The 72,089-nt window shown below is 39.6% G+C and overlaps 3 protein-coding genes across 5 annotated transcripts in view; 2 read left to right on the top strand and 1 right to left on the bottom strand.

The window, feature by feature from the left end:
* LOC126394514 (whirlin-like) overlaps window positions 1-3,059 on the top strand; it is a 139,729-nt gene extending 136,670 nt beyond the window's left edge. For both annotated transcript variants that reach the window (XM_050051357.1, XM_050051356.1), the window contains exon 12: window positions 1,397-3,059. In XM_050051357.1, coding sequence (XP_049907314.1) covers window positions 1,397-1,573 — 177 coding nt within the window. In that variant the 3' untranslated portion in view covers window positions 1,574-3,059. The remainder of the gene's footprint in view (window positions 1-1,396) is intronic.
* A 20,331-nt stretch (window positions 3,060-23,390) lies between these two features.
* stxbp1b (syntaxin binding protein 1b) lies at window positions 23,391-59,852 on the bottom strand. 2 transcript variants are annotated; one of them, XM_050051362.1, is made up of 20 exons: window positions 59,744-59,852; window positions 50,031-50,080; window positions 49,816-49,897; window positions 49,442-49,518; window positions 49,014-49,092; window positions 46,644-46,747; window positions 44,303-44,451; window positions 42,333-42,417; window positions 40,955-41,085; window positions 38,743-38,850; window positions 38,481-38,541; window positions 36,513-36,578; window positions 36,047-36,127; window positions 35,405-35,543; window positions 35,030-35,139; window positions 33,845-33,946; window positions 32,150-32,235; window positions 31,102-31,256; window positions 30,192-30,324; window positions 23,391-24,416 (listed from the first exon to the last, which is right to left on the bottom strand). In XM_050051362.1, the coding sequence occupies exons 1-19, from the start codon at window positions 59,778-59,780 to the stop codon at window positions 30,215-30,217; spliced, it is 1,812 nt and encodes a 603-aa protein (XP_049907319.1). In that variant the 5' UTR covers window positions 59,781-59,852; the 3' UTR covers window positions 23,391-24,416; window positions 30,192-30,214. The 2 variants fall into 2 exon arrangements, with proteins under 2 accessions (XP_049907319.1, XP_049907321.1); XM_050051364.1 differs by lacking the exon at window positions 30,192-30,324.
* A 3,295-nt stretch (window positions 59,853-63,147) lies between these two features.
* Window positions 63,148-72,089, top strand: part of niban2b (niban apoptosis regulator 2b) — a 48,115-nt gene continuing 39,173 nt past the window's right edge. The window contains exon 1 of the mRNA XM_050051358.1: window positions 63,148-63,423. Coding sequence (XP_049907315.1) covers window positions 63,369-63,423 — 55 coding nt within the window. The 5' untranslated portion in view covers window positions 63,148-63,368. The remainder of the gene's footprint in view (window positions 63,424-72,089) is intronic.

Genomic DNA, 72,089 nt, shown 5'->3' with positions numbered 1-72,089 from the left:
TATGCGAATGATTATGTGGCGCATGTGATGACTTATATTGTTTACACGACGTAATGTAATTTCTGTCTCTAAATGGTCGCGCGTTTACAATTCTCCTCTGCTCTCTGTGTCGCGCACGGCGGAGTTCGGCCCCGATGCGCGCGCACACACACACACATACAAACCAACCTCTCTCGCTTTCCCTCTGCCATTTTCCACAAACTGTTTTTGAAATCTTCTTATTCGTAGTTCACCTACTTGACTGGCTGGTGGAGTGAATAGAGGAGAGGAGGGGAGGGGGCGGTATTGCGCATGCGCGGCTTCCGTAGAAGACAAAATAACATCTCCAGGTGTCCACCAAGAATTGTTTACCCTCGATTTCATTAATTTTGAAATCGTTTGACCTCAACATCATACTCGCGATCACCAGACGATTAATTGCACAGCCTTACTTCACATATAGACAAAATTACCCACATACAGATACAAATATACACACACATACATACATACATACATACACAACAACATACATACCTACCTACATGCAGGGAAGAGTAAAATCTCACAGCCAACAAAATAAAGACAAATTGAGAGTGCCTATAAAAAATGAACTTACCAAAGATTCAGCCATTCTGATTGAAAAGGGAAGGCTTTTCCACAGATTTGGAGTTACAACCGCAAATGGGAAGGTCATCTCTGAATTTAAAAAAGAATGAGGAACAGCTAAAAGGCCTTGATCAGAAGATCGGACTTGTCGACAGCTAGTATAGGGGCTCAGCAACTCTGCTATATATGCAGGGGCCAGGCCATGCAAGGTCTTGTATGTAATTAGTAAAAGTATACAATAAATGCTGTGTTTTACTGGAAGCCAATGAAGGGAGGCAAGAACTGGGGTGATGTCGGACTGATGACTGGTTTTTGTTAAAAGCCTAACTGCTGCATTTTGTTAGAGATGCATGAAAAATGCAAGTTAAGAGGGAGTTACAGTAGTGTAAGTGAGAAAAGATTAAGGTATGCACTTGGAGTTCCAAGTTTGTCACTGATAATAGAGGTTTGATTTTGGCAATATTTATCATTTATTAGAGTCAAGACTTAATGAGTTTAGCTCTAAGTTCAAATGATGGTCAAAATTATACCAAGATTCTTAAAGGTGGTCTTTAAGTAATCAGTTAGGGGACCAATATAGTAAGTGACCTCCTTAGTAAAGTAATTGGGGCCAATCGCAGAGACCTCAGTGAAGTAAAGCTGTGTGTCATCAGCATAGCAATGATAAGAGATACCATGTGAGAAGTTTAGCAGATTGTGCATTAGTAGCATATATTATGAATATGTCATTTGTTGGAGCGGTCTTCTTAATTGTGTCAAAACATTGTTTGTCTTTTCTCCTCCCTTCTCCTGATGTTCCTGTTGACAGAAAGGAGGCTCAGCTCATAACAGCGGTCAGCTGAAGGTGGGTCACGTTATCCTGGAGGTCAATGGCATTCCCCTGAGAGGACGGGAGCACAAGGATGCTGCCCAGATTATAGCCGAGGCCTTCAAGACCAAGGAGAAGGACCACATTGACTTCCTGGTGGTTGAGCCAGGACTCTAGTATGAGGACTCTGCACTTTATGCGGGTTGGCTGAAGAGGACAATGTTTTCCTGCTTTTAGGAAACTGTATGAACTTCACATGATGTTGTCCTATAATCATGGCCCTCATTTTGTTTGCAGGGAGAGGATTGGTAAAAGATATTTGTTGACTGCACTCTACTGAGATTTGCACAATTTAAATTTAGAAAATAATAATATAATTAATATCTGCCATAGAAGTCATACATGCATCAAATGATATTTGCATCGGTTTCATTAGTCTTCAAACCCTGAAACCCTGAACCAGGAGGACTGGGTTAGTACTGATATTGTGGTTGTCACACCCAGTAATATCAAAAACAGCCAATTGTCTTACAGTCAGGAAGTCAGTGTTCAAGTGTCTTGTATTTTTTGTTCTTGCGACAATTTTTGGAGAGGCAGTGCTGCTCTGGAGGCAGATGTAGCTCTTAAAGGATAAATTGGTTAAATTCTAGCAAGGACCTTATCTTTTTCATTTTCATCTCTGTCACCAAGAATAACATTGTACTCTCCAATTAAACACTGTGATGTTTTAACATGCAGACAAACCGGGCAGCAAACTCAACCAGACATGTTGAAAACAAGTAAACAGTTTAGCCAGATAAGATACTGCTTCTTTTGGAGGTAAAACCAAAAGTGAACACACCTGAATCAAAGTGCATTCAGTAGAGTGGGGATCTCTGACAGGTGGCTGCGCTGTGGACGCCAGAGCTGATCGCAGCCACTCTAGACATGTGGCACAACTGTGCCCGGTGGAATTGTCTGCAGCTCCCTGAAGCTCCTTTGACCGAATAAGTAAGATGTCTAAAAAAGAGGTAACCACTGTAATATTTTCACTGGGCTCAATTGTGGTTTACTGTTTACTTACCTGTTTTCCAGCCCATCAGTGACCGTACCTGACACATCACCCAAAAAAAAAAAAAAAGGCATCCTCTCCAGTGGATGGTATGTATGCTATGTGATTTTGTTGAGGTCCTGCAGCCCCCACTGGCTGGTTAAGAGAATTGATGTGTCAGCAGTCAGTGACAATATAAAACAGTCAGTAAAACAGGTTTTTCAACAATTGTTAATCATTTCCACCACAAGAGGTCCTTGAGCATGCAGTCACAAAAGTGCATGCAAAATATTAGGCTGATTGGTCTGGTAGTTTGCGTGATTAGTTGCAGACAGACAAATACACACATGCATGAAAACACACACACAGACACGATCAGAGAGTGATAAAAATCTGTCCTTGCACTGGAACTAGTTGTGCACATTGCTACTGACATCTCAGATGTGTTCACTTTTGGTTTTGACTCAAAATAATGTGGTAGCTAATCTGCCTGAAGTAATGGGTTTGTTTACAACCCGTCTGCACACCCTACCACTTACGTTTCTTGTTTTTCTGTCGCACTTCCTTCAATGTCACCACATTTTGAGATGTCAGCAATCAATTGGGTGAGAATGTTCGAACTTTTAAAAACTGATGGATTTTTCAAAACAAATTTGACATGAACTCTAAACAAAAACCAATCAACGTCACACAGTAGTGGTTGAAGTGTAAATAAAAATACCAATTAGGTGACGGTGGAAGTTCAGCAGGTTTGCTAAGCTAGATGATAAAAGATAAAAGTGTGCTTACTGTATGCATTCATCAAAAGTATACGATTTCGTAATGTTAGCCCCCCTTTGTTACTGCCCTCCCCTCTGGCTCTGATGAGTTCACATGGAGGTAAAATTCTGGCTGCTGACTGACCACCAGTTACATTTTCCAGGCAAGTTAAAACAAACCTTCCTGCATGTATTGGCCCCATATCTCAACCAGCATATCATGGCAAAATAAACTGTCAAAATCACAGTATGTCCCAGTACTCAGCCTTAACAGAAGAGCTTATTAATAGGATCTACTGAAATGAAGCCTTGATTTGTTATTAACTACGTGCTAATCAACCAATCACTTTCAGAAACTAAACCTCATCAAAAAGATACATAAACAGCTTAATCAAGTTACCTAAATGGTACTTTTTTTTTCAAAGCATATATATATGTGTCATTTTCAAGATGTCCATTTTTTAACACCTCTTCAGTATTTTAGCAAGATTGCCATATGTACTTCAATAGCTATAAGACAAATGTAAATGGAATAATAGTTTGTATATAATGTAGATTTAAATTGCTCTTAAGAACTTTTTATAATATCAAATACTAGAAGAGAATTTATTATTTCCCAATAATATATTACTACTTTACATCACTCACATTTTATTTAATGTCTTCCCCAAATGGCTGTGGATGTGTCATGTTCTGTATAAAAACCACATCCACACACTAAGGTGATGGAGATTAATGAAGGTCCTATATGAATAATATGATGAGGACTGAGACTCAGAGATAAATTGGTAGACTGTTAATGCACTGTACAGCAAGCACTGATCAGGTTGGAGTATCCTGTTATAATTAAATATGTGTGCACAACTATGAGGAACAGAGGCAGAAAGTCAGGCCTTCATTCAGATTTGACTCAGAAAGCCATACTATTCACTGTCTTAACAGCTCTGATAAAAAGGAAAATACAGCTGCTATGTGCCCATCATGATCATATAAAAATTACACTGACTCAACAGTTTATCAGGTCTAATGCAGCCTCCTGTAATATAACAGCCCTGCAGTAAATCCTACCTTCATTTTTTGCCAGTATTAATTTTAACTATTGACCCTTAGCCAGACAGTAGTCACTATAACCGTACAACCTTTATGAAGGGAGGGTTTACGAGCTGTTGGAGCAGACTGCATTAGTTTCAATCGTTTTTGAGTCCATTTAGACCGAGATTGTGCCTCGTTCACTAACGCACTGCCAACTTGCCAAAACTGTATTATGAGATAATTACTGAAGTGATGTTAAAACTATTCATTAGACTATAAGACTATCTAGTATCTATCCATTCACAGTAGCTCGGCTCTGTAGAAATGCAACCCATTCTCACTCCCAGGTCGTCAAATACCAACGCTTTTTCACACCCCTTGGCATGTAATAGCAATGTACAGGGCACCCTTTAGTGCCTCTATGTGATGCTCAGCTGAAATACATTGTAACAGGTGGTTAATGATGTTCATGTTAGGCAACAAAACTACTTGGTTACGTTTTAACAAAGGTCATGTGAGGGGTTAAAGTAATTATGTTTGTTACATAACATGATGTGACATCAGTGCGCAGCAACTGTATGTAAATTACGTAATGTTACATTGAAACAAAAAGATTAGCATATCCTAATACAATGGTTTGTAAGACATCCTATGAATTAACACCTCAGGTAGGTTGTTGTATCCTTCACGAAAGGTACCTAATTGATGTAAATTTACAGAGGTTAGGTTTAGGCAAGTAGAGCTACTGTGTTAGGGTTAGGAGAAGGAACATGGTGATTAAGTCCCTTGAAATGACTCAAAGTTCACATGGTTCCTAAAATCAGTGTCCTGGAGAAAGTCCTGTGGGAAAGTCTTGTGTTTTGTGACACATCGGTTGCCCCAACCTGCCACCTATAAGGACCACTCGGGCCCGCTTCCTTCTTTACTGTCATCAGAGCATTGATCACAGTTTGCAGCCTTCCAAAATACATGGGTTTTGCATGAATCACAGGTTCATCATTACTTGGGATATGTACAAAATTTAGTGCATATTTTTTTGTACAAAACCTATGAATAGTGCATGCGAAAAACCTGAATTGATGTAGGTGTGTAAGTTATGTAACTTTCAGTCAAAACGACATTGACTTGGTTTTACACAAGCCATGAATTGTAGTCTTCTTGGTGAAAGTCATGTTTTGTTTGACCCATCCACCTCCCCTCCCTCCAGCCCTATGCTGCCGTCCCTGTCTTATACAATGTCAGTTGCTTTCAGCGTCAAGCATTGCTGTGGATTGATTTACATTAAAGTTAACTGAAAGCCCAGATCATCTCATAAACACACTAAAGGGTGCCTTTGGCAGCTATATCAGGCAAGTGGTGTGACAAAGTGTCTGTATGTGACAACCACAATTCTGTTAGAAGTAGAATTAAAAAATAGCACTTTTGATTCTAGTCCTTAAAAATATTTGCATTTTGAAATAAGAGGTCATTTCATTAGAATCAAGAAAAATGACACCTAATTGTTGAAAATTCCTGACGCATGTTGACTTGTTTTGGAACCAGGTAAAATAATCTCATGTGTTTCACCAAAAAAAAAAGAAAAAGAAACCACACACTGATGATTTTATACATAAAGGTTTTATTAAAAATTAGACCTTATCCTGAGGTATATACATATATTTATCATGCAGGGTAACTGACAACTTCTAGCAAAAAGATGCCATTGCATTCACCCATTCTAAATACTAAAACTCAGGATGTCTCGGGCTTTGCTGCTACAATTTGAAGGGAAAAGGCCAAACCAATTACTTCTACTTATTTTGACCTATAGCATGACTTTATTTCATAATCAATTTTCAATTTTCAAAACAGACACTCAAATCAATGCCATACAGCTGATTTACCAGAAGCATGTTGCTGCCGACAGCAGTGTTGTTAACTGCAGTGGTTGTAAACCTCTGCCATAGAAAAGGGCAGGACAGTCAGTCGAATATGTGGCTTTCGTTTGGTCTTTCCATCAAAATCATTTGCTTGTTCCATACAGCTGAGAAGTATTTTAGTAGACATTCTTTTCTTAACCATGGTCCAAAGTAATAGAGTAGAGCCAAGTAATCCAAATGGAGATACTAGTACAGAAGTACATGCTTTCAAAAATGTATTTTGGGCAGATTCTATTTATGATGGTTATATTATATTTTTGTAATCTTACGATATAATCCCACTACAGTGAGATAACATTGATTAGTAGGAAAATGTAGGCGTTTATTGATAAGATGTATGACTAATGCAACACTAAAGTGTCTGGATTCAAGGATGAAGTGTTGGTGAGAATATTGTGCTGTTTAAACGATGTGTAAATCAGACTATGTTTTTTGTTTTGTTTTTGTGAATGCCAACTGTTCAAAAATCATATATCTTGTACAGAAAAATCTGCACATAGATTTATAGAGATGTATATACAGTAAATGCGGTTAGAGAATTTTGTTCAACACAATTATGTAACCCCTTTGTGGCTGATGTAACTGCTAACATCTCTTGTGTGTTTCCCTTTTCATATCCTATCACAGCTGTCTCACCACAAAACTATCCCCCTGAACAAGTCACTTATTCTTGTATTGGTTCTTGCAACTTTCTTTTTTTTTTTCAAATTGCAAAAATGATAGGCTACTTCCAAATATTACACAAACAGAGTTCCTGAAGACACAATAAAAAAAAGTCTGAAAACTAAAGCATACATGTTATGTTGCATATTTGGTGTAGGAGGAGTTGTTTAGAGCTTTTTTTTCCTTGTTTTAAAACACTTTTTCAGATGTTTAGATTCACATGAATTTAATGCAGCAACAAGAGAAAAGTGTGGACACCAGGTTTGGCAAGGTACGAAAAGGCTAAAAAAAAAATGAAAAAAAAATAGCCTGAATTTCTTTGAAATGTCCGCTCACCAGAAAAAAATGTTGGCATTGTACATTTCTGCAAACTACAAATTTGTCACATTTGTAGATTTCATACATATTAAAAAGTGATGTAGTATAGCGTCCCATCTCTTGTTGTTTTTTGTTTTTTACCATCACTACATTCCCAGCAGAGATTGTGCCACCAAAACAGATACAGTGGCGAGCAAAAGTTAAGGCACCCATTGTCAAACTTTTGTCTATTGTGAGTAGTTAATTAAGTAGAAGATGAACTGATCTCCAAAAGGCATGACGTTAAAGATGAAACATGCTTTTCAACATTTTAAGCAAGATTAGAGTACTATTTTTAATCTCTACAATTTTAGAGTGAGTACAAGGAAAGGAGCACCATGCAAACATTTGGGCACCTCAAGACATTTGAGTTCTCAGACAACTTTTACCAATGTATCAGACCTTAATTATCTTGTTAGGGCTATGGCTTGTTCACATTCATCATTAACTTTAATTTAATTAATTAGTACAAACAGCACCTTCACATGCATTAAATGGAGAGATGTCAGGGCGAGGGGGCTGCCCTGGACAGGTGCTCTGAGCAGTTGGGGATTCAGTGCCTTGCTCAGGTGCACCTCGGCAGTGCCCAGGAGATGAACTGGCACCTCTCCAGCCACCAGTCCACGCTCCATATTTGGTCCTGATGGGAACCCTCTGGTTCCCAAACCAATTCCCTATGGACTGAGCTGCTGTTAGGAAAGGCCAGGTGATGCAAATTTCAAAGCTTTATGAATACTCTGACCCCTGAAACCTTGTCCCACCAATCAGCAGCCTTGGGCCCCTCTAAACAGCAGGCTCTTTTCCTTTTTTGTTATTTTAAAACTGTAAAAGATTGAATTACAAAGTAATCTTGATTAAAATATTGAAGAAATGTGTGAAAATGTTGAAAAACATGTTTCATCTTTAATTTCATGCCTTTTGGAGATCAGTTCATCTTCTACTTACTCACAGTAAACTAAATTTTGACCACGGGCACCCAATTTTGCATGCCACTTTATTTCCTAATCATAACCAAGTAATCTTTGTGCCTAAACCTGTCCACACATTAACCACAGTGTTGGTGAAACGTTAAGTTTTAACACATTGCTACATAATGTGGTGCAAATGTAACATGGTTGGGTCTGCAGAATGCCAACATATTTTTTCAGACACTGGGTTTCCATGAGACATGGTGTGTTCAAATATTCTAACTACAGCTGTTGTTGGGCTGATGGGTTGATTATTTAACATGTAGCATTGAAAATAATTATATTTGACAACAAATCTTATGAGCAGACCCAACAATGAATGTATCCAACAAATAAGTGTGTGTATTCAAAGCCTGATAAATTCCTTTGTGCTGCTGAGCTCCACTGTTCTCCAAAAGCTATTAAAAACATATCAGTGAGCCACACCGTTGCACTGGGTGACAAGTTGCTTCATTAACATGAACACACACACTAGGATTTATTTTGAGTCAATCACATATACATGGTCCTGCTGCCACAAATACTCACTAGAGCACCAAATGTGGATTGATTCACTGCTGAAAGTAGTTCTTACCAATATGCCTTTGTCCTGTTTGTAAATTTGGCTAAAAACTAAAATGAAACTATTTTGAGCTGTTTTTCATGGGATTCTGTTGACAGTAAGAATTACACCTGCCTTCTCCTTTAACACAAGATTCTAGAAAAAATGTGCATGAAAAACTAATTAGCCAAATGATGCTATGTATGCAGTCTAGCATGGTTTGGTACAGGCGGTCATATTCAAGTTTGATGGAGATTGCTATCACTGTACAATTCCTGTAACCACAGACAAATTCACTGAACCAGGCTGTAAAACATGAGACACAATCAGACCTCCATCATGTCCATCTTTTTCTATTCACAGTAACCATAATGCAAATCACAGTTCAGAGAGGTATTCATATTTTAGAGTCAAAATAAAAAGCTGTGTGCAGTTTCACTATAGTGCAGTTTCTCGGTGAAGCTGTAAAGGGCAAGCAAATGCCTCTGAAAACCCTCCATCCTCCAGTTTTCCAAGAACAGAGGAGCCACACAAACCCCTGCTGATTTGCATCAGTCACAGCTCACAAACAGAAGCTGCAACACAGTGGAAAATATCCAATTAGTGTTGAATTGCAAAGCCCTTGGCTTTGCCATGACTCTAATTAATTGACACACGAAACAAAACACTGTCTTCTAGATCCCTCTGCCCGAGATATTAACAGGGCGCCAGTAGCTCTGTCTGTGGGGTCTTGGAAACCCGAGGGTCAAGTCCCCATATGTAGGATAAGTATGGAGTATGGACTGGCAGACCCCCAAACTGCTCCCACTATAGCAGATGCCATGCTACCCTCCTCGTTTAATGCATGTGCATGTTGTGTGTAATAATGAGGGATGTGTATGGTGTGTGTAATAAAGAGATACACAAGGAGGTACATTTCAACTGATAACTGTCTGGAAAAATAAAGTGAATTAAATTAAAATTATTTGAATACCCATCTTAGGCCCTGTTTAGACGACAATGGTTTCTCTAAAAACGGAAATGTTTGACCTTTGCGTTTTAGAAAACCTCCACGTTTATATGACAATGTTATTGAAACGATCTCCATTCACACAGAGCCGCAAAATCGATTAAGGTAAAGCTGCAGTACCAGAGGCTGCAGTTTCAGGACCGCAGTTTTAGGACCGTTTAATTATCCAAGCGGAGGCTGCAACCTGAAGTTTATTTATATTTTTTTGCTATACCCAAATACTATTTCTTATTAAATAATTATAATCAGTGTCGGCCCGCCTGGCCAGACCTCTGTGGTCCTCTCCACTCCTTTCACCCACACTTGAGCATCCGTCCAGGGAGGGCCACAGAGGTCATGCCGGGCAGGCTGACACTGTGTATCCCAGAACGGGTGCTCAAGTGTTGGTGAGAAGAGCGGAGAGGACCGCGACGAGGTGGAGTTGCCACAGTAGATCTACACTTTGCTGGAGAAGCGTTGATAAAATCAACAGGGTGAGCAGCACAAATAGAGCTCGGCATTGTTGTTGTGATGGTTGACTTTCTCGCGCATGCCTAATGACTGGAACCGTAATGCGCATGTGCGAAAAGTCTCAGTTTTCAGAGGAACTGCAAGTTTACATGACAACGGAGATGGTGCTGTTTCCAAAAAATTGCACTCTGGAACCCGTTTTCAAAACGTTGCATTTTCAGGCACCCAAAACGCTGCTGTCGTGTAAACGATCAGCCAAAACGCAACTAAAGTTTAACGTTTTCAGTTGAAATCGTCATAACGGGACCTTAGATCTCTACAACAGTTTAGGGAGTGTATTATCATTTACTCTGAAGCTTTGGAACAGATGACCAGTAAGGGGCCCAGGGCCAAAAACATATATGGTTAGGGTCAAGAAGATATTTATGGCTCAGGGTTAAAGTGGGTGAAATCCAACTAGGGTCACCCTTGGTTGTTTGTCTGACTTTGTCTCACATTTCACAGAAACAGCGTGTCTATATAATGGGAGTAATTTGGGGCTGCTTTTCAGAGCAGTTCACATCGGCTGAAGAACCCTCTCCAAGCATTCTAGATGCTTGATAGATGCTGTACTTCTTGTAATAAACCTTTTCTTTAAGCAAGCAAGACGGTGTCATCGGAGATTTCTTCATCACCTTCACATCATCGCTATTTAATAAACAACAGGAGATAATTCCAATCTGCATATTTATACAGCAAACAGTTCACAGAAAACTGATCAATTTTGGTGAGGTTTCTCCTAAAAATTAGAACCAGGGACTCTCAGTATTTACTCCCTCATTCATTTACTTTGCCTGGTTTCCTTTCATGTTCAGTATATTTCTTGTTATTTCAGATACAGCCACTTCCTCCTGCCCTCAAGCTATCTGTTTCCTGACAGTTTCACCACCTGATCCACTGATTCAGTCACCCACTTCCCATTTCCTCTGATTACCACAGCAGTATCCAGGCCCACTTCCACCTGCTCTTTGCCAAATTGTCTCTTGCATCAGCTAGGCCTTCCAGTGTTCTATTGCTGTTTCCCTGATCTTGCCCATCTGTAACCCAGCAACATATTTTCATACAATGGTTTGTATGATATCTAATAATCAGTGCCCCACGATTGACATTACGTGCTTAATGTAAAGTCACATGGGTTAGGTTTAGGCAAATAAAGTTATTTTGGTTAGGTTTAGGAAACAAAACATGGTGACGATGTACCTTTGAAATAACTCAAAGTTCACTTGTCTTCACACAGTCCCAAACACTTTTCTCCTGGGGGAGAGTCCTTTGTTTGTTTGACCCATCCACCACTCCAACCTGCCTGCTTACACAGACTTTTGGTCTTTATAATACTTACTTATTTACTTCCATAAGCACATTTGTCACGTGAAAGCAGCCTTCCTGACTACCTTAGTTATACATGAATTACTGCCTCATGATTTTGTGGGTTATATCTGAATTGTGATGCATTACTTTTGGTAGGTATATGTATAGTGCATGAGAACAGCCTGAACCCAGCTGGTTTTCCCGAATTTAGGATTCATTGCCTACTCGGGCATTCGCCACCTTATTAACTTACACCTTAACCTTAAACAATAATGGCGGCCAGCCATGTATCATGCCAAGGTGAGAGGACTGCTTTTTTTCGTTGGTGTCTGATGCTGGAAATCACTGACCAAGCATCGAAATTCGACAACTTCAGACACCGGTTTGGGCTTACAGAATTGTGAGGCAGGTAAAGGACAACACCAGGAAGTAAGTCCAAACAGGCAAACAAATTCAACAAGGGGCAGGCAGGCATGCAGGTGATAGCAGGTCAAAATAACTCCAATAAAGGTAATAGGAAAAAAATAGGAGCATATCAGAAATAAAAGGCTGGAACTCAAAGGCGTGAAGAGCATAGCAACTTCAACCAAATGGCCAGGATTGTGTGGAAAAGGGCCAACTAAAAACAGCAGGGCTGATGAGGAAAATTGCAGCAGGTGTGTGTGTAGGGGGTCAGGTAAGTTCATTAACAGCTGATTATTTTTTGGTCATGGGAAGAATTTGAACCTGTATTGTTTAGATCCATGTTTCCTCTCTAGCGGTCTTCTTACTCCTTGACTTTATTGGCACACTGATACCAGAAACAGCTGGCCACCATGACTGATCACTATTTGAATATGCCAATTATGACTTGGATTTCTGTAATGATGGCGGTGTAAGTCTTATTACTCCAATAAGTATCGAAACAATTTCACTTGATTTAATGAAACCAGTTAATTTACCCAGTGACAGCCATGGGAAAAGAGTGATTAATAAGATAACACATTTGCATTTCTCTCTTCAGCAGTACAGAGCACCTTCTGCTCGATCACTGCTTTAAAATGCACCACATGTGCTGGACTACTGATCTGTTTTAAAGCAGGAAGTCAATCTCATTTGTATCGACCTGGTTTATATTCGTTTTTTCATTAGCAGCATGCTGACTTCATCAAATCCTGCAGTCTCTTCTTCTTTTTTATCCCTGTGCTGAAAATGTGTTAGGAGATGAGGGATATACATTGCACTCCGACTTGCATATTACAAGGATTGAAAAACAAACGTGTGAAATTTGCAGTTTATAAGCAACTGACTATGGGCTCAACAAGATCTGCGGTTTGTGAAATAAAGTTCGGAAATTATTTCAATACCTGTGGTACAGTTTTTCACTTTGGGTGCCTTTTTCAAGTAGTACCACCCTGAGTGGTATCCATTTAGTAAACAAAGTAACACACCAAGTCACCGCCTGCCAAGCCCGGCTAACCTCCACGTCTGGGGCAAGAGTGAATCACCATCTTGTGGGCTGTGCTCAGGGAGAGGTTACCTTGAGCACATCTTAAGCAGCTGCCCAAAGGCCCTTGCAGAAGGCTGCTACCGCTGGTGGCACAATCAAGTGCTTAGAGCAGTAGCACAGACAGTGGCCTCAGTCATTACCACTGTTCAGCAAACACCATCGCCCAAAGACAACTATCACCTTTGTTAAGGCTGGAGAGAAAATATCATACAACCTAGATCAGTAACTGGACTCCTTGCCTCAGCAGCCGATTGGCAACTGAGAGTTGATCTTGGCAAGTAGCTGTGGTTTCCAGAACACATTGCTCCAAAAACGCTCCATCCAGACATGGTCATTTTCTCCAATTCCACCAAACAAGTGATCGTGGTAGAATTCCCTGTGCCCTGGGAAGAATGCATGGATGAAGCCCAAGAGCGAAAACATGCCAAGTACCAGTAGCTGATGGAGCAGTGCAAGAGGCAGGGTGGAATACCCGCTGTGAGCGTGTTGAGGTGGGGTGTTGGGGCTTTGCAGGTAGGTCACTCTGCAGAGTCTTCACCAAGCTGGGGATCGTGGGGCTGAAAAAAGACCCGAAACACCTGATGACCCCAGGATACATCACTGACAATGCATCCCAGTGCATCCACAGGATGTATTCTAAAAGTGGAGTCATTGTGTTCCCATGGTTATGAGCTAATTGGTTCCTAACTGCCCTTGTTTTGTGGGGTCAGGTATGAGTGATACAAAATAGAGAATGAGTGCCTCGTGCTTAGCAGTGAAGAGAAGTTGCTGTACCCCCAAGTTGAAATGTATTAGTACTGTCTTGCCGTGTTGGTAAAAATTAAATGAAGAGGAAGCAACAAATGTTGTAGTCCGCTTATTACCCACAGCCCGGAAGAACTGGGGAACACCAACAAACAAGAAAAAAGGTTACACTCTTATGTCTATTTTGCAAGTCTTAGTGATGCTTTTTGTGGTTGGCTTTGGACAGTGGTGGTGTGTGGCTGAGAGTCACTCATCAGGATCAGGAAATCAATTCACCAGTCTGCAAACTCTCCTTCTGCCGACCTCCAGCTAGCTGTTAGCCAGCCACGTCGAGGTTTTTGAATGTAAACATCACCATCTTGTTGGAGTCAGGATGTGTGGACAGTTCAATTATTCAGTTATAAACAATTATAAAGCAGCAGCTAACAATGTAAGACGATGAAAAAAAGGATGAATTTACAGTGCATCAGAGGAGCTTATGGGATCACATTTTACTGGGGTTGTACATTGATTGATTGATTGATTGATTGATTCATGATTTCTGATTATGTTTACTACAGCCATATTAGAAGTTGTGTGAAGTTGCTGCTCAAAAACTCAGCATTTCCTTATTTTGCTGCTTCACAATTAAAGTTTGTTATAACAAAACAACAGGGAACTTCTATTGTGAAAAATCTATAGGAAACTTTGTTAGCGGCTTTTCATCAATAAAGGCAAGTCTACTAATAAGGCAGGGAGGAAGAGTAAAATCAGAAACAGCCACAGTGAGATGTTGATGAAGAGCTGCAGACAACAGGCTCTTACTGCACCTCTGCAAACAACTCACCTTTAGCAGGTAAACTTCTTTTGCCTGCCCTGCTGTGGAAAAACACATGCAGCAAAAACTACAGGGGACTATAGCCACGGATCAGCCTGCTGCTTTTAAACATCATAACCCAAGACATGCCATCATCAGTTAAAGACACACCTCCAAGCAGGTAGCCCTATTGTAATGGAAATGCAAATCCCTGCTGGGCTGATGGCCCAAACCAAACCAAACCAAGCCAAGCCAAGCCAAGCCAGCCGGTGACTGTCAAAGAGGGGTATATGTGGTTCATGTTATGACCCCATAAGTAGTTTAAAGAGCAACAAAGCCCACACAGCAAGTGAGCTGTGGTGGATGGATCACCACACAACAGACTTTCACCTTGGACACAGCTTTTTTTTTTTTTTTTTTTTTTTTTTTTTTTTATTCGTTTATTTTTTTATCAGGGACCATGTACAGAGAACATTGGACTCAACAGAGTAAAGATGCACTGCACCAGATTATAGCTTTTTAGCTAGTTTCCATCTGCAGTCCCTGAGGCAGGCAAAAGAAGAAATAACAAGAGAGAAATTAAAATATTACAAGCTGTTAATGTCCTGTGTGAAACAAAAGATCAACCTGGACTTGTTTAAACTTAACATACTCACATCCTTTTTGTAGTTATGTCAAATTATGGGACATACTTACATCCTTTTATGATGTATTTACTTCCCGTATGTAACAAGCACAGTTATATTAACCAAAAACATGATCTTTTTCTAAACCTAACCAAATAGTTTGGGTGCCTAAACCCAACCATATCATTTCAACACAACATGTGCCACTACATAATGTGGTGCTAAGAGGTCATGGTCTTTCATGTATTTCTGTGAGATCATGTGTTTTACTGGTAAGATATTTAGACTTTTTTCAATCAAAGGCAAGTCCAAATTTTATTGAACCTCATTTAAGCCAAATCACACCTACACTAGGTGACCTAATTTTGGTGTTAAAGATGATGCGCCTTATTTCAGATTGTACTGACACTTCTGGAGATGTAAAATGATATCCGTCCTTAGGTACATTCCTTGACTTTTTCTGACAAACACAAGATTAGAAATGTAATAAATAAGACCAAAGAATTTGTTAGGAAGGACATTTTATGCCATGGCCTTGTGTGATAAATGCAAAGTCCAATGAGATATTAGTCTAGTACAACAGCAACTCTGCAGTGTAACCTCTGTTTCTTAACTGTACTCCCACTTACATAAAGCTCATTTGTTAGGGACATACAGTATACAGCAATACATTCGAGAAAACATCCCTCCGTGGTAGGCGGGGGCTGCATTTAGAGAAAAGCACTAAAACTCAAGCATTGTGGAATTCCCTCTGTACACACTTGACAAGATATTCTGGTTATATAAGCTTGTGTTGAATTCCACAATGTGCTACCTCAGCAGAGGTGGACATGTGTTCAGCTGTTCAGCTTTGTCTCTAGAAAATACTGGTTTCCATAGAGTTAAAATGACTCACAACATCTTATACTGCCTCTCTGCTTGTGGCCTTGAGCGGACTACAGCGTTGCATAAATGGAGCGTGTATCAGATAGATAGCACAGCATTATTCCCACAAGATTTCTGAAAAGAAATGCAATGTCTCCCCTGTTGCTACATAATCCTCAGGCAGTACAGTGTTCACTAGGCAGGTAGAATACAGGTTGGTGAGGATTTCTGTTGTTGAGTACTGACTTCTCCCACTGCCCTAGTTCACAGCTTAAACATCCAGACAGCTCGATGCTTTTTTTGTTCTCACTTTTTCATTCACCAAAAAAAAAAAAAAAAAAAATCATGTTGTTCAAAACATCAGTGCAGCTTGAGTGGGAAATGATTCTAAAAATGGCGTTTCCATCACAGCTGAGTTCACACGCTTCAAAGCTCTCACAACTAAAAGAGCCTCATCTGTCCCACGCTTTTAACAGCTTTCATCAGTGTTTGGCAGAGGTTCCCTCCAGTGGCTTTATCAGGAATTACAGCTGTACATTTGACATTATTTTACCAGGTTATTCCCATTAAAACTCAAGGGAGGTCTGGCCATAGTATATCATGGCAAATAAAATTAACAAAATCAAAACTGCTGAGGCAAAAGACTTTAACTTCATTTCCATTGTTGGAACAATAAATACCTAAATAGTGAATTGTGTTTGCCTGAACTAAAAAAGTTCTGGAGAAACCAAGGTAAAATTCTACAACTTCACCGAAGGTTCTCTGGCTTTGTTTCATTGTGCCTGGCATGACTGTTTACCCATACAGAAGTTACAGTTACTGTCTTATTCATATTTTTTAAGTGGATAGTTTCATGATATGTCACTTGATTCTATCTAGATAATCATTATTATTACACAGTATATTGCTTGCTGTTATCAACAATAAAGTGATAGATCAACTGGACGTTAATGCCTTTTGCTTTGACATGACCCCATTTTATTTAGCAGACAATACAAAGTCGGGGTACCTTACTTCTGATGAGGGTCACAGGTCAAGTTTGAGCTTCATCATAAAAACATCATAAAAAAAGAAAAGACTTGTCTCATTCATTCATTCATCTTCTAACCGCTTCATCCTCTTGAGGGTCGCGGGGGGGCTGGAGCCTATCCCAGCTGACATCGGGCGAGAGGCAGGGTACACCCTGGACAGGTCGCCAGACTATCGCAGGGCTGACACATAGAGGCAGACAACCATTCACGCTCACATTCACACCTATGGACAATTTAGAGTTAACAATTAACCTAGTCCCCAATCTGCATGTCTTTGGACAGTGGGAGGAATCCGGAGTGCCCGGAGAAAACCCACGCTGACACGGGGAGAACATGCAAACTCCGCACAGAAGGGCTCCCACACCTGGGATCGAACCGGCAACCCTCTTGCTGTGAGGCGACAGTGCTAACCACCACACCACCGTGCCGCCCAAAAGACTTGTCTCATTTCCAATATTATGCCCACAGTTCATTTAGCAAGATACAACCTTAGAGTCATTTTTCTCAGTTCTACACTGAGCTGAATTAAGGTCTTTTGCCTCTGTAGGGTTGAATATTCATGAGCAGATATATAATCAAATGAAGTTAAGCACAGTTTTAACGTACTAGTATTTCACTTGAACATTTCCATTTTAAACTACAGTACTTAATACTTGTACTTCACCAGAGCAATACTGTACTGCACTTAATGACAGCTGTACTGAATTGATTAATACCCAGCCTGCATGAACCCTGATGGCCTTAAGGGGGCTGGGGGCAAATGAAGAGGGGTATGAAACTAGATTTTCACACAGGCCTCCTCCACAAGACAGGGCTACAAGATATATATATATATTTTTTTTTTTTTAAATCCAGAACCTAGTTAGTTTTTCCTTTGTATTAGTTCTAGTTGGACATCCATTTTGTTTTCCCCTTTTGTGTTAGATGGTTTGGCCAAACCACTATATGTCCCCTCATGGTTCATTTGGTTAGGTAAGTCTGTTCAGTTAAGCTACTGTTATTTTGGGTATAGTTCTGTTTGTTTGACCTTTTTTATAGGCTTAGTTACTAAGTTCTGGGTTCGTATTGTTTTTGGCAGTTTTTGGGTAAATATTTCCAACCAAATCCTGTTTTTCTCATTGCCTCACTGCTTGGTCCCTGACAAGACCCTTGGGGGTGACCCTCTTGTTGTTTCTCAACCACCAGCAGACACGTTACCTTCTGAAACTCTCTCCCCTTGAACTGTTTGACAGTTGGAAAGACTTGGATATGACCTACTTGTGCTGGGTTCTTAGGGTTCTTCATTTTGGCAGTGTACAAGTCAGAAGGTGAAGCAACAGCGAGCTGGTAGGGTATTGTTTCTCTCTGAAGACATTCTATGTTTTTGCCATTGTCGCATACGTCTTCACAAACTGGCATTAACTAACATTACAGGATGTATGGGACGAATGGGTCCAGTGATTACGCTGCCCTTATACCCTAACCCTTGCAGTCTAGGCCTGTGGATGAATGTCTGGCTGATTTTGCATGATCCACAGTCCAGCTCTGCCTGGAATATGCAGGTGTACAGTAGGAAATCCCCTGGGAAACACACAAAAAAAATCAGGGCATGAGGGTGGTATTGACATGGCTGAAAGACTGACTGCTCATAAAATTCCATGTGATCATTTTTTTCACATCGTACGCCCTGGATGAGGAACTGGTGAAAAGAAAGGTTACCATGTTGGAAACAGTAGGAAAAAGCAGGCCAGAGTGTCTGTATAAAGCCAATAACACACCAAATGGATCTTTATTCACAGATTTTTTTTTACATTTATTTTTTTATTTTTTTTTGTCTTGGTATTCAGTTAGTCAACAAAGAGACATAAAGTACCTGACACATAAAGTTTGGTTATGATTTGTATTCCAATCTTTTTCTGGAGGTTGAAGTTGCTCGAGTCAAATTGACCCCAAGGATAAACGATGTTAGTAAATTTGAGAGTAGCACAGGGATGAATCAAATTACTCCAAACTAATTGCTACACAGTGTATTCTGCCACTTGGATCTGTAATCTCATTCTTTGCAATGCCCAAAGTTTGTGACCATATGTGAGAGTTGGAACGTAGCTCAGCTTCCCTTCCCCACAGCCGAGACATCTGGAAAGAGTTTGATGTAGAACTGCTGCCCATTTGCACTGAAATAAGCCAGACCATCTCCATAAGGAGATGGTCTGGGCATCTGATTAGGATGCCATCCTCTGGAGGCTACCCGGGCAAGTCCAACCACAGGGTAGTCCTAGAATACACTGGAGAGATTCCATTTTATGCGAATAAATGAACACCATAGCATAGCATTGCATGATAAGCTGGAGGATGCAGCCAATAAATGGGATGTCTGACCTTCATCACTTTGACTGTTCCACTGGGACTTGGACCTGGATAAGCAGCTGGAAATGGATGGATGGACAGATTATTGCTGTGCAGTGAAATCAGGGCCTCTGGGGCTCTGGCAGAATATACACACTGTGCCTGGTTGGTTATCCAGGCTTGATTAGTATGCAGACAAACACATTGACCTGAATTCTGTATAATGAATAATTTTTCTTTTGGTATATTCTAAATAGTTTTATTAAATTGATTGTATGGTGTAAGCACAGAGGGTGTCTTATTGTGATAGATTGTAAAGCCTGTTCTGGCAAATTTGTGATTTTTGACTGTATAGTAAAACTGACTATACTTTTATGAGTCGAAGAGATTAATATTTTTTTTACACTACTAGAAGTAACCAACTGCAGTATGCTGTATACTCAAACCTTGTATTAATTTTGACCTCAAAGAAGAGAGCAGAGTTTAAAGGTACAGTGTGTAAGACCTAGAGGGAATTAGTGGCAGCTAGCAGTGAGGGTTGCAGATTGCAACCAGGCCAAACTTCTAGCAATTAGAATTCCTGCAGTGTTCATTGTTCAGGAGGTTTTTCCTCCTAAACAGTTATCTACAGAGGTCTCTTCATCTTCAAAACAAACAGGCGATTTAAATTGGTAAAAACGAATAGAGCTGGAACAAATGCACTTGAAGGTCCTTTGCACCCTGACAAAGACCCCACAGTCTGGTTCACACTACACAACATTTTTGTCCATTTTGACAGTCACTATGTCACATAAGATTGTGCCGTGACTTGGCTGACAGACATGACAGACAACACGATTGTCCACACCAATCATCCCATGTCGTCTTTCACGGCGTGTGTGATGTTGTTGGGTTATTCTTGTCCTATTTTCATCATTGTCACTATTGCTTCAGTCACTGTGTCTGTTCATGTGCCAGCCAAAATGTTATCATAGTAACGTAAAAAGTGCCACCAGATGGCAGGAGCTACATTTGAAGTGCAAACATAGCCTACAAGCCACTGAATCCTCCACAACAAGTTCCTGCAAATGTTTCACAATAAAAGCCTTTTTAGAAAATGAAGGGATTCTCTCAACCAAAGTTATAATGGGCTTTTAATTTGAAACAGATAGAGGAAGTGTTGAATTTGAAATGATGGTGCAATGCATTAACTTTATCAAGGCAAATGGGAGCGGATAAAAAGTAAAAATATGAAAATACAGAGGGATTAATAAATAACGGACCGTCTATAATGTAGTCTGTTGCAAATGAAGCTGGTAGCCTCTGCAGTTGTGGTGAGTAAAAGCCCCACCACTATTTTTTTTTAATTTTTTATTACTTTATATCCTCCATTATGAAGAAGTAACATTCTTTGCTAGCTTCATGCTAATGGCAGTACTCACCGGGTTGAAAAAGTGCTTCTGCTGTTTCACACCATCATTTTCCCTTTTTACTCTGTGTGGTAACATCCCTAAAGGAAATATCATAAACCCTGGGGTGTTGTTGTCACACAGTTGTCTACAGCAGCAGATCGTTCTGAGTGTCTATTAGTCAAAGTGACAGCTGTGACGGGAGCAGTCGTGAATGACAAAAAAAAAAAATCAAACATGCTATAGACTTTCTGTTGGAACGTTGTGAGGTGTCCCAGACGTGGCGTCGGTTGTCGTCTGCTATGACAGCGATGGATTATCGCGTACAACACTTGCTGTCATTCACGATCGGAGCCGACACCGTATGGTGCTGCGTCAGGCTATAGGCTATATAATCAGGCTGATGTCATGTGGTGTGTACCTGGCATATGGTTTTCATCAGGGTACAAAGGATGGACAAGAGTCAAGTGGCTTACAGTGTCATGCAAATGTTTAGGCACCCCTGGTCAAAATTTGGTTTACTGTGAATAACTAAGCAAGCAAACGATAACCTGATTTCCAAAAGGCATAAAGTTGAAGATGACACATTTCTTCAATATTTAAAGATTAAGATTACTTTTTAATTTCAATCTTTTACAGTTTCAAAATAACAAGCAACACTTTAGGCACCCTGCATGGTAAGTACTTGGCCAGTATCACAGCTTCTGAATGAATGAATACATTAATTAATTTATTTCGAACCAAAAATTAAAAAAAAAAAACAGAATAAAAAACAAACAAGACAAAGATAACAGTATCTGAAAAGGAGTGGGTAGGAGTAAAACTTAGATGTCCCTACCCCTTTCTTACATTTCTTCTTTTAACTCATATATTATTTAAACAAATTTCCAAGTGTATTTACAACTAATTTACAACCCAGTCTATTTACCACCCAATCAAATAAGTAATTAACACAGTTTATTTACAGTCCAAGTACCAGTGTTACAAAATAAATATGCACTCCCCTAACACAACCTTTCCTTATCTATATATCTGCCAAAAATATCTTCTTGTATATTTTTTGAATTGATTTATATTTGAGCTTTGTTTCAGCAGCCCATTCCATAAGTCCATCCCACACACTGAAATACACAAACTCTTCTTAGTTGTACGAAAAATTTTTTTAATTCAATTCTCTTCTTAGATTATAACCCCCCTGCCTTTCACAAAACATTTTTTGAATGTTACCCGGAAGTAGATTATTTCTTGCTTTTAACATGATTATTGCAGTTTTGAATTTGACCAGATCTAAAAACTTAAATGCGTGTGATTTTAAAAACAGTGTGTTCATGTGTTCCCTGTACCCCACATTGTGTACTGTACTGATTGCTCTCTTTTGAACGATGTGTAATGGTTGGAAGTTGCTTATGTAAGTGTTGCCCCAAACTTCTACACAGAAAGTCCAGTATTTGTTTTGTTTTTTCTCCCAGAACTGCAATGCTCTTTGCCAGCTGTGTTCTAACATAATTGATTTGAAGTTTCCAGCAAATTTTGTCATCTAAAATCACACTCAGAAGTTTCATAGACTCTTTCGACATTAACATAATCAATTGTCATCTGTTCTTCTGTCTGTATCCAGCTAAGAGTCTTTCAATTCTTGTTTGTGGGATTTTCACCCATTCTTCCTGCAAAAAGCTTCTAGCTCTGGAAGATTCTTGGGGTGTCTTGCATGCACTGCTCTTTTGAGGTCTATCTAAAACACTTAACAATCTTCTTATAGCCTTCTCCTGCTTTGTGGGCATCAGTTATTCTAGTTTTCATAGTGCTCGTCAGCTCTTTAGAGGAGCCCAAGGCTGCTGATTGTTGGGACAAGGTTTCAGGAGTCAGAATATTTATAAAGCTTGGAAATTTGCATCACCTGGCCTTTCCTAATGATAACTGTGAACAAGCCATAGCCCTAACAAGCTAGTGATGGTCTGAGTCCCTGGTAAAAGTTGTCTGAGAGCTCAAATGTCTTGGGGTGCCCAAACTTTTTCATGGTGCTCCTTTCCTTTTTTTCCACTCTAAAATTGTACAAAACAAAATAATACACTAATCTTGCTTGAAATGTTGACAAGAATGTTTGATCTTTAACTTCCAGTCATTTAACTATTCACAGTAAAATACATTTTGGCCAGGGGTGGCCAGATGTTTGCATGCCACTGTAGTTTGACTGTTGTCCAATAAAGCAGTTTCACGTTACAAATATGTGTTTTTCTGATGCTGTTTGGCATGTCAGAGATGGGCAGCTAACCTTAAGCCTGCTAATCTGTGCTCATATTCTCTCTCTAATAATTTAAGATCCAGCATTCAGGAGTTTTTCCCCGGAGCTAAATAATCTGCAGAGGTCTCCTCCTCTCCAAAACAAACATACGCAGTGATTTAAACCAGTAAAAACACCAAATAAGGCCATTACATATTTTTAAAAATGGTGTTTTTTGACACTCTCATCACAGAGGGGCTGCTAACTATGGGGGCTAAAGCAAAAAATGCAAATAGCCGTATCTAAAGCCAGTGTTTGGTTGTCTGTTCAGGGCTACTGTAGAAAGATGGCAGTGCAACATGCAATCTCTCTCGATGAGGACCTGCTCCCTATGTAGATGTAAACAGCTCATTCTAAGGTAACAAAAACATGACGATTCTTAATCTGAGTTTAATGGAAGCCACTTTATTAGCTTAACACACATCCTGCAGCAAGTGTCATTCATGGATGTGGACATACAAGCACATACTTGTCATAATACTGATATCTCTCTTTATACACAGTGGAGTAGTTACAGACAATCACTGCACAACAATAACCAATGACAACATTATGGTCAACCACAGAGAACCAAAAGGGAAGTCTCTACAGGAGAGAAAAGCATTGCCATAAACACTGCTGTGTACTGAGACAATGCACGAGAGACAATTCAACTATGCTGTATATTTTACTTTTCAAATGCTTGATCTACAGCTAAATATGCCATCAGAGTGGCTTTACGTTGGCATTTCCAAGGCCAGACACATCACTGATGATTTGTACAGTATGGCATGGTTGCTACTGTTAGGAAAGCACTAATTAAAAACTGACCGAAAAATAAAAGAAAAAGAGGGTTATGTATTGGTAGGGATACAAAGCAGGAAGTATATAAGTCTGTATGTATGTATTGACAGGATAAAAAAATGAGTACACCGATAGCCCACGGGTCTTCAATGAGAAGGACCATTTTGCTCTGTTGTAAGTGCAAATCAAGTGGAGTAGTTGTTCCAGTATACTCTCTATAACCAGTTTTCAATAATAGCCTATGATCCCTGAATTTCATCCAATCATCTAAACTAATTTACAAACATTACCTTTCCAAAGGAATAAATGGCCCACAGTATACAGTAAACATTCAACACAAATCCAATCTCGTCCAATAAACTTTGATCAACATCAATACACACACAAAAAAAATGTAAAACACAGTTTGGTTTATGAGTTAACAGCAACTGAGTCGTACAACATCAAGCATATATTTGATGTTTCATGCCAGGGGGAGGAGAGGAGAAGTCAGAGTTTGTTGTTACTGCTGAGGGCTGAAGAGGGAGCACTCCAGGAACTTCTTAACTACGCTGATCTTCTTTCTCCAAGTCTTTGAGGGTTTTTAGAAGGCGAGAAGGAGTGAAGATTTCAGTTGATCCTGAAAGACACAAGTCGATGCATGATCACTTTTCAGTATAATGACATAAGGGAAGTACAATAAGTCTATGAAAATAACCTGTGATATTTAAATGTTTTACTGACAATGGTTAGTTGATCAGCTTAGATCAACTGAATAGCCACGATCTTGTGTTGTTTCTCCATTCTGAAAATTAAAAAGTAATTCCAATTTATTTCAGTTTGGGTCTGAATTTTTATGGGTTTGGTCATCATCCTGCAGGCTGTTCTCACAAACTGGTCTTTTGTTTTCCTAAGAAAAGTAATGCAACTAAGTTCGTACATATCGTACGTATTTTGACAGGCTGTGATCACATGAACAATGGACTGACCGAGTAAACAAGAAACCAGTCCTGAGAGATCTTGTAAGGAGGCAGGTAGGGGAGGTGTATGGGACTTTCCCCTAGAGTCACATGTTCGAAACCATGTGAACTTTGGCTGAATTTAGAGTCATTTTAAGCCACGACCTCACCATGTTTCTTTTCCTAAACCTACCTACAGTTACTTGCCTAAACCTAACCTCAGTAACATTATATTAATTATGTAGTTGTACATTAAGGATGTAATGCTGTGGGGCACTAATTCATGGGATATCCACGCACTGTTGTGCATGCATAGGATATCATACAAAGTGTTCTATGAGAATACAATGCAATCTGTCAGTAATAATAGATTGTAGCAACCAAGTTAATTGCTGAGAACAATTCTGGGAACTCTGAGTTCTCGCAGAAGTCAGACTGGGAAAGACACATGAGCAGTCAGACGGTCAGACAGGTTTTAACCAGCCCAGTATCTCTAGGAATTACATCCATACTGGACAGTTCCATACCTCATGATTTAAATCCAGTGACAACGCCATTGCAGGAAGTAGAGAGCCCTACTGTATGTAGCGAGAGTAAAATTAAGGGTGTGGAGGTGAGGGACTAGAGTTTGTGTCCAATCACAGACTTGAAATTCAATACCCAACACACCTAAAGTCCACTCCCTCAGGTGTTTTCATTTACGCTGCCTGATAAGACCTTTTCTTAGAACTGTGTGGACATGCACAAACTGGGCTCGATTGACATGTCCTTGACTTAGTTTTGTTGGACTCGTTAGGGTGGGACACTTTAACCAGTTGTCATTGTTACTGCTCCATAAATTTTGTGGCATCACATAACTAATGGCACGGTCACACATGAGCGAATGTAGGCAAGTGACCATCACCTGTCGAGGCAATATTTGTGCTGAATGTGGGCCGTGCAGTTGACATTAATAGTGGTTGTAATTGTTACCTAGCATGTTATCTAGCTTGCTAACTAACATATGAATGTTAGCTAGCTTGCTAATCAATACCATGAAAAATATGATGGTATTGGTACACTAGAACTTTAAAAACATTGGCAAAAAATGCTCTGGGGTTTTTCGGAGGGGTGCAGTATCAAAGTTCTTGACATTATCCCAGATTAAATGGCAAAAGAATCCAAATGGTCAGTTTTAATCATCCATTTAATTGTACCATGGATGTTTTAAGAGAGCGAGATATCATATTGCAAAATGCCACCCCTTTCATTCTAACGAAAGATGCTCAACAGGCAAATAAACTGAAAAGCTTGTGAGCATTACATGTGTAGGGCGCCCATGTAGCATAAGCATGAAAGAATTGTTTCTGGGGGCTCGCAGTTTATAAATTGACTTCCTGCTTCAACTCTGACATTATGTTTACCATACTTGTGCACACAGATTTCCTGTGCAGTGAAGGATTATTGGTGACATTTCAGGTGCACTCACTTTTAGTTGAATCATCGGGATGATCATCCGGATAAACAGTTGGCTTGTTAACAACCTGTCACGTTTCTTGCTTAAATGGATTTTGCTGCATTGATATCACTGTATCCCTTGATCTCAGCAATTAATTTGGTGTGTACAATGTTACCACAACTAATCGGAATGATTATCGAACAATGAAATAGAACTGATAAACTGGAATGATCCTTTCAGTACAGCAGGTTGTTCGTCTAAAATGGTTCCAAACATAAATATGCTACTGTGGAAATGGCTCATCTTATATGTCAGTTTTGAAATTTAGAAATCTAAAGACCATATAAATTTTTTTCATTACAACTAATGAGCCTGAAACTACTTTAGCAGAGCAACTACAGCAGATCCATTACTTGCAAAATTTAGCCTTTGGCTCTCAGAGTTCTTTTGTGTTGTTGTGGTGGTTCTTTTTTGGTCTTTGAAACTGATTGAAAGATAACTATACTATCACTCAGGACAGTGCAGTTTAAATGAAGGCTGGAGTAGCTGGTGGAGTCCACCGGCCACATTATTAGCTGTGCTTAGTTCAAAGCAAGCTGATGAAAGGTCTAACAACTGACTGCTTGCCACATATTTACTCTCACACTCAGGCTTTGCATCTGCACTTACAATCAAATCCCCACTACCTCTCCAGCCACCAACACATTTATTATCTTCTATAAAAGTGGTTACCATTGATTTATGTAATTATTACCCTGCCAAGGAGGTTATATGATCCACTTTCTTTGCCTGTTTATCAGATTTGACCAAATATATAAAACTAAGAAACAAAATTAAATGAATTTGGTGGAGGCCTTCATGAAAGAAACAAGTAGTTTTTGTTGCTACTTGATGGATATGTGCCGTATTGAGTGTGTAATTCTTAAAATGGAAGGCGCAGAAGCAAAACTTTCTGGATTCCTTCAGTGTGGCATGAAAATGCGACAATCGCAGGTTTTACCTCTTTTATTGAGCAAAAGTGGAAGGGTCTTACGCATGTTCTCATCTAGTTTGACAATTTCTATGGTATTGCTCTGTGATGCTGACCAATAGGAACACAGAGTGCTCTTCAACTGTCAACATGGAGAGGAGAAAGAGCAACTATGTTTTATTTAATTTCAGTGAACCTGTAACCATTTCACACACACAAGATTTTCCTAAACTGGCATGGCATTCAGACACAAAGTTATAGTCACATTTCTTCCTATAAGGACATTGCTGTACAAAGAAGACAAACACTGGGTTGGAAATGTGAATTGCACTACTAGATATAAAACAAGAAGACAAAGAACAGTGGCAGTGCAGGGAAACAAATCACAATGATGGCCCCACAGGGAATAAAAAGGGAGGTGAGGTAAAGACAACAGCACAGGATAGACAGAAAGATACATGAAGAGAAACGTAATTGGCTGTGTTTTATCTATTTGCAACATGTCTGTCTAAATGCTGTACATGTATTGTCAGCTTGGGTGAAGATATTTTCTTAATTTGCTTGTGTTTTGTCAATTAGTTTAACTTAATTTGCAACACGTTGAGCTCTCTGGGCCAACACACATTTACCCTCAAGCGTCTCATTCCATAACTGTTTTTGTGTTAAACTCTCTGATGCATTCAATTTACTTGTGAATGTTTAGAAATACCTATTGACGTGAAATTAATACTTAATGCAATTCAATTGTTAAGGTAGATACAGCAAAACTACTTTTTCTCGTTTTGCTATAAGACGTTTCTGTTGCATATGGAACATTCTTCCCACTAATACCCACTGTACATTAATTAAGTACAGACAGAAAATATCTGCCACCACACTGAGTACAAATGAGATGCAAATGTGTTTGAAGTATGAAATGTTTACTATGACTAAAAGTAATGGTGTTAGGTATTTAAAATACAAAATATGAGTACCTGTATTGCATTACAGTTACAGTAAATTGATGGTATTCTGAATACAGTTACTGGGTCTCATTCATGAAATGGAGCAGAACAAATTTGTGTGTAAACTGTTCACAGAAGGAAATTTACGTGTATTTCGACATTCATCAATATGTTTTTGACTGCTTGTAGTGATTGTGTAAATAAGGAATGCACATAAATATTGCTTTACATTATTAGATATTTCAATTTAAATCGTATTGTGCCCGGTGTGTCCACAACACACAGATGCCTTTGAAACACATAAGTTAAACATTACCAAAAAAAAGAAATGTAACAAATTTAGATGAATTAGTTGGCAATTAGCAGATTTAAGCTTCAGATTAAGTTTCTTAAAAATGTCAATGGGTTATTTAAATCGACTTAATACATGTGTTTTCTACATTTCTGGCATCTTGTTCTCACTTGAATCAGGAGAGAAAACTCAAAACAAATTTATCTTCTGTTTGAGTGGCAAGACTGTGAGACCCACGTTACTGACCTAACACTAAGCTATCAGTGATGGCTGTCAGAATGTATGGAGATTTTACACCTAATATAACACGTACATCATCGAACCCTCTGAGTTTACTGTTGACTGCTCCAGTGGAGGCATGTCGCTGTCTCCCCTGAGGGGTCTCTCCGATGATGCAAGCAATGCGTTCACCTGCAGCTGTGACTGGGAAGAACCTCCTGTAGCTGTTTGTTTGTTTTTTGGGCGTGTGCTTGTGCGTTTTTTATCAGTATTATATCTAACCATTTTCGTTTAACTTCTTGGATGGTTCTTTCAACAGAGGACACAGTGTTAACGGCACCTGACACCTCCTTCCAGGCCTTTGATTAACCTGTCCCTGTCACACCACTACTTACAGAAGAAAATAAAATGTTTTTCTCAACCCTACTTCATCTAAAATAACTTCAGTCTCAGCATCTGAGAAGCTTTTCCTGCTTTCACCTCATGTTTGCAGGTCGACAGGATGCACCTATCCATAGTAATCATCACCTCCTTATATGGTGGTCACTGGCTATTCATGGGCAGAGATGTATGCTACTTGCTAACTAATGGGAGCGTGCCGTCAGTTTACAATTTACAGTTGATTGGCATTCATGAATATACACACGTGTCTATGATCAAATTTGAGTTTTCCACAAAACTGCACTCTCTACTGACTCCGCTCTGTGCTGGAGGTCTCAGGTTTCTTTGCCAGTGTTGTGTTGAAATCTTTTTCGGCCAATTGATGTCTAATATCCCATATTAAACGGCAATTTGTATTGGCAATGCACCTAATCTAGTTTGGCTGTACATTTGAAACTCAGATATCAGGGGAGTGCACAGACATTGCTCCCTTCAGAAGAGGAATGTGAAAACTCCTCTCTAGTATAGAGCGAATAACCATGACGTTTCACTTACAACAACAATCACTTCCAGGTAGACAACTGGCAATTGATAACAGTGGTGAAGATATTTAAAACAGCCAAACATGTTTTTTACTGTTATCATTTTCAGCCACAACTGTAATGTTTAAAGATATATACTGTGGTCTGACATATCTGATGTTTGTGTATTTTATGTACTTTGTTGCTTTACTATTATCTTTGGTTAACCAAATCTACTGGCATGGAAGATAAGCAATGCACTGCTGCGCACGGGACCACAGCAAATGTATTTAGCCACCTAAAAAGTCAACATCAGTGTAAGTGTATACAATATTTTTCATATTTTTGCAGCTGTACCCGTCACATTAACCAATCAAGGCAGCGCTAGACCAGCAACTCAGTGTTCTGCCAAGTGAAATTACTTTTTTTGTCAATGGAGTCTGATGGCTTTGAGATAGCGGCTTCACTTCCTCATCATAGCGTACACATAAACTGATACTGATGCTGACATTTTCCTTTATGATATAGATATGAAACACAAGGACCAACACCAGTTACTTCACGAACAACAAGGCAGCATTTGAATGTCAGTGAAAGTCCTTCACAACACATGCTGCACACACACTGGGTGGGTAGACTGACGTGGGGGAACACAGGGATTCACAAATCACATCATGACTTGTGTATTTACTTCAAAATCTGTGGAATGTATGTTCATTCTGCAGGCGTCTCCTCTGTGCCCTCTGGAGGGACGTTGGGGTCCAGGAAGTCTGGGTGCTGTAGTTCCTTTAAGTACTTAGGGGGTGTGAGAACGTGGGTGGAACCTATGAGGGACAAAAGCCTGAAATCTCAGCTAGGAACGAATCCTGAATCCTTGTTTATTATGTAAGATACACATTAGACTGGTCATGACACAAACAAAGAGAATTCAAAGAGGTCTTTAAAGTTATAAGTTGCTAAATACTGCTACATAAGACTGTACTGAGGGCTCAATGTGACTAAAGGCCAAATGAAATCTGAACTGGTGATGATTTTGCAGATTCACATGTTCTTTCCTCTTTCCTGTACCTGACACTGCATCCATTCCCTGAGAGTCATTACAACATATCCGCTTTCACAGAGAATGTGACTAATGCCATTACGCAGAAGTCAAGCTCTGCTGAATCAGCTACACAGGGAACACAAATATAACATTTCAGAACAGAAACATCAGCAAGATCCAAAGACTCAGAGGGATTTATCCAGGAGGATTACCAAGTCAAGCCAATCAACCTACCATAAGAAGAATGTAATGAATTCTTCATAACAGAGAAATATTGATGTAAAAAAACAAAAAGGATTAGCCTTTAAATAAAAACTAGATGTTGATACTTCACTAGCTGAAACCCTTCTTCAGGATTCATACTAATGATGCATTTGAACTGTATTCCATCTAATTATGTAATGGCTGAATGTTAATATTAAGTTAAGACACCTCAAAGGGAATAACATTCTGGATCAAACACCATGTACTGTATGTGTTGTTTTACTGAAAATGATGAAATATTAATTTAGTTCTGCTCTCCTGTAAAGCTGGGGGTCTTTGTGTCCAGTGAACTCACCAATCAGGGCCTCCCACTTGCCATTGGCCTGGGTGACTTCATACACGCAGCGCATCTCGCTGTACGTCAACCCTCCAATTATAAAGACAATGATCCTGGGCCCCGTCTTCATCTCAGTTGGGCCCCTGTTCTTGTGCCAGTTACCATAGCGAGCACTGGGACAGGTGAAACAAGGACATAAATAAACATTTACTGCAAAACATTGAAAGGTCAACACATTTTTACTCTGACCTTGTCACATATTCACGTTTGGTCATGGACTTTCCATGTTTAGGTACAATGTGCAAGGTACCCTGGGTGCTTTGGCTGCTGACGTTCTGGGACGCGGTGTCAAGTTCTGCCTGTTACATGCATTGTCTTTTTTCAAAATACACTTACATTTTCACAGGAAATGTACAGTTTGCATACAATATCTTTCAAAATAAACACACTATGACAATACAACACTGCTGATTGACATTTTTTTTCCTTCAACAACAAACGCACATGGTTATGTTCTGCCCACACACGCACATTGTTGGGTTTAGGCAACAAAAAAACGTGGTTGTGTTTAGGAAAAAAGAACAGGGTTTGGCTTTACAATCGTACGGGAAGCAAACACCAGCCTCCCGGGTGAAAGTCAGTGGTTGTTGGACCCATCTACAACCCCTCCCGCTGGCCCTACTCTGACTTTTGCCACCGTAACTTTTGTTCTTGTCCTGCCACATTTCCCCCTGACACAGCTGGGTGCTGTTAATCTATTCCGGAAAACAGCCGCATATCAAGCTGACGTTAAAGGACTGCTTTCTTCGTCTGTGTCTGATGCAGGATTTCGATGACTTCAGAGTGAGATGGGTTGGAAAGGTCATTAATTTTTTCCAGAAAAGTTTTTTCTCCTCAATCAAAGTCAATGTTGCAAGACTCTTGTGTAGAAAAAAAAAAAAAAAAAAAAAAAATAGATATTACAATTCAAAATAGTAACAATACTTACGGTAAATCTTAATGTAGTCATGTATTGGAGTGTGGTGTAACCTGACGTGTAGGCATAATGAATTAAAAGATAACACACCTCGACGGAGCGCTGGCTTTGGCAGATGCTTGTCTCTGGGAAATGTATGGATACTGCTTAGGGTCAAGTTTGTCCTCAATGGCGTCCTGTGGAAACACATTTAAGTTACTACAGTTTGCACCAAAAACAGCCATGATCAAGTTCTCACCCAAAATACTATCTAAAGCCTCTTCCAGATAGGATTAACATTACAGGGGGAGATGGGGAATAAAATATTCACTATGCTCCTCAGTAATTCAACCATCAGAAAATTTCAACACGTGGTCTGTATCAGACATTTCACAAGACCACCAGTAGCTGTAGCTGACATCAGAACAACCCATGAGTCCCTGCTCTCCCTATGACTTTCATTTTTTTTCACTGTTGTTTTTCCTAAGCGATCTACTCTAAAATACAAGGATGTTGTCAATTTAAATTTCAAGAGGACCAGCAAGTTTGCCAAAAAACAGTAGGTAATAGCATCTATAATTACTATTGAGGTTGAGCTGGAAAATTATCCACATACACACTATGGATGGGATTAACATCACTGACCAGCACAGGTAATTTTGAAAAAAACAACAACCCACCTCTCCTGAGGACATAAATGCAGTCCAGCTGGGGCAAGCCTCATGTTAGGGAAGTTTGTGAAGTCAAACTGCCACCAATATCCGACTTGACAAAAATTTTGTGATTTTTTTTTTCTTTAAATAAATAAGCAAAGCATAATAAGGTATATCAAGGAGATTATGCTTCCTTCAAGAAAACAGGTTGTCTTATTTGACACATTACCTTATCCCTAATTGAAGATTTTATTACTTGGTTTGAAGGAAAAGTTCCGATCTTCTGAAGTGGGGTTGTATGAGGTACTTATCCACAGTCGGTTTAATACGTACAGTACACCACAGAAGCTCAGCAATGTACTGCTATGGATGCAGGTCAACAGCCAAAAGTATTTAAGCCACTTACAAAAAGAACCACCAAAAGAATTCTATATCAGTTTAAGTGTATGCTATATTGACAGTATTTTCACCACTCTACCTTTCTGTCAGGCAGCAGATTCTGCCAGGGAAGCCATTAATGGCTGCAGTTCCCCATCTATGCTCTCATCAAGGCCGCCAGACTCCATTACCAAAACCAGTAATTTCAGCTTTCGAAACACAGGGAGCTGCTGGTCTACCGCTGCCTTGATCAGTTAGTTTGTGTTATTGTGTGACTGGTGAATCCGAACAAATCCTTTTAAAAATCAAAGTCACATAATAACACAAACAAACTAACTGATCGAGGCAGTGGTAGACCAGCAGTTCCCATGTCCAGCAATGTAATAGTACTGTTTTTCTCAGTGGAGTCTGGCTTTGAAGAGAGTGATTTAACAGCTTTCGGTTCCTGTCAGAAATAGCTGTTTGACAGCGAGGTAAAGCTGTGATAATATTTTCAATGTTGTGTAAACATAAACTGATATTAGTTTTTCAGGCAGAATTTTTTTAGGTGGCTAAAATATGTTTTGCTGCTGCCCCCGTGCACAGCAGTACATTGCTTAGTTTCGGTGGTGATACTCCTGCCTGCCCCTCCAAATTGGGAGTGTACCAACTGATATCTACTGTATGTAATACACGGATCAAGGATAAATAAAAAGAGAAAATGTCCAGTATCACTAATCCCAGATATAAGGTGTGTAATTGCATAATGTATGTGTGGTAGTAACATGAGAAGTACCTCTATAAGATCCTTTATGAGCGGAGTCCACCTGGAGAGCTGGTAGGTCTGCTCACTGATTCTTTCCTTACGATCGGGCTTCTTGGTTTTCTTTGCAGTGCCCTGTGAAGACACAATGCTGATCACTCATGGGCTGTCACAATTCACCCATCAACAACTCGAGTCAATGAGACAGTTTAAGTGTCTTTCTCAAAACCAAATGCCAAATGTCAGTCTTGAGTTATTTAGGCTCATTTTCAAGATAAGGTTATCTTCTGCCTTCTGTTTAAAGGTGGTGAATTTAAAACTTACAGCAACTTAATGCGATACAGTCTCTGGCTTTTGTTTGATATCAAGTGTAGGCAAAAAACATTGTTGCACATTTCAAATCTGCAGTTAGCGTAGTTAGCTCGGAGTGCTGACTTGTCTTGTTTACTATATTACATGTCACCCAGTTTGAACTTTCAAACTATATATGAAAAAAAAGGAACAAATAGTCGCATAATCATATTGAACAGCCAAATCTGATTCCACTGACTTTGGTTACAGCCCTACACTGGTGCACTGGGTGACGGGTTTCTTATTAACATAAACACACAAACTCTAGTTTATTTTGACTCAATTACACATAGACCGTTCTGCTGCCCCAAATACTGTAATTTCTAGAGCATCAACTTTAGATTAATCTGCTGCTGAAAATAGTCCCAAACAAATGCGTTATTTCCACCTGTTTGAGCAACATTTCCTTAAAAAGTACAGAATCCAGCTGTTTTAGGAAACTACTGTGGCCTTGTCAGCTGTTCTAAAAAGATTTATGTCTTCAGTAGAAACCAATGGGCTTGAGCCTGAATTGCACAGAGTAGGGAAGTCAGAAAGTTTGAAGAGACGGATTAACACATTGTTGGTTTGGGTTTTTTTCATGGGATTTTTTTGTCAGTGAGAAAAATACCGAATAACACCTTCGCTATTTTTTACAGTATGGACAAATGATTCTGAAAATCTGCATCCTCTGTAATATAGAGATAATGAATGAACAGTAATTATCATGCTTGCATGCAGGGTCTCATATTGTTAGAGGTAACCCAAACCCTCACACAATACTGCGTGGCTACGCGTTACAGTCAGTGTTTCATGACACCTTCGGGTTCACCTTCAACCCTCATGATTCATGATAAGACACTGAGGTCCTGGGGCAGGACAGCTCACCTCTGAGACAATGGGGATGCCCATGTGGGCCATGTTGGAAATGATGTCACTGTCTTCTGGTGGGATGTTGGCATGCTGAAGGAGCTTACACAGGTTCTCCTCAGTCACACCTGACACACACATACAGACACATGCAAAATAGATTTTCAGTCCATACACACATGCACATTTACAAACGTGGTAAAATGCATGCAAACACAAGGAAAACTGAGAATGGATTAGCACCAAAGAAACAAAAGAACAAAATATGAATGCATGATTCCAACAAAAGGCTCTGGGTGTGCCTTTCTGCTTTAAACATCATCACACAGTCATTCCCCTCCCTCTAAATGAGTTGAAATGAAAACATCAGGAACAGGACAGTGGATATCTGACCATTCTTCAGGAAGATGTAGAGCAGGATAATGCGGATCTTGTCGGACACACTGACGTTGGCATCCAGTAGAATGGGTACAATGAGCCTCATGGGATCCTTGATCTTCTCTCCCTCTGCATCTACACCCATCGCTAGATCCTGTAAAACAACAGAAGAGGGCAGAGTTTAACATGAGTTCCACATAAATTCCAATTTAACATGTAAGTGGCTGCAAATGCATTTCCACTAAAACACTAAAATTTAAATCATATCAGCACAAACAGCCTATGCCTAGGCACACGCGTGCCTTTTATTTTTACTACAGTCATTAACATTTCTTTTAATTATTATTATTCATAAAAATAATTGAATCTATTCATCCATTTGTTTTTACTTTATTGCATCTGCAGTGGACGGGGCTTGAGTGGGAGGCAACAGGGGGAAATACCAAAATATGGAGGAATGATCACTTCTATCTGCATTGTATTTGTATGTTTCTCTATACCTAATGTTCACTCCAAAAGATAATAATGGAAGACAGCTAATAAGCACAATCAGTTGTACATAAATGTTGCTTTAAGTTGCTTATGTTTAATGTCACATTAAGGTAAGTTTCCCTCACTTTCCACGTTTTTACACAGTCTAACAACAGAGTGATTTACCTGTTCTACACGACAGAGTTTGTCCACAGTGCCCTGGTAGCGGTTCATACAGTCTTCAGCCAGGTGGAGATGGGTTGAATACTGAATAAGTCAGAGATGCTGTTTGTGAGTGTGACACACAGAGTGCAATCTGCTGCAAACAATGCTAAAAGTTCTTCCAGGGTTCTTATAAAAGCAGGAAATCTGCTAAATAAAGTTAAGAGCCTCCAGGTCCTGTATATAAAAATGTTTATCTAAACCTCGGCTCAAATAATTATCATCTGCTAATCATCACTTAATAGACAGCATCATATTCTTTTGTTGCTCAGTGATCAGTTTTACAGGTACATTATCTAGGTGTCTCTATGTACACGAGTGCACAAATGTACCTATAGGAATGCTCACAGTGCTTTGGATTAAAAACACTCTACTACACACAGTAACAGGCTGTAACTGTATAGATGTAGAGTAACAGTTAAGCTCCTACCTTGCTGAGCTCCTTCTGATACTGAGGCATCTTCTTCAGCATCTGAGATAGTTCCTTCATGGTGGTCTGAAACACGCAGATGAGTGATGTACTTCAGTGGTGTTTTGAGTGATGAATCACACAGTTATTATGCCTCTTTACCTTAATATAATAAATTCAGTGGAGGTGGTGTACATAATGCATTTACTCTTTAAATAATAAAATAATAAAATAAATAATTAATGAATTATAATGTTTTACAATAAATGTTTTACTTTTTCTTGACTAGGTATCTTCACCCACAATTTTACTTGGTATTTTTCCAAACCTGATGCCATTTCCCCATTTTTTGTGTCTAAGTGACCACTGGTTACAACAGCTTTTGAGACTGGTCCAGTGTTGCAGCAGGAAGCAGTGGAACAGGCTGCAACAGCGCACCATCCATTCACAGTATGTCCATTAGATGTGCTTTGCCACTAACAAGCTCAGATAGTTATTTTAAGTGTCCGACAACATTACAGGAAGGATCCCTACAGAGACAGATGTATTTGTTGAAGAATAAGATGCATTCCCTGTAACCAAAAACAGCCAAAATTGCTATTGGCCCACCCACCAGAATCGATTTAAATAAACAGTAATTTAAGTGTGTATAGAGCACGCATTTTTTCACATCTAACTGGGTGAATTAAAGGTTTATTTGAACCAAACCAGAGATGGTGATTGTTGGTATAGTGGAAAGACAAACTGAGACAGCTTTTGTGAGTTTTATTTTGTGTCCGTTGACAAGTGTGTTTTACCATGATAAAATTACAGTTTCTTTAAATGGAGTCTGGTGAGTTTAGTGATAGAAATTTCTCAGCTGTTTCTGGTTAAAAAAAAGGATCTTACCCTTCAACAAACAGGTCTGTCTTTATAGGGATCCTTTCTTTAATGTTTTCAGACACTTCCAAAAATAATCTGAGCCTGTCAGTGGCAAAACAAGTACTTTCAGTGGATGTAAATTGTCACAAATGCCTATAAATGTCAAATTGCAGACTGTTTCACAGCTGCCGGCTGAAGCACTCTCAATATCAAACCAATTAAAAAAAACGTTGACTCTAGTTTTGCAGACCGGGCGAGGCGGGGGCGCAGCGCACCTGCGCTTCGCAAACTGGGTGTGGCCAGGCGGATTTTGGAAGTTTGGCACACCGTGCGCACTGGCGCAGCTACTCCTCTTTCCCACCTCCGTCCCTCCTACTTGCGCAAGTCGGAAAGAGGGAGGGGAGAAGGCGTGGAATGGGTTTTACACACATCACACCAATGAAATGAGCCCTTCTCCTTGCCCTTAAATGCGCCGTGCTAAGGCGTAATGAGAGTTTACTCAATTCGCCATGGCAGAAGAGAGCAGCAGCGTCAGACGGCCAAACTTCTCCCAGGAGGAAACTGATGTTTTGGTCCGGGAGGTCCAAGCTCGCAGTGTCCGAATGTACGGAACTGCGAGCAGACCTCCACGGGCTGATGATGCAAAGGTCTGTCCGCCGGTCAGCCAAACTTCGGCTTACACCGGCTGCGCTCCCCCTGCGTTGACAGTAGACCTGGTTTCAGCTGGCGAGCTTTTAGCGCACCTTCAACGAAGCTTTTTGGCACGAAACTGTCACTGCGCCAAGCTGGATCTGTCGACACCTCCCCCTGCTGCGCTGCCACACCCATCTCAGTGCACCTCGGTCTGCCAAACTACCAAACTGAGCGCGCCTTGGGTTGCGCTGCTCGAAACTAGCTCTGCGCGGGGTTCGCCACCCTGCGCCACCCTGCGCTGCGCCAGGAAACTAGAGGCCTTAGACACAAGAACATGGTGAAATAGGGTGAAGGTTGAAGTCACCCTTTGAAATGCCAATAAAGTACTGCACGATGCTTTGGTACTTTTTCCACCTCTGTGTGAAGGACATTTAGGAGCAGGAACACAGTAAGAGATCCTGAAACAGGAGCAGAGTGATACAGTGTGTCCTCTACCTTCTCCCCAGTGTTCATCTTTTTGCTGGCAGAGAATTCTTTCAGAGAACGAGTCACAGCCCTGTGCAGAGAAATGAGGAAAAATGAACAGATGAATGAAAACTGAGAAGGTTCTCTGTGACTCTGCTGACTCCTGAGAGGAATAATGCACTGAGACAGATTTGTGACAGAGCTGCAGGTTTGTGGTAGAGGTACAGAAGTGTGGGTTTTTTCGTCCGTGCTGTGAATGTGTACATGTGGGTAGAAAGTCACAGCCACTCACGTTGACACTTCTGCAATGTGTTTGTGTCTCAGAGTCAGCCACAGGTCATCATCCTCATCCAGCAATACCTCCTTCATTCTCGTTTCTCCCATCCCACTGGTCTCAAAGCTGACAGAGAGGACGACAGAGGTTTACAGACTGTGGATGTGTATATATTTGTTAGAATAAACACAAAAATATGCAGATCGACACTGAAGAATTTGATCATCTTTATGTTGTTCAGTGCAGTTATTCTCTTTTTTCTGTTTCTTCTTTGTACTAAGATAGGGCATTGTTTTACCATATTGACCTTTTTTTAGCAAACACTGGTTTGAATTATTATTGAAGCATTTTTCAGAATGAATGAAATGTTGCAGAGCGAAGCTGAGACATTTGGGTTGTTTTTAAGCCACAGGGCCATCCTGCCAAAACAGAAATATACAACCCAAACTAACTGACAGTAACAATAATCAGCAAAATAAAACACAGATATTGAAATGACCAACACAGTCTAACAGGAACATGTGAAATGGACACAACCTCTTAACAACCCATTATGTGGTGCTGGCACAAAATATGTTAAAGTGTCTGCTGGCAACACCAAATATATTACATTTCTGTCAATACATCCTCCTACACTGGACCTTAGGACTTCATGCCCATTTCATGTATTTCTACATTCCTCATACAACGCTTTGTATATTGTACTAATATGCACACACCACAGTTCATATAGTCTGATTGGGCAGAAGTTCACTGCATAGATCAGCCTCTCATTGGGTGGAACGAGCCACCCGCTGAAGTCCCGCCCTACCACCTCTGGTTGTGTAGCAGTTTTCAACCGTTTTCAACACGTCCTTTACTAACTTTTGCGGTGTTTGATCTTGTGGGGATGTAGCCATTTTTCTGCCATGGTTCGCATCCTGTAGGCGATATTTTTGTGGGCGTGTTACACCAAAACCTGTTTCCCCCCGGGAATATTTTTGCAAGCGCACCGTTGCTGTGGCACCGCCCAGAACGATTGTGATTGGTTGAAAGAAATACAAGCAGCCGGGGCGTTTTTTCTCCAGTCTTAAAGTGAGAGTCGGCCCAGCCAGACCTTTCCTTTCTTGAGAAAGGTCTGGTGAGCGAGACTACAGTTCATATGATATCTAATTATTAGTGGCCCACAAATGACATTAGCTGTGTCTCACTTCAGGAGCTGCAGCCTTCTAAGGACGCAGCCTTGGGGGTCTACATCTGCCACGTCCTTTGAAGACCATAATGGCCCAGTTGAGCCGTCTCTGAAATGGGACGCTCTGGTCTATGGAGGATTTACTGATTGTATCATCAGTTGTTTCTGCCCCTATCCACTGATGCTCCTGTCACCTAGCAACCAGTGGTACTTAACAATGGAAGTTAGTAGACTACAAGTTTAGTTAAATAATGAAGCCAGAAATAAATGTATTTATTTTCAATACATAGTTGAGGAGATGCTTTACCACCAGTGACACCAGCATGTGATGTGTTATTATCATAATTATTATATTATTGAAGTAAGATTGTTTAAGATGTGTATTTTTAGATGTTAGAAAAATGTTAGTGTGTTTAGGGAAGCCATATATTTTGCAATAACCAATCATCACTGACGTGCAAGGAATTTTGGGATAGAGTGGGCCATGAAGGAATCATCCATATTATCCTCAGGAAAAGAAGGCCTTATTTCTTGGCCGCATTTGAAGGAGCCTTCCAAATGGGCCAGCCTTTGTTGTGCCGTTGGGACACAGTCTTCAAATGCAGCTTTTGAAGGCTGCAGCCTCTGAATTTAGATATAACTATTATGCACGTAACTTAAACTTAATGTGGTTACGTTTAGCAAGTAAAGTTCACAGAATTCTGAACGCTGTTCTCCTCTGGGACAGTCCTGGCAGAAAGTCCTGTGTTTTATGACCCATCCACCACCCCTACCTGCTTCCTCACTCAGACTACTTCTGTCTTTACTCACATCAGTATACTGGTAATGTGATCCCACCCCTCACAAATGCATGTGTTATATGCAGAATACTGGCTCATGATTCTGCGGGTTATATACAATTTTTGGTGCATTACTAATTCCAATAATACTTAATAATTCATAGGCATACTTGCGAAGGATGCATAAGGACAGCGTGTTCTGACTGGGCTGAAATGACAGGTGCACGCTGAGCTCAGTGACTCCCAGAAGCTGTCAAACCTCCCTTAGTAGAGTCTTTACCTGTAAACGTCGTTCTCGATGCCCAGCAGGTCATAAGCCATGGCCTGCAGTGTCAGCTCATGCAGGATGGGTGACACGGGATCAAACCCACGATCCAGAATGAGCAGCTGAGTGCGACTCTTGTCTGGACCCTGGAGGCATCAGAGCAGAGACAAAATACTACATACACGGCAGAGGACTGACAGATGTGTCATACTCTTCACTTGCAGCTCATCATCCAATATTACATAGCCTAATTATGCAGGATCTGCTCAACTCAAGCTCAAATTCCAAGTCTGGTCATTTTGCTCACCATAGACTTTGGTATCCACTTTAAAAAATATAACATTAAAGCTGCTTAGTTAAAACATCTCTAAAATCTCAGTAATTATGAACAATGAAAATTGTCTTAGTTTTAACTTGATGACTATTGGTCCATTTAAGAGGGTCTCTAAACCAATAAAGGAGCATTAAAGCCTTCAGTTGAAGTCAAAACATAAAAATCCACATAATTGAGCTGTAGCATATGATTTATATTCTCCATCAGGACTGGATTAATGTAACCTTGTGGTTATGCCAGATTGTGTTGACAGATGATGTCTGTCATATGCGACATTATGAAGGCTGATAAATGCACACATGGGGCTCTAGTTTCGAAGACCGGGCGAGGCGGGGGCGCAGCGCACCTGCGCTTCGCAAACTGGGTGTGGCCAGGCGGATTTTGTAAGTTTGGCACACTGTGCGCCCTGGCGCAGCTACTCCTCTTTCCCACCTCCGTCCCTCCTACCGGCGCAAGTCGGAAAGAGGGAGGAGAGAAGGCGTGGAGTGGGTTTTACACACATCACACCAATCAAATGAGCCCCTCTCCTCGCCCTTCTCGCCGNCCTTGGATCTGACATCAGATGTGACGGGACAGTCGATATAGAGATACATTTATGTGCTGATTGCAGATAGTTGCATTGAATAGTGTTTTTTTTTGGGTATTTATTGCATTGTTAATGTGCCTGATATTCTGGAAACCTGCTTGTGAGGTTTTGGTGACGTGTGCACACTGTCCGCCGGTCAGCCAAACTTTCACTTACACCGGCTGCGCTCCTCCTGCGCTGATAGTAGACCTGGTTTCAGCTGGCGAGCTTTTAGCGCACCTTCGGCGAAGCCTTTTGGCACGAAACTGTCATTGCGCCCAGCTGGATCTGTTGACACCTCCCCCTGCTGCGCCACCACACCCATCTCAGTGCACCTCAGTCTGCCAAACTACCAAACTGAGCGCGCCTCGGGTTGTGCTGCTCGAAACTAGCTCTGCGCGGGGTTCGCCACCCTGCGCCACCTGTGCTGCGCCGGGAAACTAGAGCCCATGGAGATGGTTCTCCCCATTTGTCATTCAGCTTTACTTCCTTACCTCTCCCATGGTGGGGTCATCAGCCTTGTAACCGTCCAACTTCTCCTGAAGCATCTGGGCCAGAACTGCACAATCTTTGTACTCCCTGAGCCAACACACACACACACACACACACACACACACACACACACACACACACACACACAGAGCATCAGACAAACACTCCTTTTAAACTTGAACATGCTGTTTGTGCTTCTCTAGATCATAACTTCTTCAATAACAGAAATACTGTTGAGAATGGCATGACTGTGGATTTATACTAATGGAATTGGTGTTATGGAAATGAAAATTTATATTTTTCTTAAATTTATGATAAAAATGGGTAAGCATGGAAGACATGAGCTTACATTAACTGAGTAACAGGGTAAATTAGAAACTAAGAACAGTCTAAGGCCTGCTTCACTCTGCATTTGAAGTCCCCGTGAAATGAAATATACATTTCCCCAGTTGTAATTCTGTTTCCCTGTTAATTAGCAATTGTTATATGCCAAATATATATCTAAAAAATCAGTATCAGAGTATTTTTACATCAAAATCCCTGTATTTTCTCTTTCTGTTAAACCAAGTAAAACAGTTTCAAATGTGCGATGACTCATCCTGCACTCAGTGGCATTCACAAAAGTTCATCCAATCACATGAAACTTTGGGCAACTACTAGCCAGACTGGTCATATGAAACCAAATTTCACTGCTTGTGGGTTGTAGTAGCTAAGAGAATAATATGGAGAGAGACAGGAAGATATGTGTGTTTGGATAACAGTGGGAAAAAAACCTTGTTTTCATTTCCAAAACAATGTGACTGAAATCTAATTCATTCATCTTTCCCTCATCCTCCTCAGGGGCGTAAACATAGACAGTGCAGGCAGTGTCTAACTTATCATATGTCACTGATCTAATGGTGAAGGAGATGTGTGTGGAGCCAACAATCTGCTCGGCAGCAGACTTCACTTTATTTCTGTATTGCCCTCTGTACTTTTTAGCAGTCCAAAAATGCAAAGGATTTGATTTAAATCCCTCTTGTAACAGCACGAGGCAAATATTCCATGTCACTGGGAAATACGTCACAGTACACAAGCTAAAGACACTTGCACTTCCATTTCATGGGGACTTTGAGGTTAATAAGACCATTCTTGAGAATGTATAGTACTATGCATGTGAACTACTAGCCTAGTCACCAGAGGAAAACATTGGCACTGTACATGTCTGCAAACCACAAATACACGTGAACATTTCACACGTATAATATCAATGTCTCTAAAGTGACGTAGTGTATATGCTGACTTTGTCATAGGGAGGTTAAAGGGATGGTGGATAGTTTAGACACATGCCTAACTGCAGACTACTATTTGAGACCAACAAACAACAAAACCAGCCTTAATTTCGGAAGTCATCACTGTGCTTCTAACGGCTTTTTAGGCACCAAACGTTGATGTTTTTTAGCCACCCATCTCTGTTTATCAAGCATGTATATAATGCCACGAAAAGGGGGTATTTTAAGTCAAAAAATGATCTTCTCCTCGCCATTAGTGGTTTTTGTGGCTAAACCGAAAAACACTTTGCTACAGCGCCGTTGAAACGTAAAGTGCAAATGTAACATACCCATGGTTTGCAGAAAGGTACAATGGCAACATTTTTTGACTGGGTTGGAGCTACTGTAAAAACAGCTGTAGTGCAAGCACCCTGTTAGATTTTTCCTTTTGGACAAAATCAGACAGAGAGAACAAAATGAAATAAATGTTGCCTGCTGTGTATGATGCAGCTACTGCAGCCGATCAAAATGTTCGCTTTGGAATTCACCACTGCAACAATGGGAGTGCAATATTCTCATGTCAATACGATTAGAGGTCTGGTCCTGTGAAACTTAGATGTGGCCTCTATCACTCAAATGCTATATCAATGATATTAAAAATTTGCCACAAAAACCCAAAACAAAAACAGAATGTTGAAATGTGTTGTCCTTGCTGGTCTCACGCTCTGTATCGGACACCAGGATACTCTTTGAGTGTGGCACAGAGGGTGGCAATCTGCTCAGCACAGCGCTCCAACATGTTGTTCTTCACATCAGCCTTGAAGGGGCTGTAGAAGTCCTGAAAGGCATCCACTTTGTCCAGGGAGAAGACCTGGACACAGAGGACATAACAGACAGACAACATGAGGTTGAATCTCAACTTAATTCTGGACCCCAACATTGAATATTGCTATACTGGTTGTCTGTGGGGACACCTTAACCTCAACTGATCTAAAGCAAGGATGGATTGTATTTGGCGCAGGTATACATTAATGTACTTTCTGATACTCAGCTCTGATAAAGAGTTTTAGTGATTGACGATTATTTCAATGGTGTTTTATTTCAGTTATTGAGTAAATAGTAATAATTTGGGTTTGAAAATGTTTAAAGGCAAAATAATAAGGGTCAAAATATTTGCCACCAGAGGCTTCTCTCTATAAATGTTGGCACTGGCACCTGAACGCTGATACTAATTAAACACTCACTTAAAAACACACGTGTACATGCACCCATCTGTTACTGACTATCACATGATAACAATCCCTGTGCTTTCTCTTGTCACACATCTTATGTGTGCTCCCATTGGCTGCAGAGTATGAGCATTGGTCCTGTCAGCCAATCAGCTAAAGGGATGAGAGGAGGACAAGGGGGCAGGGCTGGTATGGTGTGTCCCTCCCACTCGGGATTATAACTACAGGACAACAGCAGAGGATTGAGGGCTAAAGCTGATCCAGCACAAAACACTGTTGGTCTGATCCTCTTCAGCACTGTTCCTCCCTCTATTGATGAACAATATCATAGGGTGAAGGGCTTAATACAGGGTACAAGACCTGTTGTTTCCACATATTTATTTTAATTCAGCCTTTTCTTGCAAAGTTGTCCCCCCACTTGGTAAACAGATAATTAATTTGAGGCAGCTCTGCAGAGGAATACTTTCAAGGATGCCGACCTGTTTAAAGTTAAAAGGATAGATGTTGCTCTCACACTATACACAAATAATAACAGTATGGTTAAGATAGCTAAAGTCTTTTTAAACCTGCTATAATCAATATATTGTGAAAGGTGTGGTAGCCTATGAAGTGCTGAACCTGCACAGAATAATACCCAACGCAGGTCTTGGGAGCTGACTGCTCTTGTTTCTTACCCTTTCTGTAATCTTTTTATAAATGTCACCATGTGTCTGTATTTTATCTTCTTTGTATCCAAACAGTTGTATGAACAATCCAACACAATTTTCTCCATATTTCCAGGATTAATTGTTTAACCAGTGGCTATATGTTGGATTTTGAGATAAGGACGTGAATGTGGACTTTAAAAGTGAGTTTGCTCCAGGTTTAATCTTGAAATACACCACACCTACACAATATCTATTTGCACAATGACTTTATCTGTTCTAAAAAGTAATGCCATTTTTGGTGAATATGAGGTTAGACCTGTCACAATAACTACTTGTGTTGGATAATATATCATTCCAAGATAAACTATATTATTGCCATTTTGAGATCATTTTATGACACTGATGTAATGATGATATGATAGCATAAAAATGGAAGTACACCCTTTCAAAAAGCAATGAATTTTCAATTCTTAAGAATTTTCAGACATTGAAACTTTAATATGAAAAAAGTATTCCTGCGCCCAAGTCTAATAACAGTCAGGAAAACCCTGCTGATATTTTTGACGTCATGTTGACTAAAACTTTGGTGACATTCTTATGTAAACAAATACGCATTTGAATACACTGGACAATATCGAAGTTGAATGAATATCGAATGATCAAGGTCGTGCCTGTAAATAAGTCGATAAAGTAATTATTATGACAGGCCTGTATGAGGTACTAGGTTTGCTATATGAATTGCAACAAAAATGATGAGTAGATATCCATTTTGTCAGATAATTTCTTAGTGAGCCAGCCAGGACTTTAATTCAAGGCCTCATGAAAGGACTACATATGCTGCAGACAGCCTTGATTGATTGACTGATTAAAAAAACAAAACATAGACCATATCTATCCTCCAAAATGTTTATAGTTACAAAGTTATGATGTATAGTGCAGACACACTGACAAACACACACACACACACACGCACACACACACACACACACACACCATTCAAATAATGCAATAAGAATACCCTACACTACATTTCACCATGAAAACAAATGCAATGCAAAGTAACAAGAGAGAGGCAGGTTTCTTTATACACTGTAGACTGAAATACTTCCAAACCACAACCATCATATGAGAGTAAGACAATAATGAGCAGCTTCTGCGGTCTAATCCCAGTCTAGACGGTGTTTTACCTGAGATTCATAGGGCAGAAAGGCGATGTGGATCTCAGTCAAGGCCTTCATGGCTTTGGAGGCGCGGGATTTGGTCAACAGTCCAAACAGCAAGTCTGGGATCGCTGACGAGAATCACAGAAAAATATGGTGACTTACTGAGATAGTTAGTAGCTGGATAAAAGAATGCCAACGTCATGTTAATCTCGAATGTTCAAACTTTGTTAAATTGAAAAACATTAAATTGACCTAATTTAGGAAGAGAAAATAAGGTTCACACATAAAGGTCAGTTTGATGGTTACCAGCATTACACTACACCCACCTCATTGTTTTTAACAGGGACCTGACCCAGGACCCCACAGTGTCGGGTTTAAGGGGTGTGTTGGTGGGGCCGTGTGGCTTAATTCAGGTGTCATGTTTGCTGAAACTGTCTCTGTATCCTGACAGTAGTACGTGAGACAGATAATCTGTGAAAAACTCAGGTTCCTCTGGCTCTTTCTAATGCTTCTAAAGACACCTTCAAGAATTCACAGTGCCTAAATAGAAACTACCAATCAGAGCCAGAAAGAGCCCTCATTCAGTCGAGATCAATATCTTCAATATCTAGCTTTGCAAACGCAATTGCTGAGAAACAACCACCAGCAATGGAAAAGAAATGATCACCCCTTTACCAACAACAGCAAAGAAAAGTTGACAGAAGAAGACTAACGACAGCATTAGTTTTGAATCCTTTCAATCAAAATCCAAAATCAAAATCCTTTTTACCAAAGGCTCGGTTTAACTGTTTCTTTTAGGCATGCTTTTTGCTTTCAGCCTTCTGACTACTGTTAGCATAAAGTGACAGTTTCACCAAATATGCCAAATAGTTTTTTTTCAAAGTTATCTATTGAACCTTTAAGGTCGTGGTGAGACATGAAATAAGATCCAGAAGTCCTGTCTGACAGATTTGTGAATTTGAAGGTTTATCTGACATTAAAATGCTGCAGAGTGCATTGCAGTATTATGGGGAAGAATTTTAAAATGCTGCAGGGTTATAATGGCAATGTAATGCAGGAAATGCAAAGGCATAATGACAGAGAAAAAAGATGAGACAGTTGGGAGTATCAACATTTTCTTCTGACATATAATTAAATTATGAGGAAAGACTCCATATGACCAAAAATACAATAAAATAGCATACCATCCACCATCCATTCTCCCCGCCTTTTCTCAAAAACATCAGCAAACATGTCACAAATCCTGGGGCCAGTTGCGCAAAACATCTTAAGTCCGAGTTGAGGTTATATGGACACACTTAATGATGAGCAATTGATTTTCCACTAAACATTTGACTGGAAGTCAATTTATGGTTATGACTGTCAGGGGTTGGATCACTCAACTTTCCAAAGCTGCAATCTCTCAGCCCCTTTACAAATAATAATTGCTCTGCAGTTTTATCCAGAGGGATCTTCACAGTCAGTTATTGGTGAGGTATTTTATATAAGACGAAAGTGTCATACTTAACAAGCAAAGTTAAGGAGCTTTGTTCAACTGGCCCCTGAACTTGGAGATGAATTTCAACTTACAACGACTCTTATCGTGAATATGGTAAACATGACGCCATCTGAAGGCAACAAACAACATCTACCAGGAATGTGCACTTACTAGTATTAAAATGGCCAATGCAGCACCTTCCTGGATGATGTTGCATTGCATTGCCAAAAGTTGAGTCAGGTTCTGCCCTTTTTTCAGGAGACCCTGTTTATTTTTTTTATTTTTATTTTTTTTTTAATGGGAAATGAGGACATGACCCACTGGTGTCAGGACAACAACCTATTCCACGAATGTCAGCAAAACTACAGAGATGATAGTGGACTTTGAGAAGAAGCGGCCAAGGAACTACACTCTCCTGTATATCAACACGTCCTCAGTGGAGAGGGTGCATAGCTTCAAATACCTTGGTATCCACATCACTGAGGGCCTGACCTGGGTACTGCATACTGACTCAGTGGTGAGAAAGGCAAGGCAGGGATCGTTTTACCTCAGACACCTGAGCAAATTTCAGGTATTCCCTCAAATATTGAGGAATTTATATTCCTGTTCAATTGATAAGGAAGCAGCACAGAACAAAGACCCCAAGAGCAAAGCGCACTTGTTAAGCTGAGTATACAATAGACACTACTCTACCCTGGCTCAAGGATGTTTACACCAGGCGCTGCAAGAATAAGGTTTTTGAAATAATTTTTTAGTAATTTAACTATTAAACATTTTGTGTAACTCGCACTTCCTAACATAAAACTGGATTTGTGTATGTCAAACAGCATCAAGTGTGCAAAGGGTCTAGATTAACTTCGAGTTCCCAGATATTCCATCTATCTACAGTATTGTTGGTGTAGAATGGATTTACTCACTGTCAGTGAAGAAGACGTGAGCTCCTCGGTACCTTGGATTCTGTGGGTCTCTGAAGTCATCAATCAGACCCTCAACAGACTAAGACAGCAGAGAACAATGTTTTGGCTTATGAACTAAATTAAAAGGGAACAACAGTTTGGACAATTCTTCAATCTTTTACAAAGTAAGTCAAAATGAATATTTATTAAAAACCCAGCATGTTTCTTAATTTATCATGACATGACATTTAAAGGATCTTTATAAACCAAACTACCAATAAAACTGCAGGAACTGCATTTTAAAGTATTCAAATGACAAAAAGTCGCATTCCTCATTTGTTGGACAACATGGCAAAATACTGCAGGATGACGGAAGCCAGTGAGACTACAGTAAGAGATTATACTAAATAGTGCGCCATAGAAGTCATTATAGGAGCTGTATCATTTACCTCATCTGAGGGTGTGATCAGGTAGATGGCCTCCATGCTGGGCAGAGGCTCACGCTTCTTGGTAATGTCTTCTACAACTGGAGAGCACAGGAAAACAAAAATCAATACTCATTCATCAGCTAGATTAGACTGCAACTAGGCTCACCAACTTATAATAACTTCTCTTTCCTTCAAAACCCAGCACAAAGAAACGGACCTAATTAATGGTTATCCATAAATGTTTCACTTGAACATTCTAGAAATTAATCATCAGCATGGTGGTGGGTGTTAATAGATCCTTCTAGCTGAACCTAATTAAATTTACCTGCACTAAAGTTGATTAAAGTGGTTTCAAAGCTGCAAAAGTGAACTGAGGTGACCTAGGTGGTACTTACTGGTGATTCCCTCTGACATGATGTCTGTCATCTTACAGCAGGAGGAAATCATTCTCATACTCAGCTTGTCCACCACCAGCACCTATAACAAAGTTACACACAGCGAGGGCTTCAAAGGGATTTTTTTGTTGATATCTCACATGGTTTTAGTCATATTCAGCGTCAAGGTCAATGAGGAATGATGCCAAACTTGATCAGAATAACAGGATTGTTACCTTCCATTTTCCTTTTTCTCTTGCTTTCTTGATGACATTGTTCATTATCTCTGTAAAGAAGGAAGACATCCACATAAAACCTGGATTTCACATAATAAAATCATTCACAACAGTTCAACTAGTGAGAGAAAGAAATAAAGAGCAGAGAAAACAACAGCATGATAATACATGCAAATTGCTGAGGCAAAAAGTATCCTCCGTGTTGTCAATAGATTATGTTTACAAGTGTTTCCATCTGGCTGAGGCGCTCATTCAGACCTCTCTAAATTCATTATCAGCTAAATACCTGTGGCTGCCAGCAGCAGGAATACATGTGTAATATCTGCAGTCTCCAGTTTTTTGTTTTTTTTGTATGGTGCAAATTTTACATGCAACAGGTACCTACATTAATTATTCAAATCATGACAGTAAATTTGTATAGTGTCTGACTTCTGTTACATTACGCAAATGTCCAAACCACATTTCCTCTGGACATTCAAAGTAAAGTCTGTCAGCTGAATTATTACTGGGAGGTCTCACTTTATGGAAATTGCCTGATTGCTTCTCTCATAGTATGCACAATAGTGGCATTAGTAGGCACTTGTAAATGGACCCATAGCCAGGTCTCACCTAGGGTGCCACCAAGGATAGAGCTGGCACTGCACCTAAGCCAGCTCCATTCGCTGAAGACATAAATGATATGAGGTTGAAAGCTCTATAAAGCCAGCAAGTGCACCTTTGAGCTCAGATTATTTTACAAAGACACCATTCTGTAAAATGCATTTTGAGGCAAAATTAAAAACCCAGGCATTGTTTGCAGATATTGATATTTGATTTTAAAGGCTATCACATAGCAGAAGTGGTCTACCAGTTAAGCAAAAGTGTGATTAGCCAGCCTTGATTTTAACATGAACTCTGGTCCAGAGTCCAAGTCCAAACAATCTTGCAGAGGGGCTTCTTAGGAGTTTGAAGTTCTCTGATTTAAGTTACTAAAATATGTTATCAAATTAATTATTTGTTATCTATTTTGGGCAAATTAATGTGGTTCTGATGTTGGGTGTTTCAATGTAAAGCAAAAATAATCTCCTTGTTTTGTCCAAACTGTGGGTATGTATTCATTAGTAATTACTAATTAGTATGTGGAACGTAAGTATTAATTTATTTAGAAAGATGCACCATGGAAGCACAATATATCATTTCATTTTATAATGTCATACTGCAAAAAAAGCTAGACTAATTAGGCACATGGTATTAGTAGGTGTCCATAGCCAACAATGGTATTCTGGCCTGGGTGCACCTAGCCAAGGTGGCTAGCCAACACATTGGCAACATTAAAATATGATGTTAACACGAACATGTCTTTTCAGCAATTCTTTTAAACTACAGCTTATGTACACAGTGTACATTCAGCAACTTTATACATCCTAAAAACTCTGTCTGAAAATAACAAACCAACTTTGACTCACACATAACTTGTACCCCAGCCCCCTGCGTGAAACTTCTGTGCTCATGACGAGTATAAGCTAATCACAGCACACAGTAGGATCCATAATTACGCATCTAGGGATAGCTGCAGTGTGACTATTCTCACTCATGTGCCAACAGACACTCCAGCATAAACATTATATTGATATTGTTTCTCTAAGAAAAAGCAAAAAAAAAAAAAAAAAGCTTATTTCTGAGATATCTGGATAGTGGTTAAGTATATCCAAATATATTCTCATTACCACTGGAAGAGTGTACAGAAAACATCTGGATACTGAGCTCTGAATGTGACAGCCTTGATAATAACAACTTTACATTGTGAACACTAGTACAAAACTAGATTTACCCCCTTGTAATTGTATGCCTCTGTGAACCAGTCAAGTTGCAGTTTACATCCATGTCTGTCCAGATTCATATGTAGCCATAACATAGGACAGTGCTTCAGATATGGATGTTGCTGAAAAGAAGCAACACATTCTAAAACACAGATGCTTTACACACATTTTCAACCTGGCAGCACAGAAGATTTATACAATCAGCACAGTTTCGAGGTGAACCCCCAAGATTCATGTCATCAGTTCAGTGTCTGACCAAATGTATCACCTTCAGTTCCTCAGTTATGGTGTTAAATAATGGCCAGAAAAGGTAGGTGGGTAGGTACTTTATTAATCCCCTTGAGGAGAAAAAAAAAGAGTATTTCCATAATATTATTATGTCACTGTGAAGCTGACCTTTGACCTTTTGGATATAAACTGTCATCATTTTTATCGTATAAGATCTTTCTGTGAATTTTGTTTTAATTAGTATATGAATTTTGAAGTTATGGCCAAAAACATACCAAAACCTCATCAGTTCATCTTTGTGTACGAGTGGACGTTTGTGCCAAATTTGAATAAATCCCCTTACAGTGTTTTTGAGATATTGCATTTACAAGAATGGGACAGAGAATGGGACAGAGGACATGATGTCTGTGGTGAGGGCTATCGGGGGAACAGAGGCATGGAAATGCCACATGCATGCAATCTCTTGACATCCTTTACCACAAGGGACAATGTACGCCCACACAGCTGCTGTGCAATTGGACAGCAGGGAAACAGAGGGACCAGAGAAATAACATGATCCCTCATGAGGAAACAGGATCATCCTCATCATAACAATAACATTATACCATATACTGCAATATAATCAATAATGGAGGGCTGAACCTATTAGAGATGGAATAGCACAGGGAGATGTGTCAGCTTTAAATGTGTGAATCAAACTAATGTAAGACAGGATCAAGCATTTCACAGCCTGTCACTTGTGTCAATGAGGAGCATATCCAAATTTTTCCCACTGGGGGTTTAAGCAACTGTCGTATCTGTCAGACTGAACATGAAGGTACACAGCGCTGGGAGGGACGGGCCCACTGCAATCACTGTCTCTAATCTGCCAATCCTCCCAATCCTCTTACCCCGTCCACCACTCCCCACCGCTATTTCTGGGCCGTTTCTGTGTCAGCGGATGTGACATCACGGGGAAGTAGCATCACTGGCTCGCACACACACATGCAGATAAATACACAGACAAGCACTCATCATCCAAAATAAGTCAACATGTCCTGGTTCCACAGAGAGCCACAGTGACATTTCACTTGAGAGCTGTTCCTACGGTGTCATAAACACATTAACATGACTTTGGGACCACATGGCAATAGTACGCCAACTGTGTGGCTAATGATGATAATTGTGAATGACATAAGATGAAACTGGAAAAAAAAATTCTCTGTTTGTCACAGATTTAAGGACAAGCTTGTATGATTTATCATAAAACATTTCCACAAAGGTGGATCAGTCATCAGACCCTGCTTTCTGAGCAAAGCTGGCTGTGACAGTAAATGTGAATGGTCCTGTTTATCCAATTGGTCGACAGGATTAAGGAGAAGTGTTAGTGAGAGAATGGAACGCCACCTGACAAGCTTTCACAAGCTTTCGCATGCTGGATAAACAACAACAGGCTGTTGTTACTGTGGCAGATAGATCTGTCTAATTCAGGTCTATAATGCTGTATTTTATCACACCAACTAGCTCTGACTAGGTAGAGGATCAGCTCTTCTTCTCTGGCAAACACAATGTCAACTCAGCGGCTTACTGTAGTAAAAGCAGACATGATAGTAAAGGAGATTGTTCTTTTCATTGAGACATTAGTTACAACACTGTCTGAGTAACTGTAACCTTTCCAACCCTGCCACAAGCACCACTGTGTTCATACTGTATGAACAAACAGTCCTTAAATTGCAACTCTGTCTCTTAGACATTACGTATCTACGTTACTAAACTGCTGTCCTAATTACATTGTTGCAGCAATGTAATCACTGCCTAGATTATGCTCAGAGCCAACTTTTCTGTCAGGTTTAACATTACATTCATGTCCCACATGACCAGACTCCTGTCTTAGGTTGAGGCAACAAACACACTTTGGTTAAGGTTAGGGAAAGATCCTGATTTCAGTTAAATATTATAACAAAGCATATAGAGAGAGCGGGCCCTCCAACAATTTGTTGGTTGAGGAATGGGCCCTTATGAGCTATTGCTACCTTTAGAAATATGCCTGTTATCAAAGAAGAACTTGCATTAAATTAAAAACAGTGCAATTTGTTATATATGCACTTGAGAAAGTCAAACCCATCTCTGTCATGTTTATTTTTTTCTTTTTTTGTAAAACAGCCAAAAGCATCTGCAACAAAATTCAATGCCTATTCTATATATATAAATCAACAATTAAAATTGTGAAATTAAATGAACAATTTCTTACATTTTCATATTTTCTTTGGTATTTTTTTGTTATATAGAGATATGCAATCATGATTGCCGGGTAATATGTATGTTATCCAATGTCAAGTCTCTGATCATGTGACAAGACAATATGTCTGTCTGGGGCCCATCATAACTACCTAAATAACTAAACTAAATAATGCTGTTGTCACTACGATTTGATAATATATTGCAAGAATACCTATTTAGGCAGAAAAACACCTGCAATATGTTGTCAGTATTATTTTTTAAACTTAACAGTTGCATTTTTTTAGTTCTCAAAACATATTTGCTGTTTCAAACTAGTTATATATAAACATAATTTCAAGGAGACGGGGCTGCAAATCTACATAACATTCTTTTCAAACAGGGAGATGTGTACAAACCGATACACATGGCATTTAGAATAGTTTTTTTCTACAACATACTATTTAAAAAAAACCTGCAGTCAGAAAACTGTGATACATAATCAGAATCAAAATAGTCAGGCTAAACCAAAATTCTGACTTGAGTTAGTATCTCATTATCTTGACTAAGCATATCAGAAATATCCCCAAGGTTTAAAATCCTGTTCAACCAGCTAACCAGAAGTGAAACAAGTTTGCAGCGGAATTTTGCACATATATTCAATAAAAATGTTATGTTAATGAAAACTGTGATGGAAAATGCTGCATTTATAAGCAATTGTAATAATACTACTACTACTAATAATGGATTTTATATAGGCACCTTTCAAAGATCTCAAGGACACCATAAAAAACAAAAAACAAGCAGCCATGTAGCCATACATCATAAAAATCAGCAAAGCAGTTATAATAACAACTTAATAAGACAACTGTAAAAATCATCATTCTAAAAACTATCAGCGCTATCATCAGTGCAAATCTCGATGTGTGTGTCACTATTCGAGTCAAGATCAGACTATGCCAGCTTGAAAAGGTGGGTTTTTCAGAGATGTGAAGGTGAAGCGAGAATCAGTGTTAAAAATGTCTTATTGAAGAGAGTTCCAGAGTCAGGGTTAAAAGGGCAGAAGGCTCTGGATCCCTTGGGAATCAAGTGGGCAGATGGTGATGTGAGTTGGATTGCTGAAGAGGATCTGAGAGTACAGGGAGGGTGTGCAAATATGAAGGAGTTCAGAAAGATACAGTGGGGCTAGGTTGTAAGGGGCATTAAAATGAGAAGCAAGATCTTAAAATAAACACAATATTTTTCAGGGAAAGTGGAGGTAGGCTTGGTGGATAGATAGACCTGAGTGTCATCTGCATAGCAGTGAAATTGAATGATGAATTTCCTAAAAATATGGCCAAGAGGTAGAGGGTAAATGATAAATGGAAAGGGACCCAAGACAGAACCCAGAGGAACACCGCCAGAAATTGGAAAAAGACTGTGTTCTGAAATCTTTAAGCTGAAGCAAGTCACTATACAAAGTGCTGGGCAACCAGCTCAAGCAATTTGGATTCAGTGTTTTGACTTAGGACGCTTTGACATGTGGACAAGAGAATTTGGAAAATACTTGTATGCAAGCATATTTTTTGTGACACAGGTTGCATATTTGATAAGAGACTGACAATCAGACTACATAGCCATTTTGTTTCATTTCATCATAAGAAATACCATGGAGATTTAGAGGTCTAGAACAAGGCAAATGTTGTGTTGAGTCCTGGTATAAACGTTGTATACCAGGACACACCCAGCCCAGTCGCCAGAAGAAAATGTTGGTATTGTACGTTTCTGCAAAGTGCAAATAAATGTACATTTGTACATTTCATACGTATCACATCAGTGTATCTAAAGTGACATAGCATAAGAGCTGACTTTGTCATCAAGAGATGGAGTGAATGGTGGATGACACGTCACCTGGGCAAGATGGCTGCCATGCTGCTGACCACTGTTTGAGACCAACAAACAACTAAACTGATTGTGATTTAGTGAGTCATTGCTGTGTTTTCAGCAGATTCTCCAGATGTGGTGGTAGTGGCATAAAAAGACAATTGTTTTTTACCAAAACATTTCTGCATTTCCTGCCAAGATAGTGGCCCAAAAAGTGGTTGTTTTTTATAGGGACATTGCTGCATTTATGACTAGAATTGTGCCACCAAAAGTGGGTAACTTAAGCCAAACCTTTATCTTTTCTTAACCAGAACCAAGTGTTGTTTGTACCTACACATTCAATACCCACAGCATTGTTAAAATGTAAAGAAACCTTAAGTTTCAACATATTTGCTATATAATAACATAGAAATGTAATGTACCTGTGGTTTGCAGAAACATACATTACCAACACTTTTTATTTATTTATTCAGTTAACCCTTATTCAACCAGGAAGAAAAACTCCTGAAATTAAAAATCTCTTTTTCAAGAGTGTCCTGGCCAAGGCAGGCAGCAACATAAGTTACAGACAGACAAGATAGAACACAAATACAAAAAATGAAATAGAATAAAATAAAATTTAAAAATAAAAAACAGCTCTAAAACAAGCAATAATTAACACAAAATTACATTACTACAAACAATAAAAATGCAAAAAGGGCAACTGCACATGAATACAAAGACCAGCTCAACCAGCTAACGTGTTTTCTGCTGACTGGGTTGACATGCCTGATGTAACAATATGGCTCTCAGACACAATCCCTATTGGATTAAGTCTAGCTATGAGTTTTAATTTTAGTACTTCATCAGATGTCAAGATATATCTAACACCTTTACAGAAATAAGGTACTAAAGGGTGTTTTTAATGTTCTTGGTATTTCAATAGGCTCCATGCAGGCAAACACTGCACACTACATGTAACAGGCGAACTTAAGGACTAACTGGTGAACATAGTGGAGCATTTAGCAACTACAGACACAAATGTTTCTCTCAGGGGTGGGTGTAAACCAAACCATGGATAAACTGAATGAATATTACTCTTGCTTTCAGTGAAAACAGGTGCCCGTGGCTGTTTGAAACCAGGCTGATGAGAGCAGTGAGACTGAACTACAACAGTAACATTCATCTCCTTAAAACCAAAAAATGAGCTGAAGGATGTTGAAAAGCTTCTCATAGCTGAGGAGAAGTGCAGAGCTGGTGATAAATCTCTGTGTCCACAGAGATTTTCAGGGTTTTCAAATTCCTTTCAAACTACACGTAGTTATTTGATCTATTGTAAATATTAAAAAAAAACATTGATTACTGCAGCCTTCACCAGCCAACTGTCTCTGAGAAACATTATCTTACCTTAAGCTATCAAAACATACATATCAATTTTTCAGTGTAATATTCTTTGATAGTGACACGTGTCTTGAAAAAGCAAAGCATCTGCAAACAGAATAAGAGTATCTCACTTCTTTTTATGCAAATCAATTCAATCTTTAAAACATTTTGCGAAGCTGCACCGTTTGGAGCAGTTTGTTTAACTAACAGACACTTGGAACAAGACTGGATTAACAGAGTAAAGTGGGCACTCAGGGCCCTGAAGTCCCCATATTCTGCTAATTACAGCAATTTGATCGATTGCAAATTTGTTTGGAAGTTTACACCACTAATGAAATGAGAAGAGCCTTCAGCTGAGACCTGCATTATTACCTGTAGAGGGTCAAAGAGAGGGTCATCAAGTCATGATACAGTGTCATGAAGTCATTGCTGTACCTTAAGTTCAGGTTAAATTTATACAAACCTGTGCCTTAAAATGTCAGCACTTGTTTAGAGAAAAATAACTTGATGCCAAAAGACACGCCTTCTTATTCTTCTGTTTTAGTTTCTGATTAATACAAGTTGGACTGTAGGACCAGAACACAATTGGCATGAAAATGTATATTATTACAGTGAACCTGCCTCAGTTTCATAACTGTAAAACTGATCAGATGAAACAGCTCTGCATCAGCCACAGTCAAGCAGACCTGCAACAATTAGCCGATTATTTGATTAGTTGATCAAAGGAAAATTAATCATCAACTTTCTTGATAATCAAATAATTATTTTTGTCATTTTTCAGCACATATGTCAAACATTTGTTGTTTCAGGCCTCTTCAGTTAGAGAATTTGCTGCTTTTCTTTGTCATTTATGATGGTAAATGAAGAGTCTTTGGGTTCTGGACTGCCTTTTGGATAAAACAAGCAAACTGAAGATGTCACTTTGGGTTAAGGGGAAATTGTGATGAGCATTTTTCACTTTTTTGACATTTTGTAGACTTAGTTAATCAGTTAATCATGAAAATAATCAGCAGATTGATTGATGATGAAAATAATCTTTAGTTACAGCCAAAAGCCAAGTGAGTCCATGTTTCCTTAAAAGCATCTGTAGCAGGTTCTAGAAACAGACAGGCAAAACATTCTGTGTGTTGGGGATGTGCTGACTGCTACTGCCTGTTAACAAGTCATGGCAGATAAAAAATACTTTCACCCCAACATTTATTTACCTACATTAATAACGGCAGTATTACCAAATAGAAAAAATAAACATCAGCCAGTGGTGGAACACACAAGAAATGTCCTCTTGATACAGTCTTGTAACTTATCTAAAAAGGATTTTCTTGAAAAGTGAATAATTAACCAAAGCTATTAGTTATCATTTATTTATTAAAACACCTAAAATAATCCTTAATTGGAAAGAGGTACAATTTAATCGAATGCTGAGACTAATATATAAAACTGTAGCATTAAATAATTCCCATTGTAAACGAGCTTTTTACTGTCGTGGAATGGTCCGTCTCATTTCAAGATTTTGTGATGCTACAAGGGAAGGCTTGCAGTTTGCGCATCTTTAGTCTCGTGAGGGCTTTGTGGTTTGCGTGAGACCAAACAGAGCTGACGCATGTGTATGTCAAGATAGTAAATGGTTACATGATGTTTAGTAAAGGACTGGTGCGTATAGCCTACTGATGCTGACATAAGACTGACAGTGAAAACAAACATTTGTTGAGTTGTTATTGTGGCTGTTGGAGTCGGAGTCCTCTCCTCTTCCTCTGAGAATGATGTCAAAGCGCTTAATCCGCACAGACAAAGATTAGTGAGGCAGGATTTACACCAAACCAGGACTCCGTTCTCTAATGCGTCACACAAGCACCAATAATGGATCAATAAAGGGTAGAAACATCCATCAGAGTCTAACAGCACACCATCGAACACATGCATATTTGTATTCTTCATCTCACTGAGAGTAAAGTCTGGAGAAACAACCATCCAGCGGGACGCACCGCTCGGATAAGTAAGTGCGTCGTTTGCGCATCGAACTTCCCAAAGATAAAACCCAGTGTCACCAGGAGCTGCACTGTCCTATATAACCATTATTAAACACAAACATTACATAATGCGGGATGCTTATATTTCACATTAAAGGTTTGGTAATGGGAAAAGCCCTTTATGCACTTCATACAATACTTTACACAGGTTTGTAATAACAATCATTAAATCAGATGTGTATCATATGCCAATATGTTTAAAGAGAGGACAAATATTCTAATAAAAAAATCAACTTACTTTCTCCAACAATGGCTTTTAGTCCCAGTGGTGCCATGATGAGCCCTCTGCTGCGCGTCCACTTTTCCTCTGCAAACTGACCGGTGCCACAACTGACCTACTGTCAAGCTCAGGAGAATAAGCAACACACTTCCGTTCCATTTAATACAAAATAAAAGCCTTCAGTATGAAAAAATGTAATACAGTGCCAATGGTAAAATGAATAAACATTATTAAATGAATGTAAAATAAATAGTAATTATTATTATTATTATTATTATTATTATTATTATTATTATCATTGTTATAATAAAATCATAGTTGCTGTGCCATTTTAACATTTAACATGTAGACTGGATAGGTACTGCAGATATCTGTAATGAAATTCTTCCTAGTCAAAATGATCATTTTAGATATCCACAGTGACATTCCTCCTATCTACTGTCGTGTCAGATAATCACAACGTCATTCTTCCAAGGGGAAATAGCATTACTTTTGCCATTCATGTGTATTGGGCTTTTGATTTTAGATAGCAACAGCATTATTTTAGATCACCAGAATGAACATTCTGTATGTCTGTAGCTGAATTCTTCCTTGAAATAATTCCAATTTTAGATTTCTACAATCCAATTGTAACTGGTCATAATTTCATTTTAAGTATCCAAAATGGTGAAAACATTCCAGCTATGTATAAGTTAAATTTTTAATGTACAAAAATAGCATGCTGGCTTACACACTGCAAAATATGACTGGATGTAGCAGAACATCCTGGTATTTTTGGCATACTGCATTTGACATATTATGTACTGGGACATACTAAATCTTTTTCTGGCATACTACATTGTATGGGAAATGGAGCACACCGTGGTTTCTTCCTCATATCGGAAGGGTATTGCAGAGCCTCATGGTCTGTGTCACCTGTCTGTGTTTGGCTACTTTAGCAGAAGAGACCACAGGCATTTGCTCCAAAGCATTCTGGAGCACACAGACTTGAGGCAACAAGTGTTATCACAGAACAAATGTATTGTTTATACTGTTTAATTGAAACTTTTGGTGGGCTTTACATTTGGAATTCATAAATGTTTCTTTATAACATCATACAATGGGGCTGTCGTTCTGCGGCTGAGTGCAGTCCAAAAAGCATCCCTACAACGGGCTGTCACTAATAGGCTTTTATTTTGAAAACATGTCAAAATCGGAAATTAAATGACTGCTATTCAGTTCTGACTTGTTGTGACAGAAAGATGTCAGAAGCTATTAGGTTGAGATAAAAATTAAAAAGCACAAAAAAAGTAAGTAAACAAATAAACATTTTTTTTAAACTATTTACTTTAATATTTCATATTGTCATATTTAGGCTACAGATAAGTTTAATATCCTATTTACAATCATTCCATGCAGTTGATGGAAAATTACCAAGAAATCTGCTGCATACGCAATGCATGATATAGAATCAAAAACTCCTTGGTGTCCACAGAGATATGACAGTATCCTATAATGTAGGAGTGACCTTTAGACACTTCTATTAAATTACTGACTGTTTCCATGAGAGGGCAGCAGAGGAGAAGTAAAGGCATATCAGCTTCTCAAGTGGGAAAAGAGAAAAGCAAGGAGCTCTCACTTTTCTGGAGAATAAACATCTGAGCAGTTTTGCATCCACACTGTTTCATGGAGACAGAATCCATCTTTTCTCATATGTTTGAAATATGAAGGCTGATTTATTACTCGTGCAAGCTTATTGTTGACGGAAATTGCAGCATTTAAATTTGCAAAAAGGCCAGATTACTGGAAGCCATGCATTTAGGGGCAGATTATGAGACAATGGGCCCTTGGGCACAGATGTGCAAAGAGCCCCACCACCTCAGGAGTAGGACACACAGACTTGTGGAGGTTTTGTGTCTCTTTTCAGTCATTATGGTCATTATGCATCCTTTTTTGTATTTTTGTGTCTCTGTTTGGTCATTTTGTGCCTCCTTGTAGTTGTTATGTGTCTCTTTGTAATCATTTGGGCTCTCCAGGGTAATTTGGTGTCTTATTGAAATACTTTCGTGTCTTTTTTTGTGGTTTTGCGTTGCTTTGTACTCATGTCTCCCTGTTTGTATTTTTTTAGTTGTTTTTGTCTCTGACATAATTTTGAGTCCTGTGTGTTATGTGCATTTGTGTTTCTGTGAGGTAATTTTGTGCCCATTTTTGATCAATTTGTCTCACTTTGTAGTTATTTTGTCTCTTTGCAGTTCCTTTGCATCTCTTTGTGGTCATTTTGAGTCTCTTCCTGGTGGAAGAGACTCAAAAGTGAAGCAAGTAAAGGCCAAGGGCCCCCTGTGTCCAGTAGACCCTTTCAGTAACCCATCAAAAGGGTCCAGGGGGGTAAAAATGAGTTGACCCACAGTTAGTTTCTGTAACGTATCTCTTTCTTCTCTTGTCAGTTTCTTTTGCCACCTGACAGCTGCAAACAGAGCAAAATCCTTGTTTAATTGAAACAGCGACAGTTCACAGCTGTACACCAACCCCTGTGGTCAGCACCATGTTGACAGGCTTGTCCTGTTCGAAACTCACGGTGACTTGAGATGCGTTCAGGTCACCTCCAAAAAAAAATACATTTTATGGTCAAAAAGATAAAAATGTCCTACTCCTGACTGTGGTGATTTTCTTGCTGGTGACATTAGAATCAGCCATACATTAGACCTGCAACCTTACTATACTTACCATGTATAGTGGAGTCACAAACTGCTGCTTGTTTCACTGTGAAACATGGAAGTTTAATGCCTCACCACGCTCACATGGTTTGATAAAAACTCAAACTTTTAATAACTTTTCATTTCAAAAGTCTGTAAATGATACAGACAAAATATGAAGTCAACTGGATAAAATGTTTAGGTGCGGGTTGTTAAAGTACTAATGGCCAGGAAAAATTGTACATGAAATTCAAAATGACTTCCTGTTGGGTTTAGAGTATGGCTCCTTTTGGTATATCTTATGATGATACATGTTACAAGTTTTGTACATCTAAGTTAAACATACCGCATGGGCCGCTTTGTAGAAAATTTGTTGCGGGGGCTACTGAGCCATTTTTTGAAATCATAGCATGATATTAATAATATATTAATTTTTTCACCATTCTGATATGTGTGCAAAGTTTCATGAGTTTTTGAGCACCTAAGAACCCTCAAAAATACGATTCATAAACTAAAATAGTTCACTTAAAAGAAAAACAATAATTCCTTCAGTTTCAATAGGGCATTGGCGACTGCGTGTGGCTGGTGCTCATGCCCAAATTATTCAAACAATTTTGAGAGTTTATCTTTTAGTTTCGAGATTGTGGGAGTCTCATTTTCCCGACATGTCCTGAACGCACCGCCGCAGGAAGGTGGGAGTTTGCTCCTACTTTAAAGGAGGGTGTGTCTCTCCGAGAAAGAGCCGTCAGTTTGTCACTCGTAGAACTTTTTCTCCCCTTCCCTCTGCCTCCTTGTGTGAAGTGTTTGCCACCGCCCGTTTCCTCTCCAAACTTTAATCAGGCAGGTTATGCTGGAGAGGAGGTGAAAGGGCTCATAAAGGATTCTGCTTTACTCTGAACGGATTTTCCTGCGTTTGTTTTAACGACTTACAGACCAGTTAAATCAAACCGGGACTTTGAGTTTCAGCCAGCATGGGGGACGTGATTTCCAGTCACCTGGATGAAGCCAAGCGGGAGATTATCACAGGTGAGCAGCGTTTTATGAGGGTTTGTTTAGCGCGTGCTGTTTTGGTGATTTGGCACATGTGCGTTTTTGCGCAGAGGTCTCTGACTATGCAAATTAAAACCATTTTACCAAGATATTAATGTGACTCTGGTACTACTCACTGCTTTTACTGACTAAATGTGTTTTTTCTACTCTGTGGTATCAAAATTGATCCAGGGTTGCAGTAAACACGAGGCACTAAGGTAGTGTGGATTTAAGCAGGGCAATAGACAGCATTTTTAAAACACTGGGTCATCAACGCCCCCCAACCCCCCACACCCCATCCTTGCCTTGAAAACAGTCTGAAAATTTTTAATTTAATTGGATATTTTCGCTGTTCATTTCTGTCATCTCTCCTTTGACAGTTTTTGTTAAGTTTGGTAGTCATTGTCAAACCTTTCTATTTCTTAGAGTTCATTCAGTATGGTTGGCTTTTTAGTTGGTCAGAAATACATTTTTTGTGAGAAAAATTGTTGTATTTCTTAATTTTTCTTGTCCTCATAAAATCTGTATCTGCCTTTACAAATTCCATAAAGTGTAGCTTTACAATATAAGCTGTTATAAGCTGTATAAGAAACTGTTGACGTAATGTGGCAGCTACAGTTCAGGTCATAGCTGTTTCTTTTGGTCTTCACTGTCACTTCAGTATCATTAAGTTACCAGTATAGATCTGTCACCTGTTTGTAAAGTCATCGTACAATTTCATTTATTTCTCTAGGACTTGACCTTTGTTTGGGCTTTAGGGATACAAGTCCTGATTATTTTCATGATCAGTTAATTGGACAAGTAGTTTGCTGATAAATTGTTTGATCTGTCAGAATACACTGAAAAATGACCATCCGAATACCCCGGAAAGCAATCGGTGTGTCAGACATTCTTAAACCCAAAGTTAGTTAAATTTCGATACAAGTAATGAGAAGCAGCAAAGTTTCACATCTGAGAAGCTAGAATTGAAAAAAGTGACTAACTAATTATCAAGATTAGGGGTGCAGCATTTTTAGTATCAGTCAATCTGCCTGTTATTTCCTGGATTAGTCCATCGATCATTTGGTAAATCACGGCGGTGGTAGCTTAGTCCGTAGGCACTTGGTTTAGGAAGCAGCCACTCTCTGATTCAAGTCCAGCACAGATTATGTCATAGACTGTGGATTGACAGCTGGAGAGGTGCCCTTGAGCAAGGCACTCAACATCTAACTCACTGGCATCTCTCCACAACTAATGCATGTGCATGTATTTCCTGTGTGTGTATGTGATAAATGTAATAGTGACAAAAAATGAATTTCCCCAAGAGAGATTAGTAAGGTGCTTCTATCACAATTCCTCACAGTCACAATTTTCTACAGCCCAACATGACATCTGCAAATGTCTTGTTTGTCTGACCAACATTTTAAAACCCAGAGATAGTCTGTTTTTGTTGCATAAGTTGAAGCAAAGCAGAACAGTGAGGACCTGGATCTCCTGGGGAAAAATGCTTCAGAATTGTTGCATATTAATTTTCTGTCGAAAAATGAATGGATTCATCAAATTATTTTGGCTTATCAGGCATCCATACTTCAAATTTAGCTTAAGTTTTTTTGTGAATGGTTGTCACATAGCTTGATTTCTAGGGAACATGGGTGGAGCTGCATCCACCAGCCCCACCCTGTCTATTGACTGTATCAGATCTTATCTACCCAGGTTAGCCTCACTGTCATTGTCATTTGGACTTTGATTTCACCTTAAATCATAGGCATATATATGAATATTGCTGAGTGCTGATGATGTTTTTCTGTTGCCGATGTGGAAGTTAGCATGGTGCAGGTTCTCTCATCAAAATGCCTGTGGGTTTTTCTATTGGATGTTGGATTATAGCAGAAAAGAAACTCAGTGGCAGACAAACATTTATGATACTTACACGTTTTGCTCAGCAAGATAATCCTCACAAATGAACACATTTTCATGATTGTTGAGGCTAAATGCAATCACCAGAAATAAAAAGCTAACATTAGGCTATAAACAAACTACACCACAGTCACATGACCTAATGCCACCACCATAGCAAAACTGAAAAACCATTTCCAGGTTGATGACATTCTGTAGTCTCATTTAGCCACTTGTCAGCAACCTCCTTTTTTAAGACGTATAAAAGCTTCAAAATTCACCAGTGGGGTATTTATTTATTGACATATTTAATGTTGTAGAACAAAACATTAGAGTCTCTGAAGCTTGAATTAACCACAGACCTTATTCCAGGCATCTAACCAGAAACCCATTGACTTTGAGATAAGGGAACCTGGTGTGCAAAACTGCTAACTCATATCCAGGTTGTAGGACTCATTCCTGCACAACTCTATGCCCAACCCTCTGATCTTTTGTCTTGAGTTGTTAAACTGCGTCACTTTAGGCAAAGTGGGAAATTAATGTATTTGCTTAGCAGCCATGGTGACTGGCAATTTCTGGCCCTTTTCACTCTTTTGCTCATCAAAGGAACCCTGAAAACACAGAGGCTGCACCCTTATCGACTCCTATAAATGAGCATTTGGCCTTGTTATTTGGCCTGTTAGGACTTGTTGGTTTGTAAGTGAAGTCAGATCTTTAGCAGAGTTGACAGGAGTAGATAAGGTACAGTACAAAGTGTTCAGGACACAAAAAGCTAATCCTCACTGGGTCTCAACAGTGGTCCAGTCTTTGATATGTCAGAGCATGTGAACCCTTTTTGTAATTCTGACTCCACTGATGACTGTTGATCTAGTCAGTCCCTCCAGGATTTCGCAAGCTTTTTTTGTTATTGTTGCAGCCTGCAGTGCCTGGTTTCACAGTAGCTTTTCTAAAAAAAAATAAAAATAAAAAAAACATAGCAGTGCATGTTGCAATTTGTTTTGTGTATTGTCCACATGTTTCAGCCATTCTCTGGGTGTTTTTTTGGTAGGAAAGGGTTTGTCAGTTGATTACTTGTCTTTGTTTTCCACCAAAATGTTGCACATGTTGCAGTTCACGCCCACTTTGGTGTAGAACATCAGGGAATTGCCCTGCATGGTGTTTAGCAGTTATTTTTGTTGGTTCATGTGAAATGTTTTTGTTGGTACATGTCTGCATCTTCACAGCCGGAAGCAAGGAGATGACTTTGGTGACATTGTGCGGGTGACTGCTGTTATTGCTGAAATTCACTGGGATTGGTTGAATTTGTGTTAATTGTTAAGATTGTGATGTTGCATGTCGTGTATGAGCTGACTAGTAGGGTCTCAGATGAACCTTTAGGGCTGAGTGTTGTTGAATAGTTTCTGAATAGTTTTTGAATATAAGTGCTAATGCAGTACTTGTACTAATGGGATATTTATAAGTCTAGACTGAAATATCTCAACAAGCACTGGATGGATTGCCATTGAATTTTGTACAGAAATTAGATGTTGAATCCCAATGACTTTGACAATCCCCTGATGTTTCAATAGCAAAGGTTTAGTGTAGCAGGCTAAAACTATAAACTAAGTTGGGGACCATGATAAATGTCAAACAGACTATAAAAAATATGAACCTGTTAAGATTGTTCTCATGAGCATGGGTGGATTATGAGACAGTGGGTTCTTGGGCACAGATGTGCAAAGGGTCATTTTGTGTCTCTTTGAGGTTGCTTTGTAGTCACTTTGTGTCTCTGCAGTTCCTTTTTATTTCTTTGTGGTCTTTTTGTGTCTCATTGTGATCATCTTGACTTTCTTCCTCCTTGCTACTAGGGGTGGGGGAAAGTATCGATTCAGCATAGTATAGCGATGTTTTTGTGTGGCAGTATCATACCCTCACACAGTGCCAAGTATGGATTCTTTCATTATATAAATAATTAATATAACAAATACAAATTAAACTATAGGTAGCCTACTAGAATAATATAACCAATTATTTTTTCAGTCCACTTGATACATTTTGCTGCTGCAAAAAGATGGCTAAAGTGAGATGAACAGACTGAAAACTTTATCTTAATAGATTATGTAGATGTTGATAAAGTTGTCCTTTGGGGACATAATTTGCAGTTCAAAAAAGGTAATAAATTGTAATATATTTTATCACAACATATCTAAAAACTGAATAATGTTGTATCCTGACTTAGGTATCGTGATCGTCATTTTGCAAGTGATGAGTGGGGAGGTGGGGGCTGATACTGAACAGGCCCCTGGACCTGTACCTGGTAGGCCTGTTCAGTAATCCATCCATGATTATGAGCATGTTGCTGTTAGCAGGTAGTTGCTAGCTTTGTTATAAACTTTTTTTGTTTTGTTTTGATCAATTTAAAAAAAAAAAATTTGAAGAAGTTTGCCTAAATAGGATAATATTGGCAAATATATTTTAAAATCAGGAACTATAGGCCCGTTTCCACCGCAGGAACTTCGGGGTAAATTTACGGGGCCGGGGCCGTTGGTGCGTGTCTCCACCGCAGGAACCACCCCCGAAGGACAGAGTACCGGAACTTTTACAGGGGCTAAACAAGTCCCTGCCTCGGAGTAGGTACTCAGAACGGCCCCAAAAAACTCCTGGCTGGGGCTTGGGGGTTACTTGGTGCTGATTGGATATACTCAAGGAGGGATGTGACGACAACAGAAAGCAACAAAATAGCCGGCATTTTTAAAACTCAGCAGACGAGGGTTAGCTCGTTCATAGCTTCCACCGCCATGTAAACAAACTCAACAACCGGTCCGTGAAAAACATATTTTTTTCCAGCGGATATCTTAGTTACAACATGATTGAGCTAGCAAAGCAGTTTTGTGTTGCTATGTGTGGTATTTATTCAGTTTTGGGAAGTCACAATGTCTAGAAAGCATCAGCTGACAGGGACAGCTAACAGCAGCAGCAAAGCTAACATCAGGACGTCATCTGTTAAAAGCCTCCCGTTGTCGGAAACGATATTAAACTACTCCAGTTAGCTCAATCATATTGTAACTAAGACATCCGCTGGAAAAAATATTTTTTTCACGGGCCACTTTGTGAGTTTAGTGAGTTATTACAGACACCGCTATCGGCTAACAGCTAACAGCGTCCCTACGCCACTACGTCGCCCCGGTCAAAATGGTCGTGCAACGAGTACATCACATCCAGAGCCCGGTAACTTTACAGGAACCTTCCTCCTACTCCGCTCTCTCAGTGGAGACACGGCGGTTGAGAGGGCCGAGCGAGAGGACCTTCCTGTAGTAGTTCCTGCCCCCCAAATAGTACCAGGAACTTCTTCAGTGGAAACGGGCCTTATCTCATCAAAGAGTGCAAAAAGTGAATGGGAGGAACGGGGTGTCTTCAGGGGCCCAAAGCTCAATTTGGCCCTGGCGCCTGGGGGTTTAATCCATCCCTGCCTAGGCCTTTGTACTTTCTGTTCAGTTCTACATTTCAACATTTTCAAAATCGTGAGGAAATAATGACTTTATGACACTTCAGCTGACGGCCCGTTGACCTTTTTTTGTGTTGCAGCAACTTTCCACCTTTGCTTTCTGCATGGAGTCTTAGAGCCCATGCAGCTGACAACCTCTCAGGAAGAAACCGAGAAAGAAAGCTATGTTACAGGCCAAGCTTAATCTTTTTATTAATGCCTTGAGTGGCCAGTTCAGAGCAAGGCACACACACACACACACACACACACACACACATGTATCAGATGTGGAATCTGAGGAATGCATGAAAAAGTGTGTGTGTCTGTGTGGCTGCATGGAAACCTCCTCCAGGCCTTGAGCTGCGCCACACAGTCTCTGCTGCCAAGACAAGCCCAGTGCCTGGCTGGCTTTAAGGGAAGTGCCTGGATTTATCATTAAAGCCCTACACACAAACACACACACACACACACACACACACACACACACATTCACTTATTTTGTTAATTCCTGATGAATTTAGAAGGCGATAAACTACTGTGCAAATTATCAAATTGATAAAATACATGTTGTGAGAATGACTCCTTATCAGAGTTGAATAAATAATATTCAGTTAGCTTCATCAGTCAGTGCCATTGTATTCAGGTGATGATTTATGACCAGCTGATGAATGGGCCACACCTATCAGTTGTCCTCTCACTGTAAGAAAAGCCTTGTCTTGATTGCTGATAAGAATAACTGTGGGAGTCCCTGAGCAGAGTCATATGTAACCAGCTTGCAGTGTGTTCGACTTCCCTCATAACCTCAAGCATGAGGTCAGCTTTGCACGGAGATGTGGGGGTGTGTAGTGGCTGGAAATGACCCAGATCACATGGCTAACCTCTCATTTCCTCTTTGGAAACTGGCAAGAGCACACGTGTGCTTTCTAGTCAGGCTTATACATGTACATAATATGGAGAAACTGTTTTGTTAATGCCTGAAACACTTTGTCCTTTTATTTACTTATATTTTTAAGAGAGTGGAACGTCATTTCCCTTCACATTTATTCAAATTTCATAGATTTACAGTCGCAATAACAAATGATCAAATACATAAGATAAGTAAGTAATTGAATATAATTCAAAGGAACTCTAATTACACACAACTCTAAAAGTGAAGAAAAGAACTTCTTAGAACTTCTTAGTTTTAATCATCTTGTCATCTGGAGATTTATTGTGGGACCCCTTGGAGGGTCCCGACCCATGGGTTGGGAACCACTGCTCTGAGTAAAGTGATAAAAATTTCTTTGTAAACTCTAACAGGGGTCCCCAGACTTCCTAAAATGCATAGAGCAGTGCTCACTCGGTCAGTGGGTGAGGGGCACAGGAAACAGGAAACACTAACATGGAGTGTTTTTCCCTGCCTCTGTTAAATCTTTAAGCTCTGGAGGAGGTGTTGGGTGGCCAACAGGTCGGCTCTCTGTGGCCAGGCGAGGTGTGGCATTTTCACCTTCAGTACACACCCTACTCAGCACAGAGAGGCTTGTTTTAAACAGGTTCAGATAGCGGAAATACCTGCTGCTGGGACCCCACAATACACACACACACACACACACACACACACACACACACACTTCTGTTGGAGGCAGACCAGGTCTGAAGGTAGAAGTGATCTCATATGGTAAACTTCTACAAACAGAGTGAATGTTTCTGGTGAGGTTACTTCACAAAGACCATGTTTACATGCACAAAGTTTTTCAGTTTTTGCCCTTATTCCAAAAAATTCAGTATTCCTATTAAGCTGTTTCCATGGCTAATGAAAATTAATATTCATCTAATATAACATGCAACCGTGCATACTCCGAGTAACGTGCCCAAACATGTCATTTATTACGTTAAAGTGGGATTTTTTTCACAGTTTTCCACTGTTTGTGGACTTGTTGGAGCATGTGAACACAGCCTCCCTCTTTCATTCGTTCAACCACCTTCTTGAAAAGATTTGAATATCTGCGCATATCCAAAAATCTGTTGATATCCAAATATTTCCTAATATTCGTTAGTCGTTTCTTTTCTTCTTCCAACCAGAAATGTGGGCTTTGGTTTTGGGTATGCATCACACAACCACAACCTTGCAAGCTGTTGGTGAGTTGGTTTGTGTACAGTGTATCTATGAAGATGCACAGAGCCGACATAAACGGCCAAGAGGCAGTGTGTCGCAAAATGCAAACTTTAAATGTGCTGTATACATGCCCAAATAATGCTATTAAAACCCGAATGATACCAACAAATCCCACATATGTCTTATTACAAAAATGCTAAATTCAGAAAAACTTATTTTGGAATATCCAAACATAAAATGCTGTTTACATGACCTCTGTCTATTTCAGGATATTGTCTTATTCGAAATAATGGTGAAATATCAGTGTGCATGTAAACATAGCAGTTGAAACCCAAAGAAAAAGCGTTATTAAATAACTCTTCAAGTTCACATTAACTAAACCAGCCTACATGTATCAAGTTAACTTAGTCAGCCCTGACCTTCCATGATCATGAAACAAAAATGCCATTCATAATGTTTCCTGTATTGTAATGTGTTATCAGATTTCAATACTACTAGACAGTACACTCAACCAAAAATGAATTGTACAGCACAGGAAATGTTGGAGCCCTGAGGCAAATTTCAGACTACTATTACAAGATGTGAATTTAGTTTCGATAATGTTATTGTCTTTGAATGTTGATACTACTAAAGCCGACTGAATGGTGCAGGGTTTTTCCTGAATAGGGATTGTTGTGTTGAACACCGAAGGGCTGCCTGAACAAATCTGTCCTGCCTTAAAGCTGCATTAATTATTACTTGCCACGACAATGTCACAGATGCAGTCACGAAACGTGTCAGATACGTAGTTGAGATCAAAATAAAGGCCGTGTTCGAAGATGGCTCTACTGGCAGTGGGAAAGGGGTCTATCACCCATATTTAGCTTTCCTGTGTTTAAAAAAACCTGGAATGATCCATCACAAGATGGTCTCCAGTTTTTCTTTTTTTTGTTTTGTTTGTTGGCCATTTGGGAGACAAGTAACAAGACATAAACACAACATTGACATTTTATCACATTATAATGTTTATGAGTACTGAGTTGATAAGTCACTCATATACACATATTTTTACACATCTGTCAGACACAAAGTAACATGAACGTGTCTGTCCACCTGATGTCCAGTATTTACTGCCCTTTTAGTTCTTTTTTTTTTTTTTTTAATTTACATCAACTCCTGAGAAGAAACTTTGGCTCTTGAGGTGCTATATACTCCACTGTGTTCACCAGCTAGTTGTTAACTGTGTCTATC

This window comes from Epinephelus moara, chromosome 8 (genome assembly GCF_006386435.1).
Source record: "Epinephelus moara isolate mb chromosome 8, YSFRI_EMoa_1.0, whole genome shotgun sequence".
NCBI lineage: Eukaryota > Metazoa > Chordata > Actinopteri > Perciformes > Serranidae > Epinephelus > Epinephelus moara.
The sequence above is the reverse complement of the archived record's forward strand: the minus strand, read 5'-3'. Positions and strand labels throughout refer to the sequence as shown.

What these genes read in the sequence shown, in the direction of transcription:
- stxbp1b (XM_050051362.1), bottom strand. Translation starts at nt 59,780, where the DNA reads ATGGCACCACTGGGACTAAAAGCCATTGTTGGAGAAA. An exon ending in TGATCACACCCTCAGATGAG is followed by an intron (nt 49,093 to 49,441) that starts GTAAATGATACA and finishes CTGCTGTCTTAG; the next exon opens with TCTGTTGAGGGTCTGATTGA. An exon ending in ATCGAGAACGACGTTTACAG is followed by an intron (nt 38,851 to 40,954) that starts GTAAAGACTCTA and finishes CCTCTCTGTCAG; the next exon opens with CTTTGAGACCAGTGGGATGG.